Here is a 72,089-nt window from a genome sequence, read left to right as displayed (position 1 = left end):
AGGCTCACCTCAAGAGAACCCTACTGGCGGATTTGTCTCATGGAAGATTCTAGGGCCGTAGGGTTCTTTTTGAAGCACACGTGGACGAGAAGCTCTTTGGAGAATATTTGTTGATGGACTGCCTGGTCAAGGCTGGGTGGGGTCCCATATTTGAGGGTAAGTCTCATGCGAATGTGAACACTATCCGAGCCTTCTACACCCACATGTGGGAGCCACCGCTGGAGCCTTTGCAGTTTAAATTTCCCGTGGGAAGGCGAGATCTCACAGTCAATGCTAGCTTGATAGCCGGAGTTATGGGAATGCAGCTTAGCGAGGTCTATGCTAGTGAGAAGAATCTTCGGAGTGCACGTGAAAGAGATTGCCGCACGTGATTTCTTTGTGGCCAACTGGCCCACTAGAATCCAAACAATAGCCTCCTAGCATCCAATATGACTGACGACTTCCGCTTACTCCATCACATCTTCACGTACAACGTGTATCCCAGGTGGAGCAATCGCAGCGAGTGACACGCTTGATGGTAGACTTCCTGTACCAAGCTGGGCAGGGAGAGAAGCTGTGCGTGCCTACGTATGTGCTATTACAAAGAGTGCAGACTGCGCGCTCTTCCAGGACGTCCATTTTATTCCCATTCGGCCGACTTATTTGCAAGCTTGCACGCGAGTTCGCCTACACACTTGGCACAGAAGTTCCTGTGCCGATCCACTTCATCAACCACGCCACTCTCAACAATATGGAGATTGGGCCGTGACAGTGTCAAGCCCGACTCGATGAGAGTGAGGATGAAATGGATAGTGAAGAGGAAGAGAGTGATGAAGAAGGTAGAGATGAAATAGAAGGAGAGCAGGGAGAGGAAGAAGAGGAGGCCCAAGAAACTGATGAGGGCTCTCCTCCTTCTACACAGAGCCGCGATAGCGATCGGGCGGCTATACAAGCCCGCTTGACTCAACTTGAGGAGGGTCAGGCCGCCCTACGATAGGAGATCACTATGACCCGAGCCAAGGTCGAAGAGGCTCAGGCCTTCATAAAGTGAAAATTTAGCAAGGTGTCTCGTGCTTTGAGAGCTATCCTGTGCTGTGTGCAGGATACGAATGCACCTCCACCATCATTGGATTTTGATGACTAGTCGTGCATGTAGTCGTCTTTTATTTTGCTTTGTTTGCTTGTTTCTATGTGTAGCCTCAATAGGCTTAGTAGTGTGGTAGTTTGGTAGTATGTTTTAGTGTTTGAAGCCTTGATTGTATTAGCTCACATGCATCTTCTGTCATGATTCATGTAACGTTGTATCTCATGTATTGTGACAATTTTGGTAAATGAAATGCATGAAGTTTCTTTAAGCTGTGTGTGAATGTGGTGTAGTTGAGTTTGTGAGTATGCTAAATCTGACCCGGGTTGCACCCTATATTATATATAAGGAATGTCACCTAAGGCCACATGGAGTACGGCACATCTTACTCTTGGCGATTCGATTGACGAGGCACCTCCCCTGAGCGATAATCATTCGGACCCCATTTCAGGCCCGACTCACGATACTATACCGGATTCTCAACTAGCCACTGGCCCTACCAATGGGCCTGCGCCTATTGCACCACCGGTTCCTGAGCAGAACCATATGTCCTCTTCAACGCCGCATGTACCTTAGTCAGCTTTGCTTCCTGATAGGCTGGAGTAAATGATGTTGTTGATGCAGCAGCAATAGGTACAGCAGCAGCGGCAGTAGTTTCTAGCTACCATGGCGGGGATCTTTGCCCAGAGTATGGGTGTGGCTCCACCTGCATCACATATGCACCCTGCTGGGAACGCGAGTGCCAGCGGTACCTTTGAGCGATTCCAACACTTGCAGCCTCCCACTGTAGCGGGTACTCACCGACCTGAGGAGGCCGAATATTGGCTTTACCGCATTTCTAGGATGCTGAAGCCACTGCACTGCACTTAGGGAGAGCAGGTGGAGTTGGTCACCTTCATATTTGAGAAGGAGGCCAGTTTATGGTGGGACATGGTTCTCAGGACCATTGCTGTCAGATTTGTGTGGACGTGGGAGGCCTTTGAGACGCACTTCCATGAGAAGTATTTCCCTCTCACGTACCAGCATGAGAAGCAGAGTGAGTTTCTTCGCCTTCATCAGGGAGGGATGACAGTGGCGGAATATGAGAACAGGTTTACGGAGCTGGCCAGGTATGTTTCGTTGATTTTAGTTGATCAGCCAATGCAAATGCAACAGTTTTCTAAGGGCCTGTGGCCCGAAATACGCTCGAAGATGTGTTGCACTAGCATACCCACTTATGCTGAGCTAGTGAACATATCTTTGTGAGCGGAGCAGGACGGGGACAGATTATCCAACACTCGTGGGCCTATGGTTCCTAAGCCATGACTCGAGTTGCCGAGCAGGCCGTTCCTCGGTAAGAGGCCCCTCACAGACTCGCCTCCTAGGATTATTGCGGCTCAGGCAGGCAGACGACGAGCTATTGGCGAAGATGAGGGAGCAGGTTAGTACAGATAAGGACTCAGAATGGAGAGTTGGCACGAATGGGGGTTTACGTTATCGTGGTCGCCTATGTGTCCCAAATCTTCCTGACTTGATGAAGGAAGTTCCCGAGGCTGCTCATAATTCGAGGATAGCAATGCATCCTGGCAGTATAAAGATGTACCGCGACATTAAGCGCTTGTACTGGTGGGACAATATGAAGGCCCATATAACAGAATGTGTATCACATTATCTCACGTGCCAGCAGGTCAAGGCCAAACATCGCCGACCTCCTGGATTGCTTCAGACCATGCCCATAGCTGAATGAAAATGGGATAATGGTCCAAAATACAAGATCACATGGTTTCTTCCATCCAATTGACACGAGACTTTGTACATGGGATGAGGACCATAAATTAACCGTACACGTAAAATTTCATCCATTGAAGACCTCAAGAAGTGCCCCAACTGACAGATTAGCCCATAAACCATTGATTCTGGGCCTACCTGATATCTGAAACTGCCTCAAATTTGGATTCAACGCCTTAATCTGGGAGAAAAAATAGATGGACGGTGTAGATTTATCTAGAAGATTACAGTGGACCCCAACTTGTGTGGCATGTGCACGTGCACAAGTGCACCAGCCGTGCGTTGTACTTCCACCATGGTCAAACGGACCTTTGACCGCACCATCTCAGTTGCCAAAACAGAGACGGAAACTCTCTGTTTCGCAAACCGACAGGCGGTTCGTTTTGCGGAAGATAGTGGGTCCTATACGTCATCCGTACGGCTAATCTAAACCGTCCATCTTGTAGATGGCCTCGATTATGACAAACCCACGTTGAAATTTTGAACTCATGCGTACACACGTACGCGGTACAGAGGCCACAAACGGACTGCCCTGCAATGTTCAAAAGTAATTTTATTATGATTTCTCCACTCAGCCGCGTCAATGGACGTTCAAAACCACCCATTATTGACTGAAATTTCTTCCTGAATCTAATGGACGGGGTGGATTTCCATGAAAGCACCTCTGTGGGGCCCACCGATCATGACAGCGCTGGACGTGTGAAAGGTTACGAACGTCCGTGAAATCCAATTTTTTAGGCGGTTGTGGCCCACCATCTTTGATCATATAGCAGATCTGATCCGTCCATCGTATAGGCTAGCCAAAAACGTCCAAGAGACGTTGATTTTAAAGAAATAATGCAAGGAATGCGAGAGTTATGAATTCGAACTTGGCTGCGAAAAGGCTTTCGTTGCGCTGCGATAGCTTTCCAAATCCGATTTTCACCACTCCCTATAAATAGAGTTTCAAAATGTAGAGAAGAGGACTAAGCGAGGGAGATGATGCGGGGCAGTGAAGGCCGAGACGTGGAGAGAGAGAGAAGTGGAGCTATCTTCCTTCCATTGGTTCTTCTCGTTTTCTTTTATTTTCCTTTTTATGAGATTTTAGCATGTCTACGTGGTAGTTAAACCTCTTAGCTAAGGCTAAGAGGTGAAGCTTGTAGTGTGATGGGAGGGATTTTATGACTTTGATTTATATTATTTGAACTACTTTGATTATAGTTTGATTAATGAGAATGTTTTTAGTTTTTAATGATCCATTGTGATTGAAATTACAATGGGTGCGATAGCTTTGAGCATGTTCCTTTCCTTTTATGTGCATGACGTCGGGAAGCCTGTTGTTCACCATCGTCTCATGGGCATGGTCGGATGACGTACCCTTCCTAACCTTCATACATTGTTGATTGGTTGGTAATTAGTTTAATTACATTGTTTACTTTGTCTCCTGGGCATGGTTTGGTGATGGAATCCATTCTAATTCATATACCTTTCATCTCTTTAAAACTATCTTAAAGGAAGATCAGTTTAATTTACATGGTTTCACCTGTCAACTGGATGAAGATGGACTCTAAGTTCAGTTGAGTTTTTGATGCAGGCATAAGATCTCCCTGATCTCTACAAGTGGATCCTCTGAATCCCTAGTTTCCTACCTTTGAATTCTACATATTTTAGTTTACTATTTCATCATTATTCCTCAAATCCACCTGATTTAGATTTCATTTTAGTCTAGTTTTAATTATACCTAGTTATAGATAACGTACAGGTTTCAGTCCTTGGGATTCGACCTCGGTCTTACCGAGTTTATTACTACATCACAACCCTATACTTGGGAGTGAACACCAACTTCCATATAGATGATGCGTCCTTGATGTATTCAATCACGTGTAGACCACCTGGATAGACAATATGAAGGCCCATATAACAAAGTGTGTATCACATTATCTCATGTGCCAGCAGGTCAAGGCCGAACATCGCCGACCTCCTGGATTGCTTCAGACCATGCCCATAGCTGAATGGAAATGGGATTTCATCTCTATGGATTTCATATAAGGGCTGCCGAAGACGAGGAAGGGACATGACTCTATCTGGTGATCATGGACCGGTTGACGAAAGTCGGCTCATTTCCTCCCTATCAGAGTTTCAAACTCAGCAGACGAGTTGGCCAGGTTGTACATCAAGGAGATTATACGCCTGCACGGAGTTCCTCTTGAGATCGTGTCGGAACGAGACACGCGATTCACATCTATCTTCTGGACTCGTATTCAGGAAGCAATGGGTGTGAAGCTGAAGTTCAGTACCCCGTTCCACCCACAGACTGATGGGCAGACGGAACGAGTAAACCAGGTGTTGGAAGATATCCTGCGAGCTTGTGTACTTGATTTCAAGGACAGTTGGGACGATTGTCTTTCTTATGCAAAGTTCGCATACAACAACAGTTTTCAGGTGAGTATTGGCATGACTCCCTATGAGGCCTTGTATGGGGGTCCCTATCCGGCACCACATTACTGGGCAGAGGTTGGCAAGAAGAGCTTGATTGGCCCAGAGTTAGTTCAAACAACCTCAGAGAAGATTGACATTATCAGGCGTCGACTTCTGGCAGCACAGAGCAGACAGAAGAGCTACACCGATACGAGGCGGCGACCGCTGGAGATCGAGGTCGGGGACCACATATTCCTGAAAGTTTTCCCGATGAAGGGAGTGCTTCAGTTTAGCAAGAGGGAAAGCTCACACCTAGATTTATTAGTCCATTCCAGATCCTAGATCGAGTGGGTGTGTGGCCTACCACCTTGTTTTGCCCACACCACTCGTAGGCGTGTACAATGTATTTCATGTATCCATGCTGAAGAAATACGTTCCTAATCCTTCCCACATTATCAAGTGGGAGCAAGTACGGTTGAGCGAGGACGCTACTTATGTACTGCGACTGACGCGTATCTTAGACAGGAAGGAGCAGGTGTTGCGCAGTAAGGTTATTCCGCTGGTGAAGGTATTATGGACGCATAATACTGAGGAAGAGGCTACTTGGGAGACAAAAGCCGAGGTCAATAAGAACTACCCTCAGATTCTCGAGGAGTACGAAAAGGTACTAATTTCGAGGATGAAAATTTTCTTTTAGGGGGGTAGATTGTAACGTCTCGAAAAAATCCGTAAAAAGACCCGAGTACCACCTCAGGCAGAAATCACTAAGGACCAAATCCTTTACACATTAAACGAGAATTAACTAGTGCTACACTAGGTTACCTATGAAATTAGCACTAATTACTTTAAATACCAACTGCAAGACCCAAACCGTGTAGAATCGTTGACACTACATTACCTTAAAACTTAGAATCAATCCCAAAACCCAGTTACTCTCGAGAACACCTGTAAACTTCGTATCGGACCTGTACCGCGCGTTAAAAGTCTGATTATCCCAAAACTACACGATTATGACCGTATTATTGGACTTGACAACCATCTCGGAAATCAAGTCCTAATAGTGTCTAGAAATGAACAACTTAAGCCCGGATCGAAGTGTGTGAGAAACGTGAATATCTTTAGGAAATGAACACAAACTTAAGTGAATTGAGTTGTTCGCTTGCAGGCCGAATCTAAGGATTCAGACCATCAGAATCTGACCCAATTACACCCCCAGATCAGGAAAAATTTTCAACACATGTCAGTAAACCTGTGGCCCTGATCGAGTAACGATGACCGTTGAACTAAAACTAATCCTCCGTGGTCGATCTGTAAATCCGGTCGGACCGAAAACTTAACTTGACCTAGATCCAATATCAGGGAACTTTTTTCAGATCGTACGCAGAAAAGGGGCCTCCAAATGTGCTCCGTTGGACCGAAATAGCCAACTTTTGGCTATAACCTAAGTATACCATGGCCCTGGGGCCATTTCCATCAGTTCTGGGCCTATATAAGCACCTTAAACCCTCTCTCTCTCATTCCATACGAATTTACAACCGTAGGAGAGAAAAGAGAGAGAAAAGAGAAGAAGAAAGTGAGGAGAAGAGAGAGAGTGTTGGAGTTTGTTCCTGGGATTCTTCCTTGCCACTTCACGTGCTTAACCATCTCCAACGTGTCACTATTACGGCGATCCTGATTCCCCATGTATGGACGCTATTGTTTGAATCTAAGGTACCGACTTACCAGTGCAAAACCCCGTTTAACCTTGGTACCTCGATCTGCTAAGACTCATGAGCCGGGCATGGTGGTATGGGATACCGTGGTCGTGCTGTCGGCCTACGCTGGGGCGACGAACCTTCCAGTAGTGTCCAGTAAGCAACCCAGACTCGTGAGCTGAATACGGTGGTATGGGACACTATTCAAGTTGTCGGCCTACAACTAGGTGATGAGCCATTTGTAGTGACCTCGAGCATACTCTGAGACTGCGCTGAGGCGACGAGTCTTTCCGTAGCAACTAGAGTATAAGCTAGGCTTGCATTGTGGTGACGAGCCCTTTGTAGCGACCTGCAACCACAACATCGTATGAGACTGGCTAGGACTGACGACCCTAGATGGATCATTATTTGAGAAATGATATAAGGGAGGTACCTTAGCTTCCCAACTTACTGTATGAATAAATCTAATTAAGAACTTGGATAACACGACCATGCATCGCATTGCACGGTGCTTTGGCAAGGAAGTGCACAGAGGAAGGGGTGCATGCCGCGATCGTAAGATGTTGTCGCAAGAGGGAGTGCAGGTGAGGGCATGCATCATTACTACATACCATCCTTGCATTAATTAGAGTACTTAGGAGTGTTTGTTTCATTGCTTTATCATTACTGCTTGACTGAATTGATGACATGTTAACCTTTGCTTTATAGCTCCACTGAGTTGATCACTCACTCCCACGTTCTGGGATGGTATTTTAAACACCAACCGGACTCTGTCTTAGATGCAGATTCTAGCGCGACGTATGAGGCCGAGCCATACTTCTACGACGATGAGGAGTTCTCATACATGCAGTTATCAGGCGGGTTTTCGTAGGCCGCTCTGACCCATGGGATTGCAGGGATATATGATTAGTTGGACATTCACATTTTGTCGTTTGGTACTCTTTTGAATCAGATATGTATTTATTTAGCTCAGTAATGCCATCATACTCAGGAGGTTGGAAAATGCATCTATGTACTTTATATATCTATCGTAGTCTTCCGCTTGTAAAGTTTAACTGTCTTTGGAGTATGATTTGTTGTTTGGTATAATCTCACTCATGTTTAAGACACTAATGCAGACAACATTTAATAATCTTTATCTATGTTACATAAGTGATGTGCTGGGACTCGGGAGTTGGGCTCCTGCTCAACCCCCAAATTTCAGGGCGTTACAAATGATGAGAAGAATGGTGTTTACATGTTATCTGTTATTTAGGTTTTATTTTTTATCCTCTTATGAGATCCATATGTTTTCATCATATGAGATCCACATTGATGGATAGGCTTACCCTAGATCAATTAGATTTCGTAGATAGGGGTGGTTCTCAACCTGCTATATTTCTTTGATTTTCATTTTCTCATTAATGTTGAATTCTTAAAATCACTGGCGCTTGAGAATATATATCAATGGTGCAAATCTATGATTTTTTAATCTTTTATATCATTTATTTAAAATATTTAAACTGTTTTATTTTCCGATTAGGCTGACGATAGTGCTCAGATCCTAGTCGTGTTATCCAAGTCATCATGATTTTAGAACATTAACCTATGTGTGGAACTTTGAAACTTGGGTGTTGTTTTAATTCAGTTGAATTACATCCGTTCAAAAATTTCAAAATCAAATCATCAAATTAGTTTTTATTACTTAGTTTGTTTTGCATTTGATTTTCTCTTTCTCGCAATTCATCTCCCTGTGGGATCGACCTTGTATTCACAAGATATTACTTACGAACCTCTGTACTTAGAGGCAAGCAATCAAGTTTTTGGCGCCGTTGCCGGGGAGAGATTAAGATAGATTAGATCTGTGCAAGATAACTAAGGTAGTTCTCTTCTAAACCCTCCAAATTTTCTATAGATTTTATTTTTTTCTTTGAAAGTGAATTCAGTTGAGTTTTTCAAGCACTAACTATGATATAAGGTTGCCCTGCTTGGGATTTTATCACCCAAGTGCTATGGTTGTCCTACAGTTGCTGTTTGATCATAAAGATCATCCGCTGAATCTATTTTCCAAGTTAACATAGTTTAATTTCTGTACTAGTTTTACTTTTATTGATTTATTTTTTATTTTCGCTTTGTAGATTGAACCCTCATGGTCGGCCCTGCCACCCAAGTTGTTCATCTATTTTTGCTTTGTGGATTAAACCCTCCTGGTCAACCCTACAGCCTGAGTTGTTGATTTATTTTCGCTTTGTGGACTGAACCCTCATGGTCAGCCCTGCTGCCTGGGTTGTTGATTTATTTTCGCTTTGTGGACTGAACCCTCATAGTCGGCCCTACTGCCTGGGTTGTTGATTTATTTTTGCATTATGGATTGAACCTCATGGTCGGTCCTACCGCCTGGGTTGTTAATTTATTATTTGGATTGAACCCTCATGGTCGGCCCTGCCACCTGGGTTATTGGTTAAGTTTCTATTTTTTTTAAGTATCATACTTGCTATTTGAATTAGTGGTATTTATTGTGTGGTGTGGATGGTTTATGTCCCGTTGGAGTAGGGATCAAAACAATCGACTCTCTTCCGAAGGTGGACTAGTTCCAAGCCTTGATCATTCACTTAGAAGAGGCAATCACTTGGATTCCATGACAGATCCAGTTGATAATACAAATCTAAATCCGTCAGATCCAACTATAAATCAAAACAGAGAAAATCAACCTAATCCTCCTCTTGAGGATGAAAATGAAGTTCATATGAATGTGTTAAACCAACCACGGACTTTACGTGAACATCTACACCCTGAGAGATCAACTTTACCATCTTGCATAGTGTTCCTGCTCACACAGGGAACATTGATTTTAAACCAGGTGTGATTCAATTAATTTCTAAATTTTATGGCTTGGATTCTAAAAGCCCCTACTTGCACCTTAAGGATTTTGAGGAAGTAATTGCAACATTATAAGTAAACAATGACAATAGGGATGTACTTAAGCTTAAGTTATTCTTATTTTCTCTAAAGGATCGGGCAAAAGCATGGCTCAACTCTCTAAGACCTAATACCATCACTACATGACAAGCCTTAAGTAGACAGTTTTTGAAAAGTTCTTTCCTAAGCACAAAACAAATGTACTAAAACAAGAAATCATGTCATTCTCCCAAAAGGGAAATGAACTGTTTTTTCAAGTTTGGGAGCACTTCAAAGACCTTCTAATTACTTGTCCACATCATATATATGAACCATGGCACGTGATTAATGCATTCCGAAAGGGGCTCACCATGGATACCTGTCAATTCATAGAGATGATGTTTGGTGGAACCTTTCTTGACAAGGATCATAATGAGGCTTGAGATTTTCTAGATATGTTCGTAGAGAATACGTAGACATGGGATGTCTCTGCTAAACCAGACCAAACTAGACCCATTCCTAGAGAGAAAGCAGGGATGTATGTCCTAAGAGAGGAAGACGACCTAAATGCAAAATTCGCTGCATTGGCTAGAAATGTTGAAGCTTTGGAAATTAGGAAGGTTGATATGGTTAAAGAAAACAATTTCTTAAGTAAATTTTGTAGCATTTGTGGTGGTACAGACCATGACACAAAGGATTGTCCAATAATCTCAGTTGTACAAAATATCACTCATGAGCATGAGCAAGCAAATGCTATAACAATCAAAGGTCAGTCATGCAACCAATGGGAAACACGTATAATCTAAATTGGTGTAACCATCCTAATATTAGTTAGAGGAATGGACCACAAATTAATGCACCCAATGCACCTCAAATGCCTCCACAAAATAACTTCTTTGGAGCATCTAACAATGCACCATATGTGCCCCCGCCAAAGCGATCATTTGTAGAGGATGCATTGACCCCATTCAAGAACTCTCAAGCTTAAATGAATTAGTCTCTAATCCAATCAAATCAAGAATTAAAGACGGCTGTGACTAGGATTGAGACTTAACTAAATACTAGAGAAAAAGGCACCCTTCCTTTTCAACCTATGCCAAACCCTAGAAACACACATTTCATTGGAGACTCAAATCCAAGTGAGCTACATCATGAACAAGCTAAGGCCATCATTACTTTGAGAAGTGAAAAAGAGGTCGATAACAAGATAATTGTAAGACCCGTATCTTAGCCTGTACCGTTTCGTATGCCTGCCTCGATCAAATTTCGGCGACCCGTGATCTGTTATCGGCATTTGTGCGTGATCCTGAGTCGTGTCCCATATATCAGAGTCGGCTCGAACTGAAACTTGTACCCTCGCAACCGCACCGTCGCTGCGGTTCCGATGCCGTGTCTCGCGCACTGAGGTGATACCCGGGCCAGGAGATGTGGACCCGCGTTCAGTTCAAGGAAAACACCGCGCATTTGCAATCTCAAGAGAATCTCAACATCATGTCCCATCAATCAATCAATCAATCACCTCATGTCAAGTACAAGAGCAACTCCAAAGTCAACTCTCTCAGCCTCTCTCTTACACACCCATACATGTCAAGTACAACTATCACCTCACATCCATCACCTCTCTTACAACTACCCTCTCTCTCTCTCTCTTTCTCTTTACATTTTCCAAGCATCAAAGGACACAAAAAAGTGGATGTCCAAGCTCTTTCATGGAGAGAAAAGTGTGATTTGTGTGACCCACTTCCTCTCCCAAGATCTATCATCCTAGTCCTTCATTTCTCATCACCTTCCATCAAAGAGGGACATAAGGAGCTCGGCGTTCTATCGGACCAAGAAGATCGAATAGTGGGTGCTTTATAGGCTAGCTTTTCATGCTTTGATGATGGACCAAGTGGGGCCTACCGATTTATGGTATGGATCTCACTTTGGACCCTAGGTGTGGCCGATGGCCCACCATGATCCTCATGATCATTCCATAATGGGGCTATTTTCCATGGACCCCATCATGATGTTTACTTTCCTTGCATAAATAGAGGTCATCTAGACCTTTCATTTTGGTGGAGAAGTAATCTCCATCGTTGATTTTTGATCGGTGGGCCCACATGTAATGGAGACCCACTTGAATTATGTTGTGATGTATGGAAGGGAGGGCCCATTGTCACGCCCCAAACCCAGAAATCGGATTCACAGGAATCCCTCTCTTTTTCAATTTTCTTATGTGATGATGTGGCTGTGTGGCCCACCTGGATGTACCCCACTTGATGTATGTCTTACCCACACCATTCGTGCATTTGGTGGCCCACCTGAGCAAGGCTGACCTTATATATGTGTTGTGCCCCAAACCGTCTAGCGTCCAGGGACGCTGGACGTGAATTGAAAATAAAAATATTAGCTTGATTTAACAAGCTTTGGAGAGGGTTGTCCATGTAGGCCCCACCTTGATGTATGGCTTTGATCCACGCCGTCCATTATGTTTCCCAACTCATTTTATGCATTGAGCCGAAAAATGAAGCCAATCCGACAATCAAGCAAGCCATACCATAGAAAACTGTGATTTCTACTGTTTAAATTAGTTAGGACTCACCATGATTTTTTTATTCGCCAAAACACATCACATATTGGGCTCATTTGGTCGATCTTGAGCCATAGAATCCAACGGTTAGGTCGGATTCTCCGGATGCGGGCCCCACCTAAGAAAAACCTTTAAAAAATAAAAAAAAAGAGAGATACAGCAGGTGCTGCTAACGCTACAGCAGCGTCCTGCTGCTGCGTAGGCGTTAGGGAGCCAGGGACGTGGGTCCCATGCGTGGCCTCCACCCTGATGTGCGTTGAACATTAATGCCCTGCATTTGAAGGGCCCTTTAGGGCAGTGGGCCCCCTCCCAAAATCAGCCGTACGTGGAAGTCAGGTGGCCCACACGCCAGCAAGCAGTGTGATTGAATGTCTGCCATTGAAACCCTTTTTGGGTAACAGAAGTTTTGGATCATTATGAGATTTGTTTTCCTCTTCATCCGAGTCTGCGTGACCTTACCCACAGATTAGGTGGAAAATGAACTTTATGGTGGGCCCCAAGTGGGACCCACTGATGTATGTGTTCCACACCTTCCATCAGTGTGGCCCCCACTATGAGTCATGTGCTTTATTTATGATGTCCATCCTTATGGGACCCACCATGATGCATGTGTTGCATCCAAACCGCCCAACCATTTTGGGAGATCATTTTATGGCATGAGAAGAATGAGTCAGATCTAAAGTTCAAGTGGACCCCACCATCAATGTGGACAGTGATATCCACCGTTCAAACTTCTAAAGGCCACAGTAGTTTTCAATAATGATTATATTTGTTTTCACTTCATCTATTACTATGTTAACTTATGAATAGGTTGGATCTCAAATACATCACGGTGGGCCACTCCATGATGTGTCCAACCATTAATCAGGTGGACCACACTAAAGAAAATAGTGGGGGATTGAACATCTATCATTGAAACCCATTTGGGTCACAGAAGTTCTGGATCAATAGGGAAATTATTTCCCCTCTTAATCCAGGTCTTTAAGACCTGATGATTAGATTGGGTGGAAAATAAACTTGGCAATGGGCCCTATAATTTGTTTAATAGTGAGAATTATTATCTCCGCCATTATTTGTGATATGGTCCAAATGATCCTTCAATATGACTCTCTTTAGGTATGTATGAGGCCCACCTTGATATATATAAGGCCCATTTGAGGAGACCCATCTTGATGTATTTGTGGCCCATTGTTGAGGCCCACCTTGAAATATATTAGGCCCGTTGTTGAGGCCCACCTTGATGTGTATAAGGCTCATTGTTGAGGCCCACCTTGATATATATAAGGCCCATGTGATGCGGCCCATTTGATGTATTTGAGGCCCATGGGTCGAGGCCCAATGGGACGTATATAAGGTCCATTACGATGTGTAATTCCACCATAGTTTATGTAATGATGTTTATGGCAGGTCGTGCCTTGGGAGCAATGATGGTTTGACGTCCACATTGTAAGAATAATGTTGGTTAAATGTCCGCATTATAACTCTCCCTAGGGCCCATTGATAGGCCCATACTTATTGTGTGTAGGCCATCTAGGCCCATCTTCGTTGTGAGGATAGTTCATCACCTTATAACATGTTTAGTGTAACTCCATGATTCATGCCCATACGCATCATATGTATGCTTGATATGAGTAGTGACTGATCATAGCATATGCCATTAGGCAGACTATTCATGGGACTCACTGATAGGAGTTATCCACATGAGCACGCGATACGCACAGGATTGCTACATGACTGGACGGTCTGACTCATGCATCTCGTATATGTGTGACATGATCATTGTACGCTCTAGCGACATCAGGGCCGTGGCCTCCACAGGCACATCGTGGATGGCTAGATGGGACACCGGAAATACTTAGTTCTAGCACTGTAGGCAATTAAGATGTCCTTGGGTGAAAGTCTCATAACCTTCGAGGGCAGGAAACACCCCAACGTCTAGACCGAGTAGAATATGAGCGCCCGAGTGTCGAATACAAGTAGGTCGTGTCTCCCACTGTGTCGTGGTCGGTTGGGAGGGGGTGTGGACTTATCTGCCCGAGTGAGGGGGCTGTAAGCTAGGCTGAGTTTGACCAGCTCACAAATGAGTCTGCTATCGACGAGCCGGGTAGGTATTGGCAGACTACTGGTCAGGCGGATAGTGTGGTCTTTTTCACTCATTGGGCAGTGCGGCTAGGGAGGCGGCAGTCAGTGTGGAGTGTAATAGACCCCGGTGATTCTCTAAAGAAGAACAATACTGATATGTGGACTTGATATGAGGACTGACATGATATTATGACACCCCGTATTGTTGCATATGTGGGCGGGCGCACATGGGCGGACGCTAATGTGGGCGGGGTTGAGGCATGGGCGAGCTACCACGCTGGGTAAGCTACTAGTGGTTAGCAGGCTACTGTGCTGACAGGTTACTGAGTAGGAGTTGCATACTCATTTATTCATCCATTCACTATCCACTTGGGTTGGTGGTGCGCAATTATTTGTTACGTGTACCTTGAAAATAGTCAGGATTTCGGTTGGAGCTCGTGACTAACCTGAGATCAGGAGTTTACCACATTATGTTTGACTATCCAATTTAGGTATGACACTGGTTTGGATAGAATTCCCTTATAATGGACCCTATAACCTGCGATATTACATACTATCATTCCGACTTCACTCCAGCTTGGTCATTTCATTCGCATCGCATATTGCATATTATCCACGACATATGGTATTTTGGATTGTTACATTTCTGCACTTATATGGCTTAGATGGACTTGTCAGGATTTGCATATTGCATTGCATCCACAGTATATAATACTTGGCTCATTATGATATGTATTGCAAATCCTGATATTATATGACTCATGGACTTACCAATATATTACCACTTACTCTGATATTGTATGATTCATGATCTTGTCAGTATTTTCGCTTATTCCGATGATGTATGATTTATGGCATTGTATTGGATACTTGGCACGTGCATCGCACACACTTACACCACCCTCTAAGCTTTCTATAAGCTTATGTACGATAGATGCGTGCAGGTGGTGCAGCAGCATTGAGCTTGGAGCGTGCAGTAGTTTTTTGGAGCTTTGATTTTCGATATATGTATTTCCCTTTCAGCACTGTACTCAAATGATTATATTAGTGGATATGTGATGATGATGTTGCCTTTGTGATTTGGGTAAACTCGTGGTTATGCTTTTTACGAGTTAAATGTACATTGGAAAATCCCCCTTATAGGATCCAAGGATCGGAATCAGGCGTATGGACGCTAGGATCCGAGAATGGGGTACTACAGAAGCTATCGGCACTGGATTCGGCGATCGAAAATTTTATGAGCTCGGTTTCCGAGTTCAAGGCATGACAATAATGTAACTAGTAGAAATACCAAAGGATGAGCCACTGTCTCAAGAAAATGATAAACCAACTATGGTTCAAGAACCGCAACAGCAAAAGGATAAAGAGACTAAGTCATATGAGCCTCCAGTTCTGTTCTTCTCGAGACTTCGGAATCCGACTGTCCCCATGAAATATCAAAAGGTGTTGGATGTGCTCCAAAAGGTTACTGTTAATATTCCTCTACTTGATGCCATTAAACAAATTCTATCGTATGCTAAATATCTCAAGGACTTGTGCACTGTAAAGAGAAAATTAAATGTGTACAAAAAGGCCTTCCTTACTGAGAAAGTGAGCGTTATCATTCAACAAAGGGTCATACCCAAATACATAGACCCGGGAAGTCCCATTATTCCTTGTATTATTGGAAATTTCCAAATTGAGTATGCTTCACTAGATTTGGGTGCAAGTGTCAACTTAGTACCTTATTCGGTTTACAAACAAATATGGTTAGGTGAGCTTAAACCAACCACAATTACACTCCAACTCACTGACCGCTCCATTAAGGTACCAAGGAGAATTTTAGAGGACGTGCTAGTTCAAGTAGAGAAATTATACTTCCCCGTGAATTTTATTGTACTAGACACTGAACCATGTGTAAATACTAGCGCTCAAGTTCCCATCATTTTAGGCCGCCCATTCCTAACAACTTCAAATGCAATCATAAATTGCAGTAATGGAATAATGAACTTGTCTTTTGGTAACATGACTCTGGAGCTAAATATTTTCAATCAATGTAAGCAGCTCATTGATAATAATGAAATCCATGAGCTGAATTTCACGGATTGCTTGATAGAAGAAGAGGAATTGGAACCTAGTCTGACTAAGGAATTTATTCAAGTCTTTGAGGACTTAAAAAATTCTGATTTAAAAAAAGTGTTTGCTGAAATTTGTGATGATAATGAGAGCAATACCACCAAGGATATTGGTACGTACCAATGGAGACCGCGCACTCAAATCTTATTTATCGAGGACTCGCTACCTCTGCCATTACCAATCAATATTCAAAAGCTTGATTTAAAAATACTACCAAATGAGCTTAAGTATGTATACTTAGGTGAAAATAAAACTTATCCTGTGGTGATCTTTTCATTTTTAGAAAAGGATCAAGAGAATTAAATTGTTAAATGTTCTAAGGGACCACAAATGAGCCTTGGGTTGGACTATTTCTGACATCAAGGGTATTAGCCCTTCCATATGCACTCATCAGATCTACCTCGATGAGGACGCCAAACCAATTAGACAACCTTAAAGGCACCTCAATCCAAACATGATGGAAGCTGTAAAAAATGAGGTGATCAAATTATTAGATGTGGGAATCATCTACTCAATATCCGATAGTATTTGGGTGAGTCTAACTCAAGTAGTCCCAAAGAAATCTGGAATAACTATTGTGAAGAATTCTAATAATGAACTTATACCAACACGTGTCACGACTGGTTGGTGTGTTTGCATTGACTATAAAAACTTGAACCAGGTTACAAAGAAGAACCATTTCCTCTATCATTCATTGATCAAGTTTTAGAGAGGGTAGCAGGTCACTCCTATAGTTTTCTTGATTGCTATTCTGGATATAACCAAATAGAGATAGCTCAGGAAGACCAAGAGAAAACCACATTCACTTATCTATTTGGCATATTTTCTTTCAAACGGATGCCATTTGGATTATGTAACGCCCCAGCAACTTTTCAACAGTGTATGTTAAGTATTTTTTCAAATATGGTTGGGAAGTTTCTTGAGGTTTTCATGGACGACTTCTCTGTATTTGAGAGTAGTTTTGATGAATGTCTCAACAATTTATCTCTTATCTTGTCTAGGTGTATAGAGAAACACCTTGTCTTAAATTGGGAGAAATGTCATTTCATGGTTCAAAAGGAAATTGTTTTGGGTCATATTATCTCCAAAAATGGATTCAAGGTATATCGCTCAAAACTCGACATTATTATTAATTTACCTATCCCCCGAATTGTTAGAGATATTAGATCACTTTTAGGGCATGTTGGTTTTTATTGTTAATTTCCAAAAAAGGACTTTAGTGTCATTACTAAATCCTTGACTAATTTTCTTCAAAAGGATGTTCCATTTAAGTGGATAGATGAGTGTGCAAGTGCCTTTAATAAAATTAAATCATCCCTTAACACTGCACCTATCATGCATCAACCAGATTGGATACTTCCTTTTGAACTAATATGTGATGCAAGTGATTATGCCTTAGAGGCTATTTTGGGCCAAAGGAAAGATAAACGGCTCTATGTTATTCACTATGCGAGTAGAACTCTAAACTCGGCCTAAGTGAACTACTCAACAACTGAAAAAGAGTTACTTGCAGTAGTTTTTGCTTTGGATAAGTTTAAGTCCTACTTGCTGGGATCTAAAGTGGTCATTTTCATGGACCACTTGACTTTGAAATATTTGCAATCTAAGAATGATGCAAAGACGAAACTTTGGAGATGGATCCTCTTACTCCAAGAATTTAACTTAAAGATAAAAGATAAGAAAAGAGTAGAAAACGTAGTGGCCGATCACTTTTTCAGATTGGTGTTAGATGATTCCACTGAGGAATGCATATCCAGGACACTTTTCCTGATGAACAATTATTTGCGATCTCCAAATTACCTTGGTATGCGGATATAGTGAACTATCATGTAACGGAAAAAATGTCATATCAATGGAAGTCACAAGATAGAAAGCGTTTTGAAACCAAGGTTAGGAATTTCTTCTGGGATGACCCATATTTATATAAATATGGGATTGATCAGATTTTTAGATGTTGTGTCACAGAGGATGAAGTTCGGAGTGTTATTTCTTTTTACCACATGGAAGCATGTGGTGGCCATTTTTCTTCTAAGAAAATCACTGCAAAAATCCTGCTGTGTGGTTTTTACTGGCCTCCCATGTTTAAAGACACTCATGCTTTCTGCATTGCTTGTGATAGATGTTAAAGATTGGGAAGAGTGTCTTGGCACAACATGATGCATTTATCCCCAATTTTATCATTGGAGATTTTTTATTGTTGAGGTATTGATTTTATGGGCTCATTTCCATCTTCTTTTGGATTTCTTTATATATCGGTTGGTGTGGACTATGTTTCAAAGTGGATTGAGGTAATTCTAAGTAGGACCAATGACAACAAAGTGGTCATACGATTCCTTAAGAAAAATATTTTTTCTAGATTTGGAACTCAAAAGGCCATCATTAGTGATGGCGGATCTCACTTTTGCAATAAGACATTTGAGGCTTTGATGAAGAAATATGGAATCAAGCATAAAGTAAGCACCCCATACCACCCACAAATAAGTGGGCAAGTTGAGATTTATAATTGGGAAATCAAACACACTTTAGAGAAAACTATAAGGCCAAATAGGAAGGATTGATCCCTCAAACTATCCGACATTTTATGGGCTTATAAGACTGCTTATAAGACCCCGATTGGAATGTCTCCATATAGATTGGTGTATGGGAAGGCTTGTTACTTGCCTGTGGAATTGGAACATAGAGCATACTGGGCAATAAAGAAATTAAACTTTGATATAAACCAAGCAAGTGGAGAAAGGAAATTAGAGTTGAATGAATTAGAGGAGCTGAGGAGAGACTCCTATTTTACAAAGAGAGGACCAAAGCTTTTCATGACAAAAACATCATGAGGGAGAATTTTGAACCTCAACAAAGGGTCCTGTTGTACAATTCCCGTCTCCAATTCTTTCTGAAAAAGTTAAGATCAAGATGGACAGGCCCCTTCATTGTAAAGAATGTTTATACTCATGGGGCTGTTGAAATTGAGAATCCACGTAATGGCAATGTGTACAAGGTTAATGGTCAGAGATTGAAGCCTTATGTGGAAAACTTTCATTTGGGAGAGGAGTCCATCCCTCTTCATGAGCCAGAATATTCAGATTGATGCTCCTAGTCTGACGGAGCATTTATGTAGGATTTGTATCATATTTTTTTTTTAGTATCACCTAGCAGGTGAGTTCTTCATGGTAGGTACTATCCACCCTTTCTTTTATTTTTATTATTCTCTATATTACATTATCATTACATTGGGGACAATGTAGATTTTAGGTTAGGGGGTGTGGATAGTAATCCATGTGAGGTTTTTTTTTTTTTTTTTTAGGTTTATGGGAAATTTTTCAACATTTTCAAAATAATATATACAAGAAAAAGCAAAGTTAATATTTATTCTAGGTCGATAGTAGTCTGAATTCTGATAAGTGAAAATTATAGACTTGAGTTTGATTATCTAATCACTAGTTTAAAGTGAGTTGTAATTCGATGTACTGAATTCACAGTACACCCTAGCTAACTAAGTGAGGAATATGATATGTGAACTAGAATAACAACTTTTGATTTAAACATGGTTGGATGAACTAGTACCATTATATGCTTAAAAGAGAGAATATTGAAGGAAAAAAAAGAGTGATGGAAAAAGAAAATTTTATTATAGAGCATGAATGCAATGATCATAATAATCGTGTCAGCAATCCGGAGTAAGGATACCTAAGTATCCATTACTATTACCATTACAAGTACGATACCTTATGTTATGAAGCAAACCTAGTGAGAATCTTCGTCTAAGGGTGGTCTATAATAATGAGGAGATGATAAAAGAAGAAATGTCATAAAGGAAATGAAATAACTAGAGATTTCATATTCTTGGGATGGTTGAAAGGAGTTAGGATATAGAACATGCATATTTCTCAAAGTTAGACTAGTGTCACGAGCACTTAAGTATATTTTTTCATAACTATTCTAAAATTTTGATTAGGTCTCTAAACTCAAGGATGTAATGGATTAAGAAATTAAGATTCTAACTAATTTCAGACTTATGATAAGTATTGTTTTGTTTTGAAATTCATATGATGAATGGAGGTATAATTGTATAAATTTATGAGTGTTAAACTATTTTTCATGTTTTCAATGTTTGTGGATAACATTTCTGGAAACCCTCACGAGACTATAACTCGTCCACTAGGAAAAATCTAGGGGTTTAAAGGATTGTTGCATATGCTAAATGCAATCGAGATTACCTGCAAAAGTGGTGTAGTTAGGATTTTGTTTTCATTATAATTTTGTTTCCATAATTAATTTTTATTCTTATTTTTATTTTTCTTCGCTTATTTTGCTTGGGACTAGCAAAATGCTGGTTGGGGGGTGTATTGAGACTCAAATATTGCATAATTTTTTCCATTTATATCTTAGTTTTATGAACATAAATCAGCTTAATATTCTATTTTACTCATGTATGTGTTGCAAGGTGAATTTAAGTGCTTGGATTGAAAAAGGGTGTTAAAAGCATGGATTTGATGCTCAAGAATCACCAAGGCAAGGGATGGATCTTAGGAAACCAAGATTGAAGAATTAACATGCCAATGATCGAAGAAAACTAAGTGAGGAATGAAGAGAATCGAAGATTTGAAGTGAAGAATCCTGAAATCGTCCTGAAAAAGCGATTATGAAACTCTGAAGTCTATTTTGAAAAATTGCACTGCGTAAAATCTATTTGAAACAAACTGTGCAGCGATAAGTCTATTTTGGAAAATTGCGCATATTTGAGGCGGTTTCTAGAGTTTTCCAACTTCATATGAAAATTGGAGTTCCCTACTTAAAAATAGGGCTTCCTAGAGCATTCCTAAGCATCATTAAAAGCATTCAAGAGTAGTATTTAGGGTTTTTAATTTTATAAATTATTTTTTTCCTTTTAGATCTTTTCTATTTGTATTTATTTCTTTCTTGTTGCTTTCTTTTTCTATTTAAGTTATGTTTTTCTAAGTTCCTTCTAGCCCAAGCTAGAAAGGAAGCATATGGGTTTAATAATTCTTTAAATTATGATGATTGATTGTTTTAATGATGAGAATAATGGTGTATACATGTTATCTATTATTTAGGTTTTGTTTTTTATCCTCTTGTGAAATCCATTTGTTTCCATCATATGAGATCCACATTGATAGATAGGCTTACCCTATATCAATCAGATTTCCTAAATAAGAGAGGTTCTCAACCTATTATATTTATTTGATTTTCATTATCTCATTGATGTTGAATTCTTAAAATCATTGGCGCTTGAGAATATATATCAATGGTGCAAATCCATGATTTTCTAATCTTTTATATCATTTATTTAAAATATTTAAACTGTTTTATTTTCCGATTAGGCTGACCATAGTACTCAGATCCTAGTTGTGTTATCCAAGTCATCATGATTTTGGAACATTAACCTATGTGTGGAACTTTGAAGCTTGGGTGTTGTTTTAATTCAGTTGAATTACATCAATTCAAAAATCTCAAAATCAAATCATCAGATTAGTTTTTATTACGTAGTTTGTTTTGCATTTGATTTTTTCCTTCTTGCAATTCATCTCCTTGTGGGATCGACCCTGTATTCATATGATATTACTTACGAACCTCTGCACTTGGAGGCAAGGAATCACCAAATAGTGGTGACTGTCCTCAGTATAATCCTTAAGTTAGTGTTAAGTGAATATGTATAATTCTCCAGCAGAGTCGTCATTTTGTTTCGACTAGAAACAAATGCATTTGGTTTGGTGGATTTCATTCACTCAATAGTTAACAAAAGGGGATAAAAAGGACAATCACAAAATTTATTCATTCCAAATTCATTTACATCCTTTCTCTCCTTTGATTTTAAAGTAAAATGTTTACAGTATTATAAGACAAAACCCAAAATACAAATGTTGAATCATGATCCTCAATATATTTCGGTATATTGGCATCGATGCGCTAGCGTGACACATGTCTTGATTACTCCTTTAATCTAATCTAAAGCTTTTCATTGATCCCTGATTGCTGAAGAAATCATGCATATGTCGCTACATATAGGTAACATTGTGCCTAGAAAACAGCCACTGTGCGCTGGCATGCATTGTGCGCTCACACATGTTGTGCGCTCGTGCATGTTGTGCGCTAGCATAGTTGTGCGCCACATAACGCTTGTTCCACACAACAGGTGCGGACGCTACCTGTATTCGCATAAAGTCCACTTCTCTCCTTCTTCTTCTCTTGAATCTTGTGCTAATGATCTATATAGAGGGGTGATGGGGTATATATAGCCTTTCCATACGTGTGAACGTGTCCATCGTGCGCTCAATCTTGTTGTGCGGTCACCCCTTTGTGTGACCACCCTTGTGCGCTGTCCTTTGTGTGGACCATCTTTATGCACTATCCTCTGTGCGAACCACCCATGTGCGTTGTCCTTTGTGCGGACCATCTTTGTGCTCTATCCTCTGTGCGGACCACCCATGTGCGCCATCCCTTGTGCACATTCCAATGTGCGGCCCGGCTTGATATAGCGCACAATGCTCCTGCGCACAACATAAGTCTCTCTCTTTTTTATGCCTGAACAAATACTCAAGTGGGTAGCTATTTATTTTGGGTCCTTACTCTTGCTAGAGTGGTAGACTCTCAGGAGTTTCAACTCTCGGTTAAGGGTTCGAGTACCCATAGGTGGTGAAATTCCACTAGTGTGAGTGTGTGGGGTGTGTGTGCATGTGTAAAAAATAAAAATACTCAAGTGGGCCACACTACAGAAACAGTGGGTAAGGAAGCACCTACCTAGGGGTGTACACGGGTCGGGCCGAGTCGAACTGGCCTCAGCCCGTCCAGGCCTGTTTAACAGTTGCACTAGGCCCGAACCCGGCCCCGCCTGGTCACCGGGCCAACATCTCCAACCCGAACCCGACCCGGCAGCAATCGGCCGAGTTCGGGCCAGTTTCGAACCTTATGGCAAGTTTATGGGAAGGGCTTTGGCAGGTAATCCACGTCCCATTACAATTTACAAGCTCATGAGAGAGTGATGATATATTATAATTTTACTACATTTACATACACTTGACAAAGCATAAAATAAAATATTTTATACAAACTGAATACAGTCATACACTACTAACTACTATCGAGGAGATTCATTTAAGCCCAAGCTGTTATATAAATCTTCATATACGTACTCATTCACCTCTCCCTCTTCAGAAGGTGGAGATAGCTTTTTATCGCCCTCCTCTTGTATAGTTTGAATTAAAATTTTCAAACTATTTTTGTGAGAAGATTTATACGTAGTTCCTAACGTCCAGTAAAACGCACCCAGACTGGAGAGAAACTTAGCTGAATTCTTACTATTTTTCTTTTTACCTATGCAGCTTGAACCTGCTTCGACATCATATGGTCTTGGAGGACATCGTTGATGTGTAGAAGCCTCTTCCATACTGCACTTTAAGGCGAGTTGAAATTGTTCTTCTTCCAATGCTAATAATTTAGCTTCCTTCTCTCCCTTGGAAAGTTTGAATTAGGGAGTGGAAGCTTTTTTGTTTGAATCAAGAACTGTTTGAAAAAGAACTTGGATTTCTTTTGAGGCTTCAGGATATGGTCTTGCATCTCCACCCCGACAGGATAAGTGTTATCTGAGCCGATTAGTTTTGTTAACAAACTTGGCTTCACACAAATTACACAAAATCTTGAACTTTCCAGACTTTGGAGAATGGACTAAGAAACCATAGTTTCAAACGTTAATCGATGGTTCGCTTGAAGGCATATCTACATATTGTGTTGAAAAAGTATTTTAGACTTTTTAACAATAATGAAATACTAACATAAGATAAAAACAATTTATGGATAAAAAAATAATAAAAGTCAACATAACTGATAAAAATAAATAAAAGTCAGCAAACATATGTAGAAATGCACTGCGCAGCTTGTATAACATCTATCAACATAACAGATAAATAAAAATAAAAGTCAACAAACAGATGTAGAAATGCATTGCACAACTTGCATAATATCCATCAACATAACACATAAATAAAAATAAAAGTCAAAAGAGTACCCATTACAACATTTGCAAATTCAAATAAACTAACAAGATCATAACATCCATCCCAAACATCCATCATATTGTTGTTGTTTCATGTGTTGCGGCTTCATTCACATTCTCCTCCTCTTCCTCATCAAGATCACCTCCTAGACTCGGACGCAACCAATCTTGTGTACAAATTAATGCTTCCACTATATCTGGTGCAAGGGAACTTCTAGTCTTTCTCACGACCTTGCTCCCTGTGCTAAACGCAGATTCCGATGCCACTGTTGAAATAGGAATTGATAAAATATTCGTGCCATCGTCGATAGTGTAATATTTTTCCTTCACTAACTCGTAATTTCCACCACTCCAAAATATCAAACTCTAAATCCTGCCGTAGTATGACCGACTCTTTGAGATACATGTCTAACTTTGATTCTTTCATGTCTGTGTCTGTATTTTCTTTTGCTAAGAAAGATATGAAATCAGTATCATCGAAGCTTGAAGCAACTTACGATCTAACTTCAGAAACACTTGGCGTGAACACTGTGGTTGTGTACGCGTTGTACAATGCTTTGATTGCGTCACGAACCTTCGAGGTTTCAGATATTGCCTTTTTAGTAGGATAAATCCCCGTGAAGATGTACTTAACATAACTCATCTTACACCGAGGATCAAGAACAACAGCTATGGACATTATCAGATGACAATCATTCCAGTACTTATCGAACTTCATTTGCATACCACCTGTCATGATTTGGAGAAAAAATGGACCGTCATCAGCAACTTTCTTTAGAGCATCCTTGATCTTCCACACAAATGGAAAAAATATATTTGCTATAGGAAACTTATTGCCAAAAAATATTTTCTTACAGTCATAAAAACCTTCAAAAATTTGTGAACTTCTTTCGCTTTACTCCAATCATCATCAGTAGACAACCAAGCATATGTTCTATCACGCGCTGCAAATTCTGGAAAGGCATGTTTCAATTCCAGAGTTGAATCCAACATCTCAAAAGTAGAATTCCAATGCGTGTATACATAGCTTCAACATTTTTGGAGACGTCAAATTCAAATGTTGGACGATATCATTCCATATACTCAATCTTGACGGCGAGCCTCTTATGTACTTCATACTCTCCCTCACATTCTTTATACTTTGGTCAATTGATCTCAACCCTTCTTGCACAATGAAGTTGAGAATGTGTGCACAATACCAAACATGAAATATTTTTTCCTAAAAAAATAAATTGCCGGTTGCCTTGAACTAGTTACGTAAGAATTGTATGACACTGTCATTTGTCGAAGCATTATCTAAAGTTAATGAACTGACTTTTTTTTAATGCCCCAATCTTGTAGACAGTTGTAAATGCAATCTGAAATAACCAAACCGGAATGGGGAGGTGGAAGGTGGCGAAAGTTCAGTATTTTCTTGCAGAGTTTTCAATTTTCATCAATATAGTGTGTAGTCAATGAAATGTTACCCTCTCTTTGATTTTGCGTCGTCCACATATCAGACGTCAAACTTACCCTTGAAACTGAATCTAAAATTGCTTTCAGCTTTATTTTCTCACTGGCATACATCTTCATGCACTCCCTCTTTACAGTAACACAAGAGACCTTATCAAACTGAGGATTAAGGTATTTATTGTATCCCATAAATATTTCACTCTCTACCAATATAAATGGCTACTCATCAATGATAATAAGCTTTGCAAACCACTCCTTCAGCTTCCCTTTTTCAAACTTATGAGTGGTAAGTTTACCTTCAGAAGTAGATACTTCGGACTATGTAAACGATAGCAATTGTTGGCATGAATGTGGAAGTCTAGGTCTCCTTGCACAATTTTGTCTATGTCTGTTTAAATGAGACGTCAACCCCCCGACACTTTTAGTGTATAGACTTTTACAATGCATACATCTGATCTTAGGGACATTGTTAACTACTACTTTTTAAAAATAATCCCAGACAGCTGACCGTTTCTTTCCTTTGTTTGCAGCTGAAGACCCCTCTCCCTCAACAACAGGTGGTAAGGTCACTGACGCACCGGCATCGGTACTAGGGTTAGGTGGGACTTCATTCTCACTAGTCATATCTAAATATATGAAACAATTTCATTTATCCTTGGACCTTAGTAAAGAATTTTCTAAGCGGATAAATCACTCACCCATTCAATGCTGGATAGATAGTAATGCCTTTATCATTTAATTTAAATGCTACGCCAAAATTTCGGCAGCATCTCCCCTTATCTCTCCAGAATATATTATTCTTGGATTTGATTCACACGTCAACTATTCACACAAAGTGTGGATGTTTGATGAGGAAGTAAATGCAAGAAATATATCCAGAGAGAACTAGGAGAGACGAACCGAAACAAGCATGTGCATTTAAATTAGAATAAATGAAAATATTAATATCTATCTAACATTGAACTGTCTAAAAAGGGACAATTTGAGAATTTATATGCATCCAAGAACACACTCAATCTATATCTAGTAACATAAAAATCCTCATATGGGTAACTGATTATCCTATACTACAACAACAACATAAAAAATAATTAAATCAGTTACCCATTCAATGTTGAATAGATAGTAATGCTTTCATCATTCAATTTAAATGCCACGCCAAAATTTCTGCAGTATCTCCCCTTATCTCTCAAGAATATATTAATCTTGTATTTAATTCACACGTCAACTATCTATACTTTGTGTGGATATTTGATGAGGAAGTAAATGCAAGAAATATATCCAGAGAGAATTAGGAGAAACGAACCGAAACAAGTATGTGCATTTAAATTAGAATAAATGAAAACATTATTGTCTATCCAACATTAAACTATCCAAAAAGGGACAATTTGAGAATTTCTATGCATCCATGAACACACTTAATCTATGTCTGACAATATAGAAATCCTCTAATAGGCAACTGATTATCGTATACTACAACAACAAGAACAAAATAACTAAAATAGGTAATTGGTATATGTATAGATTATGACTAACTAACAAAAACAGAAAACATTGTTTTGATAACAATTCTATAATTGATAACTGATTGTCCTATACTTAAACAATTCTATAATCAATCGTAATTCACATTCAACATCTAGCTAAATGATAACAAAAGGTGTTTAAACTAAATAAACAGATTTTGTTTTGATAAATTAACCTAATAATATCTACTATATACTAGTAACATACAAGTAATATTGGGGCACCATACCATAAGCTGAAAGAATATCATGTCCCCCTAAAAAATACATCCTCCGAGGATAACATATTATATATATATATATATAATAAGTTGTCTATTGTCATTCTCAATCGCAAGTATCAATCATCATCAAACTAACTATTAACAGCATTTACAAAAAAACATGATTGACATTTGCGCATTTTTAGCTTAAACAATGTATATTCGACCAGCATTTCTAGTGTGTGTGTGTGTGTGTGTGTGTGTGTATCATTCCACTGAATACGACATGTCTGTGCCAAAAAAAAAAGGAATCTGATTCAATTTAAAATTAGATTTTGATAACTTCAAATCCCTATAAACAATATCCAATTCAATGGTTCAAATAGGCTTAAAAATCACTTATAAAACTTAAAAATCAAGCCGGTCATTTGGTACATTGGCCACCTCATGAGTGGACCAGCCTGACTTTCGGGCCTAGGATCCATATGGTATCGTCTGGCCGGATGGACAGCTTGGATATTCACCACTTATTAGCTTGACATGGTGTTTGGGTGAGATGGACTATACATGTGTGTACTGGAATTAGAAAACTTTATTGAAGAGCAACTATATGCCTGTATTAATCATCATAAAAAATTGCATTGATCCAATGATCCAATCCATCCATGATTTGGCGCGTAATTTTCTACAGGCATCATTGTTCCAACCCATTGAAGGGGATGGTTACAAATGGGTGAACAAAAGCAATTCTTTAAAATAAAGAGAACCCATGATGGGCCTAATGGATAGATGGATCAAATTGTTGATTGGAAACATTTTTGTGTAAACAATCCTGACCAACCTCGGGTATGAAATACCACATATCAAATGGTTAATATTTGTCAAATTAGGGTGATGTTTTCATTGTAGTCCGTGAAATGTGTAAGTACTGAAAAGTACTGTCCCAACACAACTAGGAGCACTATAAGTTATGGTGCTCGAGAGCACTGGACCAAATATATATGTGATAGATCTAGGCCACTCATCAAATAGTAACTACATCGTGAGGAAGCCATGGACCAAAAATAATGTTAATCCACTGATTAGGCAGCTCCAGCTTTACAAGAAAAAAATGGCTGCTAGAAAAAAACTCCAACAACTTAAATTCAACGAGTGTGGATTCACTCGATGAATGCACTGCCTTGTTTTTTAAGGTTTACAGTAATATTTATTTGTCATCCAACCCGTTCACAAGGTCACACAGACCTGGATGAAGGGAAAACACAAATATCACCTTAATTCTTTAAAACTGTTATGGGTTATGTGAAGTTTTAAACTGTATGCATTCAATCACCATTGAAAGGATCTAAATGAAATCACCACCTCCCCCATCGGCCATCATACACATTCCACATTCAACATTCAAATAAAACTATCTAAATTAAATACACCAAAATAGAGAAATCATACACTAAGAGAGAGAGAGAGAGAGAGAGAGAGAGAGAGAGAGAGAGAGAGAGAGACCATACTGGTTTTTAGCAGGATGGACGAGCAGAGAGAGGCGTCTTCTGGTGTTTGGCCAGACGGACGAGCAGAGAGTGGTGGATGGCCTCTGCTGGTCGGACGAGAGAGAGAGGGCTGTTGGTCTGACAAGCAGGAAGAGGCGGACGATGTCTGCTGGTCGGACGAGAGAGAGAGGGCCGTTGGTCAGACGAGTAGAGAGAGGCGGACGGCCTCTGCTGGTCGGACGAGCAAAGAGAGAGAGATTAGAGAGGTGGAGAGCCGAGAGGGATGAGAGAGAGAGAGAGAGAGAGAGAGAGAGAGAGAGAGAGAGAGAGAGAGAGAGAGAGAGATTTGGTGGGGTCGGGTAGGGAGAGAGCGAGGGTTTGGTGGGGTCGGCTGCTGGCTAGGGTCGGGCGTTTTCTCAAAAGGGGAAAGCGATTGGGGGTGGGGGTAGGGTTTTTTTTTAAAAAAAAGGGTATATATACCCTGGCGAGTTGGGACGGGCCGAGTTGGGTTTCTGACTGAGTCGGGCCGAACTGGATCATATCCGAACTCGACTTGAACTCAGTTTCGGGCTGAGAAAATTGGCCCGTCCTGACCCGAACTCAGTTTTGGGTCAGGCCGAGTCGAGCTTTTTCGGGCTGGGTCGAGCGAGCTAACCGGGCTAGCCCGGTTTGTGTACACCCCTACACCTACCATTGAGTCGTTCCCGGGGCTTACCTTGATATTCATATGCTATCCAATCCGTTCATAAGATGTTTCCCACCAGGATGAGATAAAAGGAGACTTCTGTGGGCCTCGATAAGATTTCAATGGTGGGAGTTCATTCCTCACTGATTCTTATGGTGCGGCTTAATTGAGTCTCAGATCTGGTTTATTTCTGTTTTACCACTTTAATGTGATCTGGAAAACTGATGGACGGAGTGGATTATACACGGACATCTCTGTAGGCCCCACAGGGCTCTGTGTTGGAGGAACTCCCTGTAGCCAGTGTTTCAGGAAAGGAAACTAGCCTCCGGCGAAAATACCCTCGCACGGGAAGCAGGTTGCGTCCCGCACCCGCCTATACGAAAATGGGTCCAGGTAGGGGATTTTTTGGGCCCATCGTCATGTATGGGTTGTATCCATTCCGTTCATCCATTTTTATATATCAAATTAGAGTTTTATATCAAAAAATTGATTGATCCAAGCTCAAGTGGACCACACCACAGGAAACAACGGTGATAATGATGCCTCCCCGTTGAAATCATCCTACCAACCGCTGTGACTTTTGTTTTCTGTCCAAACCGTTCATAACGTTTAAAAAAAAAAAAAAAACCTGGATAAAGGGGAAAAAAATTAACCTTAATCCAAAACTTTTAATGGTGAAAGTTCAATCTACAGTGTGTGGTCCACTTGAGAGCTGAATCTCCATAAATTTTTGTCTCATAATCTAAAATAATATTTAAAAATGGATGAACGGAGGGATAAAGCCCATACTTCATGTAGGGTCCCACAGATCCCCTGATTGTACCGATTTCCGTCCAGTCGGGGGCAGGACACAATCCGCTTCCCTTCGCATGTGGGCTGGGAGGGTAATCTGGTCATTCAGATATGCCATATGTGGTTTCCAAAATCTTCTAATTCCAAAATGAATTCAGAACTCGATATAAAATCCTGTTAAAAAGGAAAATCCCATTTTTCTCCTTCAAATAGTTGCGGGATTCTTCTTCGGAATCATCGTCAGCATCAAAAGGTATTCTTTCGATCTGTAAAAACAAGAAGAAAAAAAAAAAACAGTTTCTTCTCGTTTTTATTTTCTTCTTCTTCTTTTTTTTTTTCGATTGGAATTGTTCTTCTTTTATTTTCTTGATTGGTTCTGTTGCTTTCTCAATCTCTCCCTCTCACAGAGGAGATGGAGATTGATAAAGCTGTAAGAGAAAGTAACGATCGAAGGCTGCAGACTAAGTACAACAACGCCGTCTATGTAATTCAGCGGGCTTTCGCTCTCTACGCGTAAGTCCAGTCTTCTTCTTGACTTTTTCTTTTTCTTCTTTTTCTGTTCTGCTGTTTATATTTTAGCACGCGATTTTATTTTTTATTTTTGGTTTCCAATGTTGGTCGTTTTCTTGGATTGAATTTGAATTTTGTTTGTGTTGTTGTGTGCATCGGGGGAAGTTTTGAGTTGTTATTTAGTTTAAAGAGGAATCCTCTTGTCCTACTACTCATCTGCAAATGCTTACTTTGCTGGGTCATGGGATTTTGCACATGTGGGGCCGCCGTTTGGTGCTCTGGACTGTTGATCTGAAGGACACCCTTTGGATATGGGATTTCGAGAAAATGTCCTTAGTTATTGGATCGACTATTAGATATCGCTGGCCAAGTGTCATGGTTTGCAAATTGGTTTTGGTGTTACAGAATCGATCACGACCAGTATGGGGTCGTATCGCCCCTGTATCGGTCTGTTTCGGACCAATACATCTGTTTCGTTCGGGGGTGATGCGTAACAGTTACGGGTGATACGTCAAACCATCTCATGAATGGATGGTTAAGAGGAAGACGTTAATGATGGTCCATGTTCTGCAGAAGAAAGGCCAAATATCAATTGTTTAGATCTGCTAGTCTGGGATACTTTTGAGGCATCCCCTATCTCTGGTGGGTCCCATCACATCAACAGCTGAGATCACTGAACCATGGGCCCCACATGTATGTGGATATTGTACTGCCAGCAAAATGTACGTTTACTGACAAACAAGACCGGATGATTCCTCATAGTTTAAATCAATTGCTCCCCCTCATGTGTTTTTCTCAGATGATCATGAATCTCTGTGTATCTTTGGACTGGTGATTTTTTTTTTTCCTGTCCATCTTTGCGAGGTGAATTGATAAACTCAAATCAATGTGTGCATGCATGGATAAAGGGATGATCCAATGCTACCAGTTAAGGTGGGTGAAAGACATGTCCAAATGAGTGCAAAACATGTGGTATGTGTTGCTTTTCAATTCGGACATGTGGCTAATTGTGTTACAAATGACCCAAATTCGGTCAAATGTGTGCAATTAGATTAGTGTCGAGTGTGCCAGAGTTGTACTAATGAAGGTTGACCTGACTGTTTAGCTGCCAATTGTTACAACAATTAGGTGATTTTAGAAGGGGAGTGTAGTCCTTTAGAATGAAATCTTTTTGCCTTGGAACCAAGGACTTCTCTTTCAATGGTGATAGTGTATCAGGTTTCTCAGTAAAGCAATAAGAATTGGAAAGAATTAAAAAATAAGGTTGGATCGTTAATTTATTGATTTGAATGTTAAAGCAGTACAATCAACGAATGAGAAATAAAACTAAGTAAAGAAAAAGAATAAATACATATGGCGGCATGTGTTGGCAAAACAACTAGGGGTGTACATCGGGCCGAATCGAGTCGAACTGGGCTCAACCCGGCCCGGCCCGGTCACCAGCCCGAACCCGGCTCGACCGGGTCACCGGGCCAACATGTCTAGCTCGAACCCGGCCAGGTCAGCAATCGGGCGAGTTCGGGCCGAGTTCGGGCCCATGATTTGGACGGCCTGGATTACTGTAAATGGTAAGGGTAATTGGGTAAGAATATATATATATATATATATATATATATGCCGAGTCGGGTTTCGGGTCGAGTCGGGCCGATCTGAAACCTATCCGAACTCAGCCTGAACTTAGTTTCGGGCCGAAAAAAATGGCCAGTCCCGACCCGAACTCAGCTCCGGGTCGGGCTGAGTCGAGCTTTTTCGGGCCGAGTCGAGCGAGTTAATCGGGCTAGCCCGGTTCGTGTACAACCTTAAAAACAGCTGTGGAAACTACTAGACGGTCGTGTTGTAAAGTAAGTAGGATATGACTAGCGATGTATCAATTAGGAACTCGATAATCAGGAGATTCGACGATGATGTTTGTGGATATTTGACCAACTCCTAATGTGTACTATAACGAATGCGTTGGACAATAGCGGATCTAAGCCAGACTAATGACTCCAAACTTGCTATAACATGGCTGGATAGAAGTGGAGTGGCTAAAGCTAAGAAGCCAAACTAAAGGGATAAGAAACATTACACTGTGGAGAGATTAATTGTTTGTGTGGAGGTCCTGAAGCTCTTCTTTGAGTGCAGTTTTTAATTTTTATAGGCTTGAAGAGGTGGTGGTTGCGTTGTGGTTTCCGCGTGAATCTTTGATTACATAGCGGTCGTATCCTAGTAAGATTTGGAATCCTTGGTATATCATGCCATCATGTATGATCCACTTCTAATTCTGGACGGCTTTCCATTATTTGCTCCTAATTCCTAACCGCCTTTGAGAAAATATCAAGAGTTTTTAGGGAAATTTTCCTTTTCAGTTCAATCCAGAATGACCATACCGTGTACAGGCTGGATTACAAAGAATCCGGCATCGACAGGTCTTTAAAAGCTTCCTTAACATGCTAGGAGTCACACGTGTAACTCATGTGTTGGTCATGTGCCCTGTGAATGTTGTATGCCTTGTTTTGGTGTAGATGTGCGTACATCTCTAAGCAGGTCTCCTTTTGGCAGGCTACGTGTCACTAGGGGATGAGCATTAGCAGTCTCTCCATTTTCCTCTCGTCATTTGTACAAGTGTGTCGACTTGTGGCGGTTTCTCACTTGACAACATGGACTGTGCTAGGTTAGGTTTAAACAATGCCCCCCATGTCTCTTTACATTTGAAGAATGTGACCAGACACTGCGTCATCTCAATTTCTGATGGATTTGGCAGGCGACACATGGCTGCGCGGGGTTTGCGCTCGGTCGTCATGCATAGCCTTTGGCGTCAAAAATCGCTTGTCATGATTGTGAACCTTTATTGCGGGTGTGAAAATTGATGGTCATCTTACTAAAAGTGGTTCTAGACATGCTTCTTCAACTTTCATTGCATATTAATCATCTCAATTGCTTTTCTTCGTCCATTCTCTAACTCTCCAAGGTCTCCTGCCATCGCTTCATCTCTCCTCTTGCATCCATGGTTCTTCTTCCAATGCTTCTAGTTCAGAGTCTGTTGCAATGAAGGTACCTGCCCCTGCCATGGTTGGCGCTGTCATCGAACGTTTCGGAGATTCCATTCTCCTTGACACACTCTCTCCTCTTGAATCCCTTCCTCATCTTCTTCGTTGTCTGGTTCTTCTGACCAAGGGTATGTCCTTGGTCCAACGTTCCGTCCATCGTTTGCTGATGACCTTTCCTCCCTTTCCCTATACTTTCCATCTATCTGGAGGAGAAGCTTCTTCTCGAGGTCGACTAACTCGATTGGTCACTGTGGAATCCCACAGCCTTAAAATATAAACTTTGGTCGCATTCTCATAACGACTAGATTAACTGGCTGAATCGAGTGGAGGCCGACTTTGGGGCTTGCTTGCAAGATATCGGGATCTACGATTGTATCCAACTAATACATCTCGACTTCCCCATGAACCCTACTCTTTTCGCATTGGCCGTATGTTTTTGGAGTTGTTCCGTAAACGTTTTTCATTTTTCATTTTTGTTGTGGGCCCACGAGTCCCACAATCTTAGATGTTTGTGCCATCACCAATCTTTCGGCCGGTGGTGAATTCGTCCATGCCAGCCTCCAACAACCTTCTTCTTTCTTTAATAATCAGAACATTCACATTTCATACAACTTTTATATTAAAAAGGAGACTGACAGCGGGTGGGGTCTTTAATCTAAAGTATTGTGCTTTTCTCTTGATGTGGATCTACCAGTTTCTTTTTTTGTGTAAGGCCAGTCAGATGACCAAAGAGTATATACTTCTTTGGCCGAAGCCCTTGTTTCCAATTGAAAGGTAGCTCTCACTCCTTTTGTTCTTTCTCTATCGAGCTCTCCAGGAGCTTTCTAACAAAAACCTTCATATGATTGGGGTCCACTCTAGATTCTCAACTTCGGTTGTACGAATACTCCCATCTTTCCTTTGCGAAGCATTAGGGCCTCTGCTCCCTCGCTCTTCGACTTATGGCTGTTGCCTTCTATCTTGTTACCATTTCATTAATTGGTCATTTTGGCCCCGACCGTGCTGATGACGATTTCTTCCCATTCCGGGATATGTCTTTCGGCCGTTCCTAATTCACTGATACGGGATTCAACCCCGTAGCCTTGAATACTTTAGGAATCAAAACCGCTTGTGGGCCAACTATCTAGTGGCCCATGACATTCCTTATGGTCGGGCCTTCGACATTAAAAGATTAAACTTCAAAGCAGGAGTCGAATTCTATCATTCTTCTTTATGTGCTCGTCAATTTGGATTGAGGAAGGGCATTCCTCTCCCTCATCGTCTTTTATCCCGCAACATATTCCCTTCTCGTGAGATTTTTTCTATTTGCCTAAGGAATACTTGTCCCTTCGCCGAGACTTTGACATTGCGACAAATCAGTTTTCTCTTCCCGCTTCTTTGCTCTATCGGCTATCGGCGACTCCAAGATTCCGTACTTGGTTGGCTTCTCATTACCTAGGCTGTTGGTGTTTTAAGCATATTGCCAAGCTACAATGTCTTTTTCCTTCGGTGCGGCCTATAGTTTCACAGACTCCTCAACTCTGGCCCTCGATGGTTAGAGTTACACAAATTGCCCATTCTTCGGATACTATTAGAGCAACTCAAGCTGATGGGAGAGAAGCAGTTAGTCGTAGGAGGCTAGTGCAGGCACCGACTGAACCGATTTGTGCAAAAAAGATTGCACGGAAACCACACCGACACCTGCCCCCGACAGCCTTTTAGGTGCTCATTCCGGTTCTTCAGTAAGTATTCGGTGGCTCTTGCAATGTGGTTTGGCTGACCTCAGCCGTTACACCGGCTAGGGTTTGCTATGCTACCCCCCTCTCTTCTAGAGGTATTACCAAAAAAATCTCTGCACCAAACGCTATCTGATACAATTCTCTCTATTTCCTTGATCGACACATTTCCTTTTTGCAGGGACCGTTATCCTCCGTTCTGAAGAAGAATCTTTTGTCACAGTGTTTTCATCTTTTTTCGCTTGAGTGATTGATGATGAAGTCAACCTTATGTTATGGCACGTCTTTCTTATGACTTTGTGACATAATAGGCTTTATCTTTTTATATTCCAACACGAATATTGTTGTAATTATGATACCCATTTTGTGTGCTTCTGGCATGGTTTATGTGGCCCGTTTAATTTAACTTCATGTCTCAGTTTTGGATATAAATAACTCCTTTTAAAACTCACCTACTTTCTATTGCAATTCTTCAAGTTTTTCAACTTTAAGGATGATCATGGAGTTACATCATTACAGTGTTAGATGCCCTTGCCCATCTGGTAATTCCTAAGGAGTCACATCCACAAACTTAGGTACTAGTTTTAACTCTCTTTGGACCTACGAAGGCACCTCATCATTAGCCTATCATCATTGTCATCATGGAAGTTGTAGAATCATAGATTAAAGAAAGAAGAAGAGGAGAAGAAAAGAGAGGAGTGGAGAAAGAGTTAGGGTTGAATGTCCCCACTCTTCTTGATGCAGGGCAATTAACCACTTACTCCTAAAGCTTGAACTGTTAGAGCATAGTGAATCAATCCCTTTATCTCATAGCCCAGGCCTCACATCTCATGAGTTATGACCTCGGTCGAACCCCCCTCGTAGGCCCCAAATCACATGGGTACTGCCTTACACGAGCCACCCGCCTCACACGGGCCGCCCACCCTGAGTGTGTCCCCGCAGCCCACAAGCAACCTCACTCGAGCCCGGTGTGAAAATGCCCCTGCATTAATCACCCCCAGTGAGGAGTCTCGAACACGAAACCTCCCGCTCTGATACCAATATGATGCATGACAATTAACCACTTACTCTAAAAGCTCAAACTGTTAGAACATGGTGAATCAATCATTTTATCTCATAGCCCAGGCCCAACATCTCATGGGTTAGGACCTCGGCCGAACCCCCCTTGTGAGCCCCAAATCACATGAGTATCACCTCACACGAGCCACCCGCCTCACACGAGTCACCCACCTCAATTGCGCCTTTGCATCCCAGAAGCAACCCCACTCGAGCCCGATGTGAAAATGCCCCTGCATTACTTCTCCTTTATATTTATAATAAAAACCGGAAAGTATAAAAAATACCCTTACTAATAATGTCCATATTCCAAACAAGTCTTAATCCAATATAAACACTAAATATAAAAGAGAAAGAAGCGAGGTGGGCCATGTAGTGTGATGACCCACATCCACATCCATTACGAGAGCTGTGCAGTTGCATGACCCACATCCTCATGCATAAGTTTGACGCCGGCTGCCAACTTGCGCAACCCTCCTTTATCCGGGCTTGGGACTGTGCAATGAGAGCACAAAATGCCCATGAGCACCTCATAGCCTATGCTACTTGATATGGGGTATTGGTACCGAGAATGGCAAGGATTGCGTTCGGTGTATCCTCAAAGTTGAAATCAAGGTATTTCGTATCGGTAACGGTGGTTGTAACAGTCACCACCGTTATTGATACGGGGGTTTAACAACCATTACGACTCCCGTAATGGTTGAATTTTTTTTGCTTGAAAAATATTTTAAAAATCAAGAATAATGTAAATATTCCAAATATATATATTTTTTCTTTTTAAACATGTTTATGGTCATGTAACAGTCCTCTCTTTGGTGAGAGTGTTTTATTTGGTTTTATGGTGAATTATAAACATGGTTATGTGTCTCTAATATTTACACATGACAATTAAGCTTTAGAACTAGAAATCAGGAAAAAAAAAAAAAGAAAAGAGGCATAAGTACCACTTTTTTCGATTTTTTGAAAAAATGGCCCTCGGAGCTTTTATTCACCCAAATCGTCCCAATCCAGGTTTTAATACTAAAAACTATAGTAAGAGTGGTCGAAATTGTTGTAGAATAATCTATGAAAGTTTTTTAAATAAGTGAAAAAAATAAATGAGGAGAAAATGGATTTAAATAGAAAAAAGTAGTTTTTTACCGTTATGGGGGTAACGGTCGTTAGCCCTGTAATGACCATTACAACCTCCATGATGACTGATACAGTCCTAGAAAACCAACTGCCCCGTTTCACCTCCATATCACGTAACGGTAATGCAAGGGCATCTTCACACCGGGCTTGAAAGGGGTGGCTTGTGTGAAGCGAGGGCACACTTGGGGTGGGTGGCTCGTGTGAGGCAAGACCCATGTGAAGCGGGGCCCACAAGGGGGGTTCGGCCGAGGGCCTGATTTATGCTACGAGATAAAGGGATTGATTTGACACGCTCTATCATTTTGAGCTTTTAGAGCAAGTGGTTAGTTGTCTTGCGTCCAACAGTCATGACCATCACTTATACGTATCGGCCTTTATGGCTGTATCATAATGGATATGGAACACCTTGGTTGAAATTATCAATATATAGGTATTGCAATAATTGGTCATTGTTCATACATTTACCCTAAAAGTATCACAAGATTCACAACTTGAATGTATTGCTCAATTGCAATAATTCACTAAAAGTTCTGAATAGCTGATAAAAATAGAGTTCAAATTTGAAAATCCCAGTAAACGTGGACTTCAAATCCTGAATCCAGTCCCAATTCTCCTTATGCTTGCAACTAAGATTTAAAACTATTCAATGTATATTGCAAATCGATGGTTTGCAACTTTCTCCATTTATCAAATCTCATGCTTATCCTCACGGCTCAAGTGGTATGTAGCAGGAAAATATCATGATTCTTGGCATTGGCAAGAGTCAGCAAACTGCAAATTGCTCTCCTTCATCACAGAGGAGGTGGTTCATCATCAAATTGTTCATTTCCATACTGGACTTAGACTTTTCTCTCTATCTACTTAATTAAAGTTGCTAAAATTAAATAGATTCTTCCTCACTTCAGCCCCCAAACCTGCCCCTATTTTCCCTTGTGCATTATACAACTAAGGATTTTCATCTTTGTGGGTAGGACTCCTTTTACCTGTCTTTTTCGCCCCAAATCTGAATTTGAAATGGGACCAAGTAGTCCAAATCTGAGCAGGAACATTGGGCGCTTTATTATCCCAGTTCTGATTTGGGGCCAATGAATCCACTTGCTATGGTTTTAAATATTTGTCCAAAGCTGAGGTAGCTTGCTGGACTCAGCTTGGTATTGGTGAATTACGAGACTAGTAATTCAATGAGTCGCACTCCAACATCAGACCAAGCCAGAATGAATCTGACTGAGCTGGGGCAAATGGGAAATTTGTATCATCTTCAGCCTACTGGGAACACTCCGAAACCACTATTTAAAACTATGGCATCCGCTGCAGATCATGGAACTTGCAAACTCACCCCAATACAGCTGAGATTAAGAGTTGCATTGGTTATACATAAAATGGTTCTTACCATTCATCATCATCATCATTGTCATCACCATCATCTAAGCCTTATCCGAACTAATTGGGGTCAGCTACATGAATCCTTTTCCACCATTCCACTCTATCAAGGGCCATAACTTCAGTTAGACCATAAGTCATCAAGTTTTCTTACTACCACCACCCACGTCCTTTTGGACCTTGCCCCTGCCCTTTTAGAGCCTTCAACTTGTACCAAATCATTCCTAACCGGCGCATGGTTCTCACCATTCAAAAAATAAAATAAATGAAAGTTATTGTTACCATTAAAACAAGGTTCTTGATTTTTTCTGGAAATAGCATTTTGTTCTCTAGTCCTGTAACCTATTATTAAAAAGCAGTTTGTTCCAGTTCTCAGAACTGCCCGACAGGGGTATAGGAAATTGTAGCCTTTTCTAGGCAACAATGGTTCATACCTTCTTATAATTTAAACTGTGGTCCTTTCTTCACTGAGATCTTTATAAGTTTGTATCTTTGAGCAAGCTTGTACCTGCAGTGAATCTTTTCACTATTGTGGAGAAAATGCCATTCATCTAGTTCACCCTATTACTATTGACCCTTAGCAGTCATAAGATTTCCAAGACCAGTTCACGTAGAGCATTAGTTGAGTGTCATGTTCTCTTCTTTGCTCTTGCTTTTTAAATTATTATTTTTACCGTAGTTAGGTTATCTTAGAAATATCAGATGAGAGCTTTCTAGTTGGAGTCTGAGTTTGCTTTTTACCAAAGTGAATATCTCTATGCTTTTTGTATGGAAGCAAACATGCCTAGAAATTTTGAACTAAGTTGTGAATGAGCTAGGGTTAGCACACAAAAAGTGCATTGTTACTTTGTTATTTTTCTTTTTCTTTTTTTTCCCAAGGCTAGTATGTGATTCAGATGTTCTGTGCTATAGACCGTAGTTATGCACTTCTTATTGGCCTTCTGCATTTACGGTCAAGCTGGCTTGTACTTGCAAGAACTGAAAATGTCTTTCTGGGCAGGTTTGAGGAGGTTGCCTTCAGCTTTAATGGAGGGAAAGATTCCACTGTACTTTGTTCTACATGCTCGTGTGCACTTATTTCTGATTCACTTAATAAAACAGGTTCCAACACATTTGCATCTACAACTAACTTTGCTTTGCAGGTTTTGCTGCATCTTCTTAGGGCTGGCTATTTTTTGCATAATCAGAAGGCCAATTATTCTAGCTGCTGCCAAACAAACTGCAAACAGAAGTGTCCAATACGGACAATCTATTTTGAGAGCCCTTCTGCCTTCCCTGAAATCAACTCATTCACTTACGAGACAGCCACTGCGTGAGAACCTGTGCAGCTATACCTTTTATTTTGTGTTTCTTTTTCCCAAAAACTGTCTAATTTATTTTCTCTGGAGTTTTGCTAAGCCTACAAGTGTGCAACCAAACTCATGTACACGCCACACATGTGCCAGCATGGCACCAGGTCCGAGGTCCAATCCATCCATCAGAATGAAACTACTATGTTGATGCCCTATCCCAATAATCAGGTTGATTCATTGGTCAGGTGGGCTACAGTTTGAAAAACAAATGTATGGCTCTGAAAAACTTTGCTGAAGGTTTCCAAGTTCTAACCCATCCACCTGTTTCCAATAATGGGTCAATGCTGATTGAACCAGATTTTATTTTGGGGAAACATATATAAGGTTGGAGCACCCTAATGGAAGATCTCGCACCTATGTGCCATGCTGGCACATGTGTGACATTTACATGAGCTTTATTGCACAAGTGTGTGCTCTTAGCAAAGCTCATTTTCTCCATGTAACATGAGACACAGACACATGTAAAGTATATTCCATGTTTAGAACTTGTAGTTTATTTGGAAATTTTATTTTATTTTAGTTATGAGCTGCAAATGGAAATCATACGTCTAGATTTCAAGTCTGGTCTAGAGGCTCTACTGGAGGAAAAGCCCACCAAAGCTATTTTTCTTGGTACACGGATCGGCGATCCTAATGCGGTATATGAATATCTCCTCTGTGCATGATCACAACCTGTCAGCTATATTTGCCAACTGCTAGGTTAGGTCAGAGATTGTCTCTCAAGTTTATTGTCAATCCGTGCAGGTTGGCCAAGAACAGTTCTCCCCAAGTTCACCTGGATGGCCACCGTTCATGAGAGTGAATCCTATCTTGGATTGGTCATACAGGTTCTCCTTGAACTAGTTGCTGGACATGTGATGGTTATGATTATGGTGCACTGAAATGGTATTTTTTTTGTTATGGTCTCTGTCGTGCATGGAACTGAAGTTAAATTCCATTATTTTCTTTTCTTGCAGGGACATATGGGCTTTTCTTTTAACCTGCAAGCTTCGATACTGCAGTCTTTATGATCAAGGGTAATTTTGTATTTTTCTTGACTGATTTGAAAGCATCTAAGAACACATATGTCAACATTTGTGGTTTTTCTTTATCTGCATGGTGCTATTGTTTAACCCCTTTTCACTTGATTTCACAAACACTGAAAAATTGGATTCTGTTGTTGGTGCAAAGTTCATATAATACTTGTTCTTCGATGTGTAGCATTCCATGATTATTAAGAGACTGATGGAAATCATTGTGGCCATGTGGCAGCAAGGTATTCACTAACAGTATGGCCACCGTCGTTACCATTACAATATGGCTGTAACGGCTGTTATGGCCTTAAAAAACTGTAACGGCCTTGTAGATGGACCGTTATGGGCCATTTTTTCCATGATCGCCATTACGGCCTTATAATGCGTAATGGTACCCACCATTACTGTATGTTATGTAACTGTTTTTGAATACCATGTGTGGCAGTGACCAAAATCTGAGTGTAAACCTGTACTTTGATATGGTCATCACTGCAATGTGTTAGTAGACATGTCTTTTTGAACCATATATTTCTTCTTTAATTCAGATATTTAATGTTACAGATATACTTCCATCGGGAGCATACATGACACGGTTCCGAATGCATTATTATGCACCACTAATTCCTCTGGCAGTAAAGGGAATTTCAGACCTGCATATCTGCTTCCAGATGGAAGAATGGAAAGGGCAGGTAGAGCTAAAAGGTTTTCTCCTGTCTGTGAAGGCTCTCCTGTTCTAAGCAATGGCCTGAATAATGTGGACCCACTTTGGAGCAGCACTTCCACAGCATCAGTCATTGCTGTTGGTGATGAGATTCTGTGAGTCCTCTTTGCTCTTTGTAGTGCCTTGTTGATTTAAGCACTCATCATCTTTGCCATTTTTGTTTGTTTGTGTTTCATTGCTATTGGTTGTGCAACTCTTTGTTTCATTGCTATTGGTTGCAACTCTTCGCTTTTTGTATCATTTGAGAAGCAAGAATTATAAAGATATGTTGCATACCCATATTTCTGCTTTGTTATTTGCTTGATCGATGAACATGTAATCTTCAATGCTTGGGTAAATTAGTCTTGTCCAACTCCTCTGATGTTCCCAAAGTATTTTATAATTTTTCGATGTAGTTATAAGTCATAAGTGTCAAGAAATGGTGGTTAATTTATTCCTTTGTTATGGGATAATGTGTGTTATGAGCAATGTTCGAAATATCGGTATCACATTGCGTATCGCACCCTTGGGATACAGATACGTATCAGTTATCGCATGGGATATATCGGTTGTATCATGTAATGTATTGTTGTTGTTGGAAACATTGGAAATTGGTTGAATTTTTCAATGAAATTTCAATGATTGTTAAAAAAACACATCAATACACACAAATCAAAACATTACAAAAAACAAGTGCACATAATGGGTTTTCTTTGTATGCGGTCCTAATCTATGCGTTGTCTAACTGAATTGATGCAAGTATATATTCAAAGTCAATTCATATAATTTATAAATGTAAGAAGACGTGGAAACACAAGCAATACATTCAAAAGCAAAAGAAGAATCACTAGATTAGGTTACATACATGTTTGCTTTTGATTATTTTTTTTTTCAATTTTCTGTAACTCGGTCCTTCTCCAAATCTCGAAATCGAAGTTCCCAATCCATGATTTTTCATGCCATGCAAAACATGAAAAATCATGTATTTGTAACAATTTGACACTGATTTAACATGATTTATAGAAAAAAAATGTTCACCGGATCGAACATGTGGAATATATCCTACTACTTGTGTGTTTCGTATCGCACAAGTGGGATACAAGATATATCGTGGGATATATCTGCTGATATCGTCAATATTTAAAACACTAGTTATGAGTAGTGTTCAAAGTATCAATATCACTACAAGTTTCATTGGCCGGGGATATGGAAACAATATTGATATCACCGATGATATCGCTGATAACTGGCAATGCGGAGAAACATGGAGAAAATGGTGGAATTTTTCAATGAAACTTTAGGAGATGCTAAAATACATATATTTGCATATTTAAGAATTGAAAAAAAAAATTGCAAAAAGAATGTATACATAATAAGTTACCATTTAATGGTCGCCTAAAAGCATGTGCTATCATAAGAAATCAGTCCAACCGTCCCATCTATTCATCCAACCGTCCATCCAAACATCCATCGATATTCCAGAATATCAACAACACGATATTTCACCTAGAAATCATCAACAACTGGAAATGAAATGAAAGATTGTGGTCTCGATATCACTCGTGTTGCGATAATGTGATATTATTGTTATTATTGTCGACAAATTGAGCAATGCATACAACTATGTGCCCATAAAAAAATTGAAATGATTTTTTTTTTTTTTTTTAAATAAACAAACTTTGGCGATATCGATACATATGCAAGATTATTGAAATTTCGCTGATACACTAGTGATACAAGTGACACTTCGAATTTACATAGTCGAAAATATTGGTGATATTGATACATTGGCAATACAAGCAACACCTAGAATTTTGGAGACTACCAGTGTTATCGGTATCACCGAGCTGGAGATAGGGATAATATCGGGGATATTTTGATAGTATCGGGAATACTTTGAACAATGATTATGAGTGTAATCTTGTCATTTCTATGAACTGAGGGTAATCTTGTACTTTTTTCTTTAGTGTATTATGGTAATATGTAATTCTAGAAGTTCCCTATGTAGTAAAGTTTTAGATAGACTTGAGAAGATCTCTAGGATCTCTCTAGATAAGCTTGAGAAGATTTCCATAATCTCCGTAGATAGACTTGAGAAGCCTATAAATACTATATATACCTTTGTTTTCAGACCAAACAATTTATATGCTCTAGAGGTTTTTTTTTTTAAGAACTAGCTTTTCCTAAAGAAGCAATTCTTGATTGTTGTCTTTCAGAAACTAAAGAATTTCCCTTGCCTTTTACTTTGCTCCCCGTTGTTTCTCACCGTTTATGAATTCTCTTTGTTTTTTCTCAGATAATGGATAATTAGGACAAAAGTATTGCCTGGGAGATTTCTTGAGTTGAATCTTTTCTAAAAAGAAAAAAGAAAAAAGGGAAAAAAATGTTATTAGGTTGACCCAATCAGTGTTCGAAGTATTGGTATCACTACATGTTTCGGGCCAAGGATACGGAAACAATATTGATATCTCCAATAATATCACCGATTTTCGGAAATGCAGGGAAATATCGGGGAAACATGGGGAAAATGATGGAATTTTTCAGTAAAATTTTAGGAGATGCTAAAATACACAGATTTACATATTCAGGAATAAAAATTTGCAAAAAGAATGCATACATAATAAGTTTCCATTTAATGGGACCTAAAAGTATATGTTGTTATAAGAAATCAGTCCAATAGTAACACAACAATCACTTAAATAGCTAAACGAATTAACAAGCAAACAAACATGCATAATGCATGATACATCCATGCATAAATAAGCATATAAACACAATGCACATGCTTGATGATCCAATTATCCAATCATCAATCCATCCATCTTGTCCAACCATCCATCCCATCCAATCATCCAAATGTCCATTTCATTTATCCATCCAACCATCCATCCAACTATTCATCCATCCCATCCAATCATCCAAACATCCATCCATCCCATTTATCCATCTGAACATCCATCGATCACATCTATCCATCCAACCATCCAACCATCCCACCCATCCATCCATCCATATATATATTTTAAAATAAATAGATTTTTGGCAATATTGATGCATTGGCAACCATGAAGATCAACCCAGATTGAAATTTTGACTTCGGTTTCTGGTTTGCCTTTATATGATTATGACAATCGAAATTGTGAAAGTTGTGTGTTTGGCAAACATCATCGGAATTCTTTGAAGGCTAGATCATGATAATATCAAAGTATCAGTGATACACTGGCGATACAAGTGACACATGGAATTTACATGGTCGAAAATATTGGCAATACATTGGCGACGTTGATACATTGGTGATACAAGCAACATCGACAATACTTATGTGATATATCGCTGATACCTGGAATTTCTAATACTGGCAGTGTTATCAGTATCGCTGAGCTGGAAATATGGATAATATTGGGGATATTATCATAATATCGGGGATACTTTGAACAATGGGACTCAATAATAGTAACCTTATGTACTCAACTTAGTAGCAGTAGATCCTCTGACTTGACCTTCTGAGAAAGACACGATTCCTTGATCAAATCCCTCTTCATTAGACATCTCATCCCCCTAACATTCCATGAAAGAATCTTCATTCTTTCATGACTTCCATGACATTCTGTTCCTTTGTATTGTCTCCTTGCATCTGTCGCCTTTCAATTCCTTTCATAATCAACATAAGATTTATGGCTGTTTAACTCCTGCTTCCCTTTGAAGTTCCTACTACACACCCTGTGTTGTACTGCGAAAGTTTTTGTTGCTTTCTGTCCTCAAATTTGACCATCGTTTAGTAATATTCCACATTAATGCCAAATGCACCCCACTCGGTTCTCAAATGTCAACCAGGGCTTTGAAAGCCTGCTTGTTGTTTTATCACTTGATCTCATGTCCAATTATGCAAGATCTTGTTTGGTTAACAACCCCAACTTACACGTCCTTAATTTTGTTGCACCTCTAATACATTGGATTGGACTCTGACCTTGCTCATCCTTACCTATAGAGCAGCCTCCATCCAATTTAACGCAGGCCCTCAATGACAACACCTGCTGACCAACATCACTGAGCACTCATGGAATGAGATGCCTGATCTAGGGGCATTCAATCACCCTCATCAATACCCGAAACACCTGGGTCTTTAGGATTGGTTCATGTCTGCCTTGATTAAGAGGGGCCCTATAGAAGTACATGCATCTCAACTTCTAGCCACTGTTAACTGTTGTCGACTGATTTTCAAACTAATAAAGAAGCATGGATGGCCAAGATCGGGTCCTCAGCACGTTAGGTGGAGGGAGGAAGCGATGTTAGCAGGTTGGATGCATGCACGCATCAGTGGGGCTGTGTCTAGTGTGCGAGGATTCTCATGTTTTTTCCATGTGGAAGTTAAACTGCTAGCGGTTATATATGTATATACTTATGTGTATGCCTTAACATGTTTGCAAACAGAGCTCAGAGAAATGCAGATCGAGTGTTGTCCAAATCATACGATTCACGATATGAATGATTAATATCATTTTGTATAGGTGTACGATTTATATAATTTTGTATAGGTGTACGATTCAAATTGTGCACTCAAATTGCAAATCTTAAATAATTGAACAATTATCGTACTAATCATATCGAATCCAATGATTTTTGTATCGAATCATACATAATCAGAATGATTAATATCATTTTCTATAGGTTTACGATTCATATCATTTTGTATAGGTGTACGATTCAAATTGTGCACTCAAATCACAAATCTTAAATAATTGTACAATTATCATACGAATCATATCGAATCCAATGATTTTTGTATCAAATCATACGTAATCGTAGAATTGCATAAATTAGCCCAAAATTACTATAAAAAAATTATTTTTATTCATTTTCTTCTTCTTTCTTTCTATCCTTTAACTTATAAAACATGAAAAAGGCCCTCCCCTATGCTTATTCATTTTTTTCTTCTCTCTTTTTTCCCATTTTCTTCCTTTTTTGTACCCCTTTTACCATTTTACACATGATATGTATACTGTATGCATGTTCTCAGTTGGTAATATCATGATATGCGATTACTTTTCATGGCATATATTGATGGAAAATCGATTATCGATGAGTCAAATTTCCTGATTTATTTTTATTTTTTCAGATGTTTTTAAATTTTCTTTAGGAAATCAGAAAAAAAATCTTACGATTTACAATATGATTTGCAATTTGATACGATTCAACCCCTATTACAATATGTGATACAATAATGATTTTGACCACACTGTGTGGATCCTTTTTGGTTTTTGACATCCTTTTATGAGATGAGGTCCACAGTGCTACATTGTCTTTTTCACTTGGTGTTTGCAGAAAGGTGCCTAGTAAAAGTGATTGATTTCCATTCAATCCATCATCTACGTCTTATCCCAACTAATTGGCTCACGAACCTTACATTACAATTTCACTCAACAACCCATTCGACTGGGAAAGGAAATTAATTGTGAGAGTGGGGCTTCTTTCCATTAGCCAACAAGAGAGTAAATGTGGTATTGTGGGCCCCTAGAGAATGTCAGAAACTAAAAGGGATCCCTATACCTATTGTTTTCAAATGCAAACTGCTGCTTATTTTTGTATTTCTTAAGAGAACTTGTATATTTATGGAAATGTCCAAAATCAATGGATCGCAGACCTGTTTATGTATAATTAGCATTTCATGATTTCATTCATTTGTTCCTGTATCACCATAACCTGGTTGCAATTTGTTTTAGGTAATGAACTAGAGTTTTTCTGTCTATGTGTTAATTTTTCTTTGTAATATATGTTTTCTTACCGTAACTTAGGTTTGGCACAGTTGAGGACCAGCTTGGACCAGCATTGTCAAGGAAGCTTCATTCTATAGGTTGGGCTGTCACACATATCTCAGTGGTTCGGAACAATGTAAGAAATTTACGTGACTTGTGATTGAACCACTGAAGAATATTGTGCAAGATTGGTATCATGTGCTTGCTTAATAGTCTATAATGTTATTCACACAACAGGTTTTCTAGTTGTTTTTTCCATTCTCATTATTGTTTCTTCTGATTCATGTTGTATTAGTAAATTTAAATGTTTTGAAAACTAGGCCTTTTGCTCCTCTTTTGAGTACCTGTTTTCATGTTGAAGACTGCACTGAATGTAATGCAACCTGTTTACTGGATGCTAATTCCTTTTCTGCTTTGAGCCTTGAAACTAGAAAGTACTTGTGTTGCAGAAATATCCCTCTTTGATGTAATGCGGATTTCTTATGCTATTTAGATACTAGCTGAAGGATATCAACAGACAATCACTGGACTACTCGTTAATGTTGGATTTTAGGTATGGTTTTGGGTGTCTGCTTAACATTCGAAGTGAATTTTCAGGTGAAATTAATATTGTCCTGGTAACAAAATACTTGAGGGGCCGTTTGGATTGGGGGCATTCGGATTATGGGGAATCCCAACTCCACTTGAAGTGGGATTTTGTTTTTGGACATCTCGATACCCAAAAATGGGGAATCACAATGTTTGAAGATTTTTTTTTTTTAAAAAAAGGAATTTCGGATTCCACTAGCAATTACCCACTGTTAGGAGGGATGGGGAATCGAGGTGGGTAATGCATGTTGTTTACGATCATTTGATCATAGTGATTTTCTATGAGGGATGATCAATCAAAGGTGGGACCCACATAATGGAGGGTCTAATCAAAGATGGCAGCGTTTATAGTATGGTCAATGTAGACTGTTCATATCCTGATTAGATTAGCTGAATCACTTCACCAAAGTGATTTTGAGAGGGATTGGCAATCAAAGGTGGAACCCAAATGATGAATGGTCTAGATCAATGATCAGACCGTTTGTAGCATGATCACCGTCAACTGTCCATTTGTTTGGGCGATTAAGATTAATCTGACCAAAGGGATTGTTGATAGGGATGGGCAACCAAGAGTGGGACCCACATGATGGATAGTCTAGATCCATTATTAGACTATTTGTAGTATGATCAATATGGACCGTCCATATCTATAGGCATTAATTGCAAGACTAGGATCATCCAACCAAAGTAGGTTTTTTAGGATGAAGAATCAATAGTAGGACCCACTTGATGGGTAGTCTGGATGGGCCTGATCATCCATTTCTTAGGCATTGAACTGATGGTTAGGAGCATCCGGCAAAAGTGATATTTTGTGAGGGATGAGATGACCACTCAAGGGTGGTTCCCACATGATGGATGGTCTAGATCAATTATCTGGCCATTTGTATTATAATCAATACGAGTTGTCCATCTGAAAAAAGTGATGTATATAGTAATGGGAAGTCAAGGGTGGGATACACATGATGGATTGTTTAGATCAATGATCAGACCATTTGCAGTATGATCAATATTGACCGTCCATTTCCCTAGCCCTTGAGGATCATTTAAAAAAAGTGTTATTTTAGTAAATGGGCAACTAGGTGTTGGACCTCATGATGGATGGCCTAGATCATTGAAGTGATTATTTTTTAGAACAATCAATACCATCTGTGATTTCCAACTTCTTTTTGAACCAAACATAGGTATTCAAGTTCTGAGAATCATAATCACCTACTCCAAAATATTATACAAGCACAGAGATGATAATTCCCAGAAATTACAGTACTGGGGTATTGCAATACTTGGTAATTGAAATATCTAGGTCATCCAAATGCCCCCAATCCAAACGGACCTTTAACGAAATTTATTTCATGAGCAAGTAATAATAGAGGTTAAGGCCATTTTTTGAGGAAGTTAATTTTTCCATGGACTAGATTGAAGTTCTGGATTAATCTATATGGCATCCTGGTGTTGCAACTTTGGCTTGTAATATCTTGTAAGACATCATTTGATAGTAGTTGATCCTTTGCTTCTATAAAGGAAGGTTTTTAGTTTGTATTTCAAATATGCATTAAAACTATGGCATGCCTGATGCATGAATGGGCATTTGAACTAGTTCCAACCAAATGCAAACACAAGTCTGAAGACTGAGGTGATGCTTGAGGTAATAATAGAGGATAAGGCCATTTTTTGAGGAAGTTAATTTTTCCATGGACTAGATTGAAGTTCTGGATTAATCTATATGGCATCCTGGTGTTGCATGTTTGGCTTGTAATATCTTATAAAATGTCATTTGATAGTAGTTGATCCTTTGCTTCTATAAAGGAAAGTTTTTAATTTGTATTTCGAATATGCACTAAAACTATGGCATGCCGTACCTGTACTATTCAAGCATCTAAACTTGAGCTTTTTGAATGATAGATGGTGCAGTCATTTGCAAAATTATGTGTTGATTGTTTTTTTCCCCCCGTTTCCAATCAGTTGCTTTCGCAATGAAGAATTTTAGGTAAATCTTTAGCTCTTCAAGATGTTTTGTTTATGGCTTCTTTTCATGTGCAGACGGATTCCATAGCTGAAGCAGTTGAACATCAGAAGTCTACTAATGATATGGTATGATTTTGCAAATTGTTCCTTGTAGATAGCTCTCTGTGATTGTTGTGAAGGTTGGGGGACAGGACATGGTTCTCTCCTTAAATTCTGTTTCTTGTCTGTACTGTGTACCAACCTTGAGCTTATCTTAACAGGTGTTTATATTTGGTGGAGTTGGTCCTATGCATTCAGATGTTTCAGTAGCAGGTGTTGCAAAAGCCTTTGGTGTTCGCCTGGTGCGTTCCTCTTCTAGGTGTACCTTTCCACATGCTCAACATGCTGCATATAGCCGATACATCATGGGATGTTTACATGTTTGAATCAAATTTTAACATGTTAGCACTTTTGGGTCATGCACAAATCTCATTTATGCATCTTTATTTATTGTCCTTTGATCAAGAAACCTTGAACTACCCAATCTTCTGCATAGTTACTTTCATTTACTAATGATACTTATTGCATTATTCTCTTGCATAATGAATTTGCTTTTAATGTGTAGTTCTTTCATTATTTTATATATTCAGTTCTTTTAAATTTCAGGCTCCTGATGAAGAGTTTGAAGAGCATCTCAGGCATCTTATAGGGGACCAGTGCACTGGGGATCGAAATGAGGTAACTTGATGTGTCACCAGTAGATACGAACCCATGTTATGTAATTAGTTGATTCTCACTCCTGAAATGCGAATCAGAAAGAATAGCTGACAGTATGGGATTTTCACCTTATCTTTCTTAACATAATTACCTTCATTACTGTTGGACCCTCATGAAAGATAATATAATCGAGACATCTTTTCCTGCGCAACAGCTGCATAAAGTATTAAAATTGAGGAACTTCTACAATGAGCTAATCTCCCTATGGATGGGCATGTCTTTAATCCTAAAGTGTTGTTATTGAAATATGTAAACTGATGCTGATCAGTTCCACGCAGGATGCATTGTTCTGTCTGGATTTGCTTTTGTAGTAATGTACGATGATTGATTTACTTAGAAGCCTATAATTAATGGCAGTGGATTCTATTCAAAATCCTAAAAATCTATAAAGCAGTTTTTACATGACCTTGCAAAACAAGTAATGGGTTAAAAATTGAAGAAATTCGTATTTCCCCAATTTCTTCCATTTCTCACCCTGGAAATCAAAATTTCTTGGTTGAAATCCATTTCAATGCATTAAACTCATGAATAGACATGGATTTCAACTTATTACACTGCTAATCTGTTAATAGAAAACAAAGAAAATCACAGTTTTCACACCTTTGGGGCTCTGGTCCAAAATCCCTCTTCTCCACTAAAACCATCAGTTGTTTAAATACGGCTACAAGTTGTGTTTAAAAATATCTAGGTGTCGTAGCGATGCACTAGCTGGTCCCTATCCTGGATAGGGGGTTAATGTAAGGCAGGTCAGTTGTTTAACTTCTGCTGTGTAATCGCTAAACAACTGCTGTGTAATCGCATGGAGCTTGACACCAAATAGTTGGGACAAGTCTATGATGATGATGATGATTCTTCAATAGTCACACCTTGGACCTTGTCAACAATATATGAATTCATATCACCCACTTAATTCTCCGATGCAAACTTTGTCATGTGGTATTCAAATGATGGTGAGCCTAGTGCTCCTATTCTCTCTTCTTCGAAAATAGTTAGCCACATTTCATCATCACACTTATTAGAGGACTACAAAGAATTTATCTTTAGATGGGTTTTCCATAGATGTATCACTTATAGCATTACTCTAATGGAAGGGATCATGTACTATCTATGAATGACAAGAAATCAACTTCAGTTGATGGATAAAGTTTTTTTTTTTTGCCGGGGGGGGTAGGGGTCAAATGATGGAATATCTATTATAGAAAAAGAGATACAAAGTGCTGAGCAGAAAAACTACTGAACATGAGAAATAAAAATACAACTGCCTGAGTTAAACAAAGTCATTGAACCTGATACATTTCATGTTGCTCTAAAGGATCAAAGATTAGTTGAAGCCATGACAAAAGAAATGATTGTGCTATGGAAAGGCAGATGCTGGAATTTGGAAATGCACTTTAGGCCTTTGAGGAGGAATGGGGAATATCAACTTTTAGAAATGGAAATAATATTCACTACGATTACTGAGATGGTTTTAATAATTCTTTACACTTGCAAACAATATAACTAAGCACATATGTGATTTGACTCAACAACATCACTTCACTTTAGCGCATTTGTGATTTGGATTTTTCAACAAATTATTTCACATTTTATAGAGTTTCTCACAAAATTTTCCATTCCACATCTATGTTGGTCACTATTAAGGTCATGTTGTTTACAAGGTAATGAATGGAAAACTCATATGCTGTAGTTCGTTCATCTCTATTCCTACTCATTTAACTCCAAAAATCACACACACACACACACACACACACACACACACACACACACACTGTAAAAAAGTTGCTCTTTATTTAGACTAACATCGATTATGAAGTGAAGTGCTATGGAATATGATATGGAATATGAAATATACTTAGAACACATAAAATATTTGATAGGTCATGGCAAATGTTCAAGTCCAACCAAGTGCAACTTTGATGATGACAATGACGGTGGCGACCATGATGATGACAAAATTAAGACTAACATCGATTGTGAAGTGAAGTGCTATGGAATATGACATATACTTGGAACACAAAATATTTGATAGGTCATGGCAAATGTTCAAGTCCAACCAAGTGCAACTTTGGTGATGACAATGACGGTGGCGACCATGATGATGACAAAATTATGTTCACATAGTACCAAAAGGATTAAAAATAGTTTATAATTGTCGCATGAACATCCCAAAGTGTGCTAGAATTATTTCAAAGATTGCATCACGAGTGTCCTCAGAATGCACCAAAAGAGTGTCCCAGAAACCATACCTGCCCATTTTCACTCTAGCATACAACTCCCTGTCATGTCCTTCTACAGATCATTGGTATCTTCTGTTTGAATACTCCTTTTGTTTGTTATACTCATTGCAAACAAGCCACATGCTGTGACTTGTTCCAAACAATTACAACTCGGTGGAGTCACATGGAGTTTCTCAAGATGTTTTAAACAGGACATCCCAGTGATTAATGCAACTCTGTGCATGTGGCACACTCATTCTTGCATATAAGATGATTGGTGTTTAGGAAACATGTCATATTACTCAAGATTTCATGCAACAAATCATTATTTATTGATGGCTAGTGTATTCATGCAACATATATTCACCTCTGTTATTTGGACTATTGAGTCCTTATTAAGTTTTCCTTGTGATATTACTGTTGTTGGTCTTGTTAAATATTTTTTATTCTGAAATAATGTATGATATGATCTGCATCATAACTCTAAGAAGAATACTGGTATGCTGCAAGCTCCGCATCAAACTTATATGCATTGGCCTCGTAATGGTCCCTGTGGCAAGTACGTGGTGATCAGAATTGTTGTTCTGGTGGTCCAGCACCTGGATAGGCCATCTCCCAAACATCAAGCTGAGTGGAGTCTCAACCATCCGATAACCAACCTGCAAAATGAACCATTGGAGAAGTGGTCCACATTGAACCATTAAAACCCACAACAACTTGAAGGACAGAGTTGTTCAATCACTGCAGTTCTCAGCCTATAGCACATCCACAAGGTATCCACCAGATCAAGTCCTGATCGCTATGTCTGCCATGTGAGGGAACTGCATGGGACTTCCATGCAGTGTGTGCCGCATGCTAGCATACCTCTAGCTTCATTGGTGGGGTTCATTGATGTTGGAAGTTGTTTGATCATAAGCTTTCCTTTTTCCTTCCATTTCAGATGGCTCAATTACCTGAGGGAATGACTGAATTGCTGCACCATGAAATGCTACCAGTGCCTTTGGTACGTTTGGTAGCTATTATATGCTCTCTCTCCTCTACTATATAAAGCTTGGAAATAATTTGAGCTTGTTTGCTGTTGTGTGCAAATTTCAACTGATATGTCATGCGATTGCTGCAATTATGCCTTTCAGCTTTTATCAGGATGAGTTCTAGTATGCAAACTGGAATTTGTTGGTACTGTTAGGTGATTTTTGCTTTTCACCTTTATACTTTGATGTCTTCTACATGTTATGTATTTAGGCCAAACATGGGCACATCAATGTTAGTCTTGATTAGATAGGATTTTATTTTATTTTTTAGGAAAGAAAAAATAATAAAGAAATCATTGCATTGGAATTTTTTGGTGTTTTCTATTCTTTTGCAATCATATGTTCTGGGTCCTAAGGAACAACACTACTCATTTTTTCAAAATTCTTGATTTCCAAGCATGTAAATATGAGTTGTATTTTATTGTACTTCTATCCATGAAGTTTGTTTTGTTTAATGATGACATGCTTCTAGTATTGCAAAAACCATATATTATACAAGTCTTACCCCTTTGGGATTCTCAATTGTTCTCTTCCCTGTTCTGTAGACTGGACAAGCCATTTGGGGCATTCAATTCTATACTTTTGCAAGACCAAAAAACTGAATTTTGTTTAGATAATCAAAATCTCACATAAGAAAAAACTGATGTGTATAACATATTATTCTCCACAGTGCTCATTAAATAGATGGGACAGGGCTGGTGGTACTATAATGGCAGTGGTGATCATGGCCGACTGCACCCCAAAGGGCTGGGACAAGCTATGATGGTGATGAATTGAAATATCACTTGCAGGCTTTGCAAGACTCTAATCCTAGCCAAACAAGAAAGAACTCATGGATAGAACTTCCATTGCTAAATACTACCTAATCCATTGACCTAACCCAAGTAGGAAAGCAATACAATTGAAACCAAACTAGCCAAATGAATCAATTAGAAAATAGGAAATGATATTAAATCAACCCGATTCTTAACCTACTAAAATTATGGGTCCTTACTCATACCTCAGTGGTAGACACTCACAAGAGTTTCAACACGAGGTCATGGGTTCAAGTACCCATTGTGGTGAAAAACCACTTTGGTGTGAGTGCGTGGGTGTGTGGGGCGTGAGTGCGTGTGTAAAAAAACAAAAAAACAAAAAAGAAAGAAAAAAACCTACTAAAATTATGAAAATAGCAAAATGATGACTATTTCCCTAATTTTTTGAAGAGATGTTTCCTTAATCATGTCATGAAAGTTAAATCCCTAAATTTATATCATAAATCATGATGAAGTTATTTTTTGTACTCAACTTTCATCGAATTGAGATATTGCCCTGTAGATATTGGAGGACTTCTACATGAAAATAGGACATCTCAGCTCAGAATTCTAACCCTTCAATCACAATGACATCAAAACTCGCCATTCAAAAAAAAAAAAAAACGGACGAAAACTTATAAAAAGCAGTCTCTTTTTGGCTTCCTTCCAGCACATATTTATGCAGATATTCATTAGGACTTTCTTTCCTATGATCCCTATTTTCCATCTGGACCAGTCTCCCTGGTTGGGAGATATCACCCTTATTTCAAATCATGGTACTCCTGCTTATCCTCTTCTCTAGTAATTGTTAATGCTGTCTCTGTTCTCACCATCAGTCCTCTTTCTCAATCCTCCAATATCCTTCTAGAAGATCCTCTTATACTAGGCATGCTTCAAGCATTGCATCTTCATATTTTCTTTTGTAAGGGTCAAAGACCGCTACCGGTGGAAAATCCATTTAGATTTCATCTTTCCAAAAGACATCATCCATTAAACCACTATTTTGATCACTAATACTCATTTGGCTATCTTCTTGAACAATTGGTGTGTGTCATTTAAACTACTAAAATAACATACTAAAACTCATCATTGACTTTCTCATTGTTGGTCTTAACTATTTCTTTGACAACATCTTCTTCATCGAAGATGGTGAATCAACTGAATTTTGTCATGGGAGTAGCTGATGAGAACAGCCATACAACATCCTCTCCATGGTCTTCTAAGTCTTCTCCAAACTCTAGATGTGGAGTACAGTTAAAGACAGTAATTTCACATGAAACCATAGGTTTTCAATCAGCAGATGATCACCGTAGTGCCCAAAATTGCCGAAACTATTTTTTTTTTTTCCTTTTCCTTTTATTTCTATTGTTATTGTTATGAAGTTGCCATTGATTCTTGCAGGTCAGCAGTGCCTCCATGTTCATCATGGTCTCAAATATCTCATGCAGCTATTATATCTCAATTTGGTCTCATCAAATCTTTTCTGTACCAATTAGTAAAGGAGAACCCTCTCAATAACCAAGCCTTCACAAGGAGACAACCAAATTGAATTTTATTTGAATAATCAAAATCTCCCAAGGTTGGACCTAAAACAAACATTTAGACTCTAATCCTTGACCAAGTAAGAAACATCTTAAGATTTGCAGTTCCCATGCCAAAAGATTTCTAAAATCCCTCAACTAAACCAAGTACAAAACTAAATATAGTTGAAACTGTCAGTAACTGCAAATTCCCATTTTTTTTAATGTCTATTAACATTATAAAAACCATGAAATGGAAACAATAACTCGTTGATTGTAACCAATCCATGTAATAGACTATTAGATAGCGCTTGATTGTAATCAACCTATGTCTATTATGTTGAGCCTGTGGGAGGTTTTTGCTCTCATTGCTGGTCTGCAGCTGGGATGGAGGGTTGCGTCAGGTTGGCAGCCGACATCAAACTTATACCATAACTTTCGTCATGAATCCGAACGATATGATATTCCAAACTCATGCTAGGTCGTTAGGTCTGACCCTTGATAGAGTAGAATGGTGGAACAAGATTCATATCACCAATCCCATTTAATTGGGATAAGGCTTAGATGTCGACGGTGATGGTGATTAAGTGGACACAATATTTGAATTCCAGGCAATATGCACTCTGAAACCACTATTTAAAACCATGGTGGGCATCCAATCGTCAAAATACTGCCAAGCAAATCTTGAGATTTCATGTTTCAAAGCTTGCTCGAGCTAAGATGTCCTTGGAATTGACATGGCACATTTTGTAAAATGGTTGTGATGGATGGTGCGCAAGGGTGGTCGGGGCATTTTACCTAGAAGCAATGTGCCATTAAAATTCAACGTGGATGTTGCAGAAAGTGCGTTACGGTGAGTAGGGGACATCCTGGTACTGACAGATAGAGGTGTACACGAGTCGAGTTAGCTCGTTAGCTCGCTCGAATCGACTCAGAAAAGCTCGACTCGACTTGGATCGAAACTGTGTTTGAGCCGAGTCAAGCCATTTTTATTGAGATTGAAACTTTTCGAGTCAAGTCCGAGCTGGACCTAGCTCGACTCGACTCGACTCAGTCTTGAGCTCAAACTCGACTTGGTTCAACTCGGATCGACTCGGATCAATTTTTGAGTAAGTATATATAATATGACCCGGAGGCCCAAAATAGGATATTTTTTTTTTTAAACCCTAACCCCAACGCCCAATCTCGTCTCTACCGTTCGCCCAACCCTAAAATCCCTAACCCCAACTCAGTCTTGAGCTCGAACTTGAACGGTGACCGAAGACCAGTAGCACTCTCCTCTCCGCTATTTCTCACCGTTCTCCAGCGCCTAACCGGCGACTACTCTCCTTCCTCTCCTCTCTCTCCATTTTTGAGTGTCTGTCCGGATGATCGGCAATTGAAAAGTGAGTCTCCTCTTCTCCTCTCCTCATCTCATCAGTCACATTGCCTCCGCCCTCCGGCTGAGGTGTGGCGAGTCGAGTAGTGTCCGTTCGATTAGCGGACCCCACCCGACCAATGGCCTGGTGGCTATGGCCCAATCGGACGGTCAAACAACTCAGACCCCACCCAACCATTGTTGGCTCTAGTCCACTCGAACTCGGCTCGAACCGGATCAAGTTGCTGACCGAGCCGAGTTGCCAATCCAAGCTTGATGACCGAGCTGAGCCGAGGACTCGAGCTGGCCAAGTCAAGCCGAGCTGGGCAAAGCTCGGCTCGGATCAACTCGTGTACACCTCTACTGACAGACTACAACATTTCTCAGTTGTAGTGGTAAGTGAGCAGGGGTTTGTCTTTTCTCCCAACTATTTTGTGTCATCTTTCCAAATCAGGATTCACCAGTCATTTCCTATGTAGCGCCGTATCCTCGCAAATTTAAAAAAGAAGAAGAAAAAAAAACTTCATATCTCCTCTCACTACCTCAATAAAAAATCCTTTAATGTCTTCCTCTCATCCTCTTTTTAGGCACTCCAACCCCAATCAAGGTTTCCCTTCTAGAGTCATCTCTAGTCTTTCTTTTAGCACATGATTGAACTATCTCGATTTGCTCTTCCATTTTCTCTTATTCAGAATACTCTTAGGCTGCTCATTGTTAATTTGATCCTTCCCAGCCTTCTGGCACATCCATCTCAGCATTCTTATCTTTACAACTCTTTATCTTCTGTTCATATTGCTTTTTCTAATTGCCCAGTACCACCCCATAACACATAGCCGGTCGAATAGCTATCTTCTAAAAATTTCCCTTGAGTTTCATACAGTTGTGCTGATCACACAACACTCCAAAGGCACATGTCCGCTTCATCCACCTGGCTTTAATTCTATTGGAAACATCCTCATTGATCTTTCAATTCCTTTGACTAATAGAACCAAGCTAACGAAACAAAATCACTTTATGAAATGCCCTGGCCATCATTTTAACTGAAGCTCGCCTCCATAACCATTTCTACTGAAGTTGCATTCAGAATTTGAATCAGTCTTGGAATGTATCTCCATATGCATGCAGAACTTGAATCTGTACGTATGAGTGTGCATGTCTAACGAAACAATACTGTCTTGGAATAGGTCTCCACATGCTGCAGAACTAGAATCTGTATGTATGAGTGTGCATGTTTTGGATCATTGCCAAATGTTAGAGACTGCTAGCCTCACACATCCAGTTTTCTTCTTCGGCTCCACCTAATTCTATAGAGACATGACCACTTGTTTTTTGGAAACAATGGCAATTTGCTCAACAATCAAAGGGAAAGTCTATGAAGTTATACAAGACTGGAAAAGAAATTATTCTGGAATTGCTGATCTTGAACTTTATTTCTATCTGAATGAAATGCACATTAATACTATTCTAGTGCCTGCTCAACAGTAAAAGCTATGGATTATGAACTTGATGTAAGAGTCTGGAATGAAAATTATTCTGTCATTGCTGATCTTGAACTTCATTTCTGAGTGACATGCACAGTATGCTATACCAATGACAATGATCCTGGCCTTTTTTTCCAACCATTTCATATGGAAGCTAAAGTGTCGAGAAGCTGGTTGGCTGTGTTTTTTTTTCCCCTGCTGTTGGTGATCTTTGTATGGACATTATTATTAAACTTGCATGGGTATGTCTTACAGATCAAATGTGAAAATGTGATCATTCTTTCTGCAACAAATGTTACTGAATTGGACAAACAGTGGAACTGTTTGCTAGAGTTAAGCAGCAATAGTGGGCTCCTGGTTTTGAAGCAACCTTTTGTATCGAAGCATCTGAGTACACAACTTCCTGATGTATGTGTCAAAGCTTAATATTTCAACCCGCTAAGATTGTATGCTCTGCTCATTAATTTGGTCACTTTATGATTATATGCATCATTATTTTTGCAATGCAAGCTCCGGTAAAAAGGGTCTTGATAGATTTCACTGTTTTATATATTTATTTTGTTGAGTTAGTGTTTCCAAAATCTGGACAAGCATGATATTCATCTCTAAGTAGCTCAAACCCAGTAACTTCTACGCTCATGGACTTTAAAAGCGTCACTCTATGACTAAGGGCGTCTACAGGTTTGTTTTCGATCCCGACCTTATGTTTTAACACAAACGAGTATTCTTGAAGAAACTCAACCAACTTATCATGCCTTGAGTTTAGCTTCTTCTGGGAGCTAAGATAACGTAAAGTCTCATTATTAGAAAACAAGACAAATTCTTGCGGTAGCAAATAATAATGCTAATGTCTCAATGATTGGACTACTGCGTAGGACTCTTTGTCATAGGTAGAGTACCGTTGCTTTGCTTCATTCAACTCTTCACTGAAGTAAGCAACGGAGTTCCCTTCTTGACTAAGCACTTAACCTATACTTATAACAAAAGCATCATACGCTACTTCAAAGACTTTAGAAAAGTCCGGAAGGTGCTTGACAAGAGCTTGGCTCATCTTGCCCTTTATTTCCTTAAACGTTCTAGAGGCAACTTTAGTCCATGCGAACTCTCCTTTCTTTATGCAATCGGTAATGGGAGCCATGATGAAACTAAATCCTCTAATGAACCACCTATAGAAGGTTGTTAAGCCATGAAACCTTCGCACCTCGTGAATGTTCCGCGGTTCAGGCCACTCTACTATGGCCTTGACCTTCTCGGGGTCCGCTCTCATGGCCTTAGCTGAAACTATGAACCTTAAGAAAATAACGCTCTCTGACATAAATGTGCACTTCTTAATGGACTGGCTCACCCCCGATAACAGAGGCCACTGTTATTGTTACATAATGGCCGATATGGCCATAACATAACAGATATTCAAACCGTGGAATCAACAAACCAATGGTCTAGATCATTGAACCCCGGGCTCAATTTGTTAGAATTGGAAATAGGGGGTGACTTGGCCAAGTTGCTTCTTGACTCTTCCGGTACAACTCAACTCAAGACAGGATGAGTCAGTCCAAGTCACTGAGTTTGAAAGTCATAGCTTGAAATAGAACTCCCTTGCTGTGTCCATACTTGTTTCATTGACATTCATGATAAATTTCTATCTTGATGCGCGTATGCCGTGTGGCTGGGCTGCAACCCATCAAATCTGGTTGTGTTGCACTAATCATGAGTCACCCTGTGACCACATTGGTTACACTGTCAGCTATGACAGTGCAAGTAAAGGCAATGTTTTAAATATCGACAATATCAGCTGATATATCCCACGATATATCTTGTATCCCGCCTATGTGATACGAAACGCATAGGTAGTACCGATATATCCCACATGTTCGATCCAGTGAGCATTTTCAATTTTCAATCCATTTGTTTTGTTGAAATTCTGTTAGATCAATGTCAAATGGTTACAAATCATCATGTTTTGCATGAAAAATCATGGAGTTGGAGCTTTGATTTCGATATCCATTGATTCTTCACGTTCTCCATCTTTTTCTTTCGTTTTTTTTTTTGCAACCAGCTGTCAATTGAGACTAATTTCAAAGTATTTAGGAGTATTTGATGAAATGATCATCACATATACTTTAATTTCAAATTTTGAGTTTAGGTGGTTCGCTTTGGAAAAAATTGGGGGAATTTTGAAAATTTTCAATTTATCTTAAATTGCTTACAATGTTGTATTCCAAACACATGAAATCAAGCATGTGTGAGGGCTGATCTACTGATTTGTCAAGTTCTCGTCAATTTTAGAAAAATAAAAATTATTTTTTAATTAAAAATTAGTAAAAAACTATTAAAATATTTGTTTTCAAAATTTTCTTCAACCAACTGTCAATTGAGACTGATTTCGAATTATTTAGGAGTGTTTGATGAAATGATCATCACGTACACTCTAAATGTTATGCATTCAATTTGAATATAGTTGCATTAGTTCAGTCAAACAACGCTTAGCTTAGGACACTATACAAAGGAAAGATATTATGTGCACTTCTTTTTTGAGATGTTATGATTTAAAAGTGTATGCTAAGCTCCTTTTTAACAATCCTTGAAGTTTCATTGAACAATTCAACCATTTTCCCAATGTTTTCCCATGTTTCTAAAAAAGTGTGATAAATTACCCGATACAAATGATATATTCCGTGCAATAACTGATACGTATTTGTATCCCAAGGGTGTGATATGTACGCATTACCGATATTTCGAACACTGGGTAAAGGTAAAACTCAACACGAACACCACAGGATGCTGTATGAGGGTCAATGAACATCTTTTACCTTTTGTAGGGAGTCCAAAATCGATTCATACATTAAGAAAATGGTAACTGGATTGGTACATCTTTTACCTTAGGCAACCACGGGCTGGCTGGGTTTGTGGGTCTATTTCAGGATCAGAGGGAGTTTGCCTTAAAACTTACTCATGGAAGCCAACGAAGCAGAAGCACATGTGCTCATCTCTAGCATTCTTATTTTCAGGGTCCTCCTTAGCGGCCCTCTTGTACTCGAATGGGATTCCTATAATGTAATCTGCTGGGCTAATCATTCCTAGGAGGCTTGCAGATGTTCTAGAGGAAATATTAGTTATAGTAATGATATTGATGTTTGTTTTTCTCACTCCATTGAGTGGCTAATTGTGAAGCAGATCTGTTAGCATGTATGCCTTTCTATGATTTAACCTTTTTAGGGATCTTTTCCCCACTTCACCTGCTCGTTTTCATACTAAAATTCATCATTATCAGATTTTCTAAGTGATAGAGATTGTATTATCTGGTTTTTAGTTTATTCTTCTCCATTTGATTCAGTAAACTAGCACTGAATGTTTTTTTTTTTTTTTTTAATTGGAATTCAATATACATCTCATCATTTTTATGCTCCTGTTTCTCTCGATCTTATGCTTGTTCCGTGTCATGTAGCTGAAAACTGCTCCAACTCTTTCGAAATTGAACCTTGAATTTCCAGATCTTTACATCGGTAAGAATCCATAATACATTATAGTATGAAGATACATACTCTGCAGAACATATTGTTTGAGGTTTCTTTTCAACACGTAGGGTGCTTCCGTGAATCCAGACTTGGGCCTCTCATTGTCACTTTGGTGGGCAAGGTATGTTCGTTTTAATTTTTAATTGTTTTACATCTGGGAGTATTGAGATGAGGCTATAGAGAAACCTATTGCATGGCTATCTACTTATTCTCTTACTTTGAGATTCCATTTCATATTGAACTCTCTATTACCCAGACACCTCCAAATTGTTTTTCTTACTGTCTAATTGCAAAACTGAGGGTGCGTTTGGATGCGCTATCAAATTGTATCACGGTAGTTTTGACCCATAAATTGGAAATGACCAAATTCTATGATGTCTTCCTTCGTTCATATTGTGAAACTAGATTGTGAAATTAATGCCTTCGATAAACAAATAATGTTGTTTCCTAGTATTCACTATGAGGAAGTAGCCCTCAATTTGCAGGTACAGTCCTCTTGCCAGTCCAACTTGAAAGTAACAGAATTGCAATTTGAAGCCAGAGCATTAATAGGAATGTCAATAACAGAAATTAAAATTTGGTCATTTCCAGTTAGGGCCTGTTTGGATAGTGGGAAGAGAAAGGAAAAGAAAATAAATCAAAACTGTAATGATTACCTAATGATGATTTCCCAAGATTTACATGGCTCATGGATTCCTCCGGATTCCATTTTAGGTGGCTTGTTTGGATGGGAATTGGCAATTTGATAAAGCTCTCACATGGGTTAATGTCGTATCTTGTGTTGGAATTTGACTAGTGTTTGGGTAATAATGATTACTTTTTGGAATCCAATATTTCTTTGCTATCCAAACATTGTGAAACATCCCATCATGGTAAAAGTCATCCATTTTCTTTTCCTTTTCCACTATCCAAACACGCCCTTAATGTCACTAAAAATTGCATTTGAATTTAATACTGCATCCAAATGTGCCCAGTCTGAAGTAGAAGTTTTTTTTTTGTTAGCTTGTTAGTACACAACACTGTCAGTTCACACTTCACTGTTAGCCACCCCCACTAGGGAATCAATACCAAGACCTCAGTGTTGAAACGAGGTTTCTTTCTCTCAGTCTACCACTTGAGCTATGGATCAGGGTGTAGTCTGAAGTAGAAGTTACTGTATGATGTGTTTCATCGGTTCAAAATTGCTTGCCAGGACCAAGCAAGGATAGAGATGGCTGTACGAAAACTGAGGCAAGAGTTCCATCCATCAGCGTTCTCCGAAGTCAAGCAGGGGTGACTCCATTTTCATTTTCAGCAGTACACCTCAACCGTTGACGGGGTTGTGTAGATTAAAGAAGCTACCTGGCCAGTCAACCATTCAAATTCTGATTGCTTTTGGTGTGAGAAAAGCTCGCTCCATATCTGAGGAGATGATACCTTGGGCTTGTGATCAGAAAGAAGAAAGCGATCCGTTTCTTCTTCAATCACTTTGGCAATAATGCCTCTGTAAATGGCAGAAAGATTTGAAAAATCCTCAAACTCACGGTCATTATTATCAAATGTAAACTTAATAAATTTATCGAAAGCTACTGAATCGATACTACATATATGGATGAGGGTTTGTAGAGTCACGCATCATTGATTGACCCAGCAGGGGCTGTACCTTATCTAATTGCAATTAGTTAGCAACAGTTCTAACAACTCTCTTTCTCAGTTGCCTGTGTCATGTATCAACATTGATTGTCTTTTAAAAAATAAATAAATAAATAAAATTGGCTAGATTGCTTCTATGTACCCGTGAGTCATGATCAATCCATAGTGGGGCCTATTGAATAGATGCTTGAAAATAGGCTTGGGGGGTTGGAGCTATATTCTTTTTGTGCTCAATTTTGACTACCTGACATGCCAATGATTGGGTGCTTAGTTTCATCTAACACAAGTGACTGGGGCAACTTGACTGCTAGAGTGGGTCTTTTTCTTTTTTTCTTTTGAAGGCAGGGTAAAGGACTCTTATTCCTTCCAAAAGGGAACGGAACACAAAAAAATATACAATGAGGCCCACGCCTTGGGCCAAGGGATAAAAGAAAAAAAGAAGCTCATACCTCGGGCCAGGAAGGAGAAAAGAAATACCCATACCCTGAGCTATGGATGAGCCTACACCTCAGGCTTAGGGAGAAGAGAAGAAAATGAGACGAGCAAAGTTAGCTCTCTAGATATAGGTGGTTAGGGATGCATGGCATAGGGGATGAATGAGGCCAACTTATAAGAGGCAATGATCTGAGGGGAGACTGTTGGTGGGAGCACCTTCGAGACTAGAAATGAGAGCTCTCCTGCACCTACACCAACAATCTCCACCACTCCAAAGGAGAGAAGTACACAATGCAAGGTCCAGGCAAAGAACCGCATACTCCTGAGGAATAATCGAAAGGATCTTTGATAGTTGTGCACTTCAATTAATATACCTGAGATCATACCACAGAATGGGAGGGGCATCCCACCATTATGGCCAGACGCACCTGCTACATGATTTGGATGACATACAGACAGTACAATGGACCCCACAAAATAAGAAAAGAAAACACCATAAGCCATAAATTTTCATATGGTGGGGCCCACTTGATGATTGGATTAGCCTATTTTTTGTCCCATCATTATGGTGGGGCACCGGATGCACAATTTGGATAGCAGACGTAAACAATGGTCCCAACACCCAATCTGGACGTTTTTTGTATGGTGGGTGTCCCACCTCTTTGTTTTTTGAAACTGAATCTCCACCCTCTATGCTGCTGCCCTTCTACTGCCGCAGAAATCTTTCCCATTAGCCATGGCAATTTCCAACCGTGTAAGTTGGGCGTCTGTAGGGCTGCTGCCACATCCCTGAACTTCTCCCTCTTGGCCTGATAGCATCAACTCCCTGCCCAACGTGCTTGCTTGTTGTTGATCACCCTCAGTATCATTCTCTCTCAATCAACAAGCATTTCAACCCCTTTATAACCATATCTTTGGTACCAGTTGTCACTCATGGCCGGCGTGGCGTGCATGCTTCGCCAAGTGCAAACCATGTAGCACTCATGGTCCAGTCGCGAGCGAATGAGTCAACCAATTTCCAAGTTCAAACACCACATTTTATGCACCAATCCACTCAGACGCAAGAGAGAAAACAACACCAAAAAAAAAAGAAGGAATGGAAGAATGCTTGCATAACAATTTGATGCATTGAAGAACCAACCAACCCGAACACTCATAAAAAAAAAAGTGCCAAGCCCAACCTGACATCAAGAGCCAAAAATCATAGTTTCCAAAAGGCAAGCGGGCCATACCATGTGAATTTAGAGGTTTTTAGGTATAATTTTATGGGGGTGGCCCACCTCATGAGTGTGGAATCAAGGCTAAAAGGTATGATATGCGAATTTCATGCATGTTAAGTCATTCGACCCCAGTAGATAACTATGCAATGTACGGCAAGCGTTTTCCATTTCCAAAGCCTTGATAAGGTTCCTTCAAATAGATTGAAATAAGTAGTAACATTAGTAAATATTAACATGATTGGTCAAATAAGATTTGTAAACCCAAACCGATATGGGTGGGCCATAGTTACAATGGTGGTGATGATGATGTCCATGGAAAGAAAGCAACTTAAGATAATATGGAAGTAATATAATACTTAATCAAAACACCAGCTTCTTGAAAGTATTCAAGAGTGTCACTAAGAGTAATGCAAGGGCATTTTCACACCGGGCTTGAGCGGGGTGGCCTATGGGATGTAGGGACGCACTCAGGGTGGCGGCCCGTGTGAGGTGGGCCCCACCCATTTGAGGCGAGTGGCTCGTGTGAGGTGAAACCCGTGTGATGTGGGCCCACGAGGGGGATTCAACCAAGGACTTAACCCATGAGATGTGGGGCCTGAGCTATGAGATCAAGGGATTGATTCGCTACACTCTATTAGTTCGAGCTTTTAGAGCAAGTGGCTAGTTGTCCTGCATCAAATTAGTATCGAAGCAGAAGGTCTCGTGTTGAAAACTCCTCATCGGTGATAATTAATGCAGGGGTGGCTCGAGTCTCTTCTAGTGGCAGAAAAATAGATAGGTGTAAGCACATATAAGATGCATCTAAGAAAATTAAACTAAGAGCATTGCTAATTCCATACACTCATATTTCTCAACCCTTTTACAAGCCTCCACATGTACCAACATGGCCCACGTGTGTGAGAACCAATCCATCCATCAAATGGATTTGACTCTATAGATTCTCTCACATTGGGGTCGTTTGGATGCCAGTGAATTTTTAAGTTGTAACTTTCAGCTGTAATTTGATTACAGGGAAGTGACTACTCACCCCAACCCATGAAGTTTCCTGGTAGTTTTAACAGGTTGTAACTGACTTATAGGTGAATTTCCTCTCCAAACACTACCTGTAAGTCACTTTCCACTTACAGAACTTACAGGCATCCAAACAACCCCTCAAAATCAAGCAAGTACACTTGTCAAATGGGCTCACCATGTATGAAACAAACAATAGTTAGAAAATTCAACCAAGTTTTTTCCAGCCATCCTTTTGTTTTGTACATTGTGACCCACCTGATCAGTGGATCAAACTGATTTCTGGGCCACAGCATCTACATGGTCAGGCCTAAGCCTTGTAAAATGGAAGGATGATGTACATGCCATGCAAGAAAGTTGGGATATACATGTGTGGTCCTAACAAACCTCGTTTAGATATTGTAGTAAAGAACCTTACTCCTTTGGATAGTTGAACTTAAGATACATGCTCCTCAGCTTGCTGAGGAGATCTTGGACTGGTATTGGATGTGGCCAGCATATGTATCTTCCTAATGCTTCTGGCGTCTCTTATAGCAACAACAGAACACCCTGATCCATTGCTTAAGTGGCAGACTGAGTGAAGATACCCCATTTCAACACTGAGGTCTTGGTATTGATTTCCTTGTGGGGGTGGTTAATAGTGAAGTGTGAATTGACAGTGGAGGTGTACTAACAAGCTAACTGAAATATATATATATATATATATATATATATATATATATATATATATATATATATATATATATATATATATATATATATATATATAGCAACAACAGTGCTTTTGGTATGTCTCAAACATCCAAGTATCATGTAAGTTCTGTCTTCTATCCTCTCATGTATTTCTGTTTCCATATCATGTTAGGAGCTAGAAAAAAATAGACGGTCTTCAAAGCTCCATGATGTAACAAAGTCCAAACAACAGGATAATCTTTGTTGGACACATGTGCTAACACGTGTTGGGAGCCTAGTGTGTCCCACACACATGTGCCAGCATGTGGAGGCCCCGTGCCCCACCGCCTCTCGCTTCCCTTTTCAAGGACACAGGGAGAGGAGGCATTGGGTACAACAATAAAGGAGAGGAGAGAGGAGGGAAGAAAGAAAGAAAGAAGAGGAGATAGAGAGGGGGGGAAGGAGGGAGAGAAGGGAGAGAAGGAAAGAGATTGACCACAATCAAATAAGAGATTAGCCGTTCACTTTCGCATTTATATCCCATGTTGACTTGGTTAACCACTAGTCGGAAATCTTTGAACACTGAGATCTTCCTAATTTTTGAATCCCTCGATATATCCAAACCAATAATGAAAGCCTCGTACTAAGCTTGGTCATTGGTACAATCAAATTCTAATTAAAATGTATATTCTTGCCTTTACCCGGTAGGAGAAGTAACAATAATCCATGCCCCCGCCAACCGGTCAGTTATTGAACTGTCAAACGAGAGCGTCCATGAAGGTATATCCACATGGTATATCTTGACCATCCCTTATGACATTATCATATTTTTAACTGGATGGTCAACTAAAAAATCATCTATAACTTATCCCTTGATAGCCTTTTGAGGAACATAACTAAAATTAAATTCTAACAAAGCTAAGACCCATTTTTCAATATGGTCTCTAAGAACAGGCCGGGTTAACATATATTTAATAACATCAGTAGCTGCAATTACATGCATAGTATTAAACATGAAATAATATCGTAATTTTATAGCTGCAAAATATAATGACAAATATAACTTCTCTATTGGAGAGTATCGAGTTTCGCATCATTCAATCATCTACTTAGATAATAAATTGCCTGCTCCTTTCAGCCATAATTATCTTGACCCAACAAAACTCAAATAGGTTCTTCGGCTATAGATATGTAAAGCTATAGAGACTTTTCTTTTCAAGGCAGGATCATGACTGATGGCTTTATCAAATACTCCCTTATTTCGTCGAAAGTCTATTGATGACATTCTTTCCATACAAATGTTTCTCCTGCTTTTAACTTAATTAATAGATATATATTTTTTAAAAAAAAGTTTTTCCTACTGAGTTTGAAATAAATTGGCGAAGATAATTGACTTGACACAAAAACTTTTGCAACTCTTTCTTATTCTTTAGAGGTTGAGCTTTTATGATAGCCTAGACTTTATTCAGGTCTATCCTTTTAATGCACCATGAATCCAAGAAAATTTTTAACTGACACATCGAAAACACATTTCAAATGGTTCATTTTCAATTTGTACAATCTCATACCTCAAATGTTCATCGCAAATAGTCCAAATGATCGATAAAATCACATGATTTTACTACCACATCGTCTATGTATACCTCCAATATATGACCGTTCATGTCATGAAAGATTGCATTCATGTCTTTCTGGTAAGTTGCTCCTACGTTCTTTAACCTGAATGGCATCATCTTCCAGCAATAACTCTAGGGCATCTAAAAGTTATTTTTGCCACATAATTTTCTATAATATAAATTTGGTTATAACCAAAGTGACCATCCATGAATGATATTATTTTGTACTATACAACTCGATCAATTAATTGAATGTCAATAGACATCGAGTATTCATCTTTCGGTGTAGCATATCAATACACATTCGAATTTTTTCATTCTTTTTTACTACTAGAACTATGTTGGAGATCCATTCTATGTACCTAATGGGCTGAATGACGCCAGCTTACACAAGTCTCTCCACTTTATCTTTGATTTTAAGGGTGACTTCTATAGTCATCCTCTGCAGGGGTTGCTTGACTGGTCAAAATTATTCTTTAATCAGTAGTCGATGCTTAACTAATTTTTGACTTAAATCATCATTTCATAATAATCCCAACGCAAAACAATCTTTATAACTCTGAAGAAGTTCAACATTTGTCAAACGTTCATTCGACGATAAATAACCACTAATATAAGTTGTTCGATGACAATGGTCGTTCCTTAGATAGACTTCAACCAAAGGATCTTACACATCTTCTCGCAGATCATCAAGCTTTGTAGGAGTTGCTTCTAACTCTTCAAAAGTTAAACCATTTTCAGCAATCTTGTCATATTCTAACAAACATTTAGCTATATTAACCATACACTCATTACCCAATTCATCTCTATTTTGAGCTTGTATGATTCTGGTGAACCAAGACGTAATCTTGGCCTCCTCTTGTTTTTTTTTGTTAAGCTCATATTCATGAGGATTCTTCGACGATAAAGGACTGTTGGCGGATAAACTTATGTCTTCCACCTTAATCATCGGGTTCTTTGATAACGACGGCCCAGTTAGATTACCAAATCGATCTCGTCCAATGAAAGTTACAGGTACAACATCATCTTCATATAAATATGCATCTAATGCATTAGATCCAGCTTAAAAATGTTTAATGTCAGCTGAAACTATCTCAAATTTTCCTTTATTCCAAAAAATCAAGACTTGATGAAGGGAGGATGGGATGCAAAAAATTGCGTGGATCCATTGGAAGATGAAGGCACAATAAAGAAATTTGTTAACGCTCTTTTACTTCTAACCACTAAGTCGATTGGTAAAATTCCTCCTGCATTCATCACACTACTAGTAAAATCTATAACAATTGTTTTGGTAGGGATTAGATCAAAATACATTTTTCCTAATTTTCTTACCATATTTATCGGCAAAATATTTACGGTCGCTCCATTATCGACCCATATACGAGGAATAGGACACTCGTTCATATGAGCTGATATAATCAGTGGTTTAAAATGTTTTGACATCGCAAATGAGGGTTGATTAAAGGTTATTTTCTCTACATCTACACCAAGTTCAATGGTGGTGGAATACGAACCTTCACATAGTGTTTTTCTATCATCAATAGTTTCTTATTTAATCAAAGTTGTCCTATCTCTTCAACGTCCCCTTCAATGCTACTCGGCCGGTCTGACTTAGATAAAAAGTGAAGAGGAAGCATAAACACCATATTGCAATTTACCTTTAATGGCGGTATGGTGCCAAAGGTAATAGTAATTATTTCTTGTCCATTAGCCATCTTAATGCTATGGATTGGTGGCTCGGTGAAAATCAATATCTTCTTTTAAAATCTTCTTGTTTGTCAATATTTCTTCAATCAACAATTCTCTTTTTGGAGAAACAAAGTAATTTGAACATTCTTTTGACAAATCACTTGGTTTCTCGATGGCACTGTTTTGTTTGTTTTTGGCAATTTGTTGGTTCTCACGCAGAACAACTATTTCAACCTTG

General features: G+C 39.5%; 1 protein-coding gene across 5 annotated transcripts; it reads left to right on the top strand.

Annotated features, from left to right (window-relative positions):
* The first annotated feature begins 30,817 nt into the window (after positions 1-30,817).
* Positions 30,818-65,256, top strand: LOC131226016 (uncharacterized). Of its 5 annotated transcripts, XM_058221665.1 has the most exons (17): positions 30,819-30,970; positions 31,125-31,230; positions 40,539-40,584; positions 40,681-40,850; positions 41,411-41,528; positions 41,635-41,717; positions 41,847-41,906; positions 42,465-42,719; positions 48,396-48,492; positions 50,982-51,032; positions 51,167-51,247; positions 51,552-51,623; positions 54,819-54,881; positions 60,317-60,469; positions 63,507-63,564; positions 63,645-63,697; positions 64,769-65,256. In XM_058221665.1, exons 2-17 carry the CDS (start codon positions 31,130-31,132, stop codon positions 64,850-64,852), a joined length of 1,545 nt encoding a protein of 514 aa, XP_058077648.1. In that variant the 5' UTR covers positions 30,819-30,970; positions 31,125-31,129; the 3' UTR covers positions 64,853-65,256. The 5 variants fall into 5 exon arrangements, with proteins under 5 accessions (XP_058077652.1, XP_058077651.1, XP_058077648.1 ...); XM_058221666.1 differs by lacking the exon at positions 54,819-54,881; XM_058221667.1 differs by lacking the exon at positions 60,317-60,469.
* The last annotated feature ends 6,833 nt before the right edge of the window (positions 65,257-72,089 follow it).

Source organism: Magnolia sinica, chromosome 14, assembly GCF_029962835.1.
Source record: "Magnolia sinica isolate HGM2019 chromosome 14, MsV1, whole genome shotgun sequence".
Classification (NCBI taxonomy): Eukaryota; Viridiplantae; Streptophyta; class Magnoliopsida; order Magnoliales; family Magnoliaceae; genus Magnolia; species Magnolia sinica.
This window is presented reverse-complemented; position numbering and strand designations above follow the sequence as displayed.

Bases quoted from the DNA above. Each gene is read 5' to 3' on its own strand.
- LOC131226016 (XM_058221665.1), top strand. From the start codon at position 31,130: ATGGAGATTGATAAAGCTGTAAGAGAAAGTAACGATCGAAGGCTGCAG. The intron at 40,851-41,410 runs GTGAGAACCTGT...ATTTTATTTTAG, and splicing joins ACTTACGAGACAGCCACTGC to TTATGAGCTGCAAATGGAAA. The intron at 51,033-51,166 runs GTATGATTTTGC...TTATCTTAACAG, and splicing joins AGAAGTCTACTAATGATATG to GTGTTTATATTTGGTGGAGT.